A 72,089-nucleotide genomic window follows, 5' to 3' on the forward strand; every position below is an offset into this window, starting at 1 on the left:
GGGGTTGAGGATGGATGGATAACACCTCCTCACAATTTTTTTGTTAGAATTTCCCTTGCAGTAAACAAATTTATACCCTGACAGGACTGGTTTTAAGTCATGGTTCTTTAATCATGTTTTATAAACAACAACATCAATCTTATTTAAATGTAGCAATTTTCCAACTAAAAAATTATTACAAATTTCCTAGCCTTAACAACCAGCATATATAAATTCAATTTTGCTATATGTAAATTGTTCAATGCCCGATCTGGCAAAATCCCTGTATTATGCTAGCCAAATATTGAAAAAAAAAAAATAAAATATGTATATATATATATATATATATATATATATATATATATATATATATTGCAAAAAAATAATTTCCTTGTCTTGACAAATGGATTCCATCTTATCTAAATAAATGTTTGCCCAGATTTATGCTTGCATGCTCTGTATATTTCCATTTTCTAAAACAGCTCATTTTTCTGTTGGTGTCTACCCTAAATGTATTTTCATTCACACTGACCCTGTTCTCCTTTCTATATGAGATTTTTATAAAATACATCCTAACGTCTATTCAAGCTAGGCTAGCTAAGAGGGATGAGGACTGTAAGTTCCCAAAAACAGTCAGTGAATCCTTGAAGATGAGATCATTTGAACCATCCTGAATGAAAACAGCTCCATACTCCCTTATATTAAGGCATTCTAAGGCTCTACTCACATCCTCTATTTTTACTCCTGGCAAACATAACACTATGGGATGTACATTGTCCTCCCTGCAAATATAAGTGTTTGTTCCTTTGATAACTGAATCATTAAATTCCAGCATATTATTTCTGACCACATATGAATAATCTCCAACTTCTAATGAAGTAATATCTGATCTAGCAACTGTTAAAAGGAATGAGCTTCATCACTAGTCTTATTAGTCTCACTATTTTCACTGCTTATTTCATTTGCAGCCATAAAATTATCAGCCGACTGTCTTTGTACTCCCACAGCTTGAGCCATGTTGTGAGCTTTAGTCTTTTTCCTATTTTTTTCTGATAGTAATGTTCTTTAATGTGCGGCCACAGTGGTTAGCATTGCCACCTCACGGCAAGAGGTTCTCCAGTTTGATCCTCGGCTGGGATGCCTTCTGTGTGGAGTCTGCATGTCCTCCCTGTGGTCATGTGGGTTTCCTCCGGGTGCTCTGATTTCATCTCAAAGACATGCTGTAGGTGGATTAGACAATCTAAATTGGCCCTAGGTGTGAATGTGTGTGTGTGTGTGTGTGTGTGTGTGTGTGTGTGTGTGTGTGTGTGTGTGTGTGTGTGTGTGTGTGTGTGTGTGTGCCTTCTGTGGAAGGTTGGGCACTGGGCTAGCAACTCAACACCGTAAAACACCACTGCCAATCATGAGCAGACAGGTGATTCACGGTGGCGACCCCTAACTGGGAAAAAGCTGAAAGAAGAAGTAATGTTCTTTAATCCTTCTGAGTTAAATTTTGATTTCTTCCTTTTAGCCTTCTCCTTGTCTTTCTTTTTCTACTTTTCCGCTTGGAAAAAATGATGCCATTTTTTCTTGACTGAATGTTTTGAGATTGAACAATGCAATTAACCCTCTAAGTGCTACATAGCAAAACAGTGCTTTTTTTAGTATATATATTTTCTTTGCGTTATAAACATCAATCAGTTTCTTTTTCTCACTGCTATTTGTTGTGAACTGCTTCCTATATTTTTTCAAATTTTCTTCTACATGGTATTAATTTCCAGATTGTTGAATACTTGTATCCAGAATTCTAAAGTTGTCATAGGGAGTGTCCTGTTTAATGTTGGTTCAGGGAGTTTTACTGGCAGTGGATGCTTCCTTTCCCAAATGTGTATTTGCACTCTGCCTAATATTATCTCATCAGCCCAGTGTTTAGTACATGTAACAACATATTTTCAACCTGTGCCAGTTGCACAAGTGCAATCATCTACAGTAAGTCTAGATTTACTATTAATAATAAGAAATCATTGAAAGTTTTACGTGACTACAAGTCTCCAAATGTTATAACATGTTGTATTTGTGTATATACACCACATTTAGCACACTGGGCAGATAAATTGTTAATGGCATACTCATTTAAAGAATTAGTTCTTAACTGCAACTAATTGTTGTATCTTTCGGCTTTTCCTGGTTAGGGGTCGCCACAGCGGAACTTCGGTCCACTAATGACTGGCAGTAGATTTTTACGTGCCGAGTTACCGGCCCTGATGCACAACCTTCAAAGAAGGTACATCCATTCACGCATGTCTCCACACAGAAGAAATTAAAGAATAAAAAAAATCAGTGACAGTAAGTTTCAAATAAATTAAAGCAATTAGTAATTACAATAGAATTCAGTAATAATATCACACAAACAATATGGAAATAAATTAAGTACACTGAGCTAAGCTTGTAAAAGGGAGAGTAATTTATAAAATCGTTACTCTGGCATATCATTGTAATTGTACCAGTCACACTAAAACACTACTATCATGCTGGTCTTACCTTAACCACTGGGCTGGGAAAAATGTGCTTTCTTTACCAAAAAAAGAATGTAATTTGCAGTCCCACGTTGTGCCAATGCAGCAATGAAATATCTTGGCCAGTTTATTTTTTGAACGAGTGGGAATGATTAAGTGATGTCAGTGAGCCGATGCAGGTGCAGAATCTACAAGCAGAAATAATGTTATTCTAGATAATCTGCACATTAGTAGAGACCATCAGAGTTTTTAGGGAAAAAAAACAGAAAAATATATTAAATGAAATATTGTAGCATCCAGCTATGCTTAGGGAGTGGATGATTCAGAAACACAATAGCACAATAACACCGGCTGAAACCAGTGCAGTGCACATCACATGCACATAACTCCGTACTGATATGCCTTTGAGTGGAAACATGTAAAACAGAGCCATTGCATATGCAAATGATGAAATCAAACATTATTTTGGGATTCAGAAACATATACAATTAGCATGATGAGCTATACCAACCAGCTTTTCTCAACACCATCATTTCTCAATGAACAGATATATAATTTTTACTATGTCTGGGAGTCAGTGTCTATGATGTTACATGCTGGCACCCTCATCGTCACAGATGAGTAACTCAGTGGATAACATGCCATCACTTTCACAACTGGGACATCGTTGACCACTAGTGTGTTGACCAAGATACCTTACAGGAGCTAGAAACCATGTGCCTTCCTCACATAAAATCAAGAGGGATGCATGGCAGTGTACCCCCAGGCAACACAAAGGTTTGCGCAGCATTAACCATCCATGGTATGGGGATTTTTCAGCATCTGATAGGGAATATAGTAGGACTTTTGCAGGCATCTGTCTTACAAATCTGACAGCAGTTCCTTTACATGCAGGTGAGGAGCGTATTTGCTATCAGTAGATAACAGAGACAAGAACCATTAATATCCAGGTGTTCCATGACGCAGCCAAATTTTTTTAAGTCCTGGGGACTGTTGGCTGTTTTTACCTTACTATCAAAGCCCTGCCTGTTTCTCATGGTATCAAGTATATCTAGTGGAAGAGCATCCATTACATCAGCTACCAGGTAACTTGCAGTATAAGTGCATATACTGCTACCCACTGAGTGCATGATAGTCCATATGTGAGTAACAGACCACTCATGATGGTATCCACTGTTGCACACTGCAGGTTATGACATATACACTTAGAACCATGACTATCAACCCTCATTCACAGCCTCCAGAATGGGAAAATATGGCATATAACATTATATTGTCACAGACAAGTAACATCATCAAATATGTGTTTGGAGTGCTGAAGGCCCACTTCTGCTGCCCGAATAATGTGCTGATACACTGCAGTATGATCCAGAGACCTGCAGCAAGATTCTTCACAGGTTAATATGTAAGTACTAGTCTAGTGGCCCATGTGGGTCATTTAAGCCTAGCCAATTTTCCTCAAAGATAGAATTAAACCCTGTATCCTATGAGGGAGACACCTTAACCATTACAGCAACCCCCAATAGGTAGAGATCACATTACTGTTGGCCATAATAGTGTTAGCAATGCATGAAGAGCAAAGTGGGGAATTGTTAGAAGAATCAGCTGCATCAGACCTTCATGCAAGGCAGAGGTTGTGGGTAGGGGGATTATCACACTGGCAAGAAGCTGGCATTAGTTCCACAAACACAGGCCATAATAAGACAGACATAGAATAAAGCTGATGCATGCATTAACATTATCAGACTATATGTTACAGTGCATGGACTGGCCACATAGTGAATCAGACATTACCAAGCCCTCATTAAGGATCTAGTACAGCAAAGTCATTATCATTTATTAAGTTGAGCACGGCAGGGAAGAGTTACACTAGCATAGGTGGAGGGGTCAGGGGTGGCAAACATTGGCCTGGTTATACCATGTGTGCCTGCTGTGTCAGAACTGGAAATGGCTGCATATGTGGGATTGCCATTGTGACTTCACTGTGGTATTCCAGCAGACATACGGCATCCTTGACCCCATGAGCAGGTTGAGGTAGGTGTTACTCATTGTACAGTAAGAGAGGAGCAGACTGACTGGCTTGTCTGGTAGACTGTGCTCCCCCTCTTACTGCACCAAGAGGAACACCTACCTCAACCCGTTCATGGAGTCAAGGATGCCATACATCTGCTTGAACACCACAGAGAGTCCACAATGGACTTTAACAGCATTCTATATATCATGTGGCCATGAGCATGTCTATAGATTGGGTGCGAAGTTTATATCCACAGTGTGGATCATGCAGCCATCTCCAAAATGGTGTGTATCATTTATGCAAGCCTGGTGTGGAATCCTGAAATGTGCATTGGTCCTCAAGCAGCACTATATCTGGTAGTTTTCCAAAGCCATGACGTTGATCCAATGGATGACTAGTGGGACATTATTGCCCTCAACAAGCATGCCTTCACTAGGTACTGTACACTGTGTCACTCTGCATGCAGTGCAGATGTCTTGTAGTCCTTGCAACATTTTTTGCATCTTCATGATATCCATCCAGCCCTTAAAACATCTTCAGTATTGTTTGTTATATGACTGCTATGCCTGGTCTACTGACATGCACATCTGCTTACTAATACAAAGGTTAACACCCAGGTCATGGAACATGCTGTGTCATGGTCTCAATGCCCACTGACATGACTATCCACAATACTATAAGCATATACCTCTGAAGTAGTGCAGCACTCTAATGCCATTTGTTATACTGTTGACTGCATAGCAGTGGGAAGGGTGGAGTGAATGACATGAATAAGTTGGTCTTTGTTGAGCATAGATAATGTTGGAGGGTCATAGTGGACCTCTGCAATCTTTTTGGGTGTGCATTATGGGAGTGCTCCTTCAACTGTTATCATTGTGCATTGTGACGTTATGTCATTATACTGTGCCACGTGCATAGTGGCATTATTATCAGCCTTCAGAGACATACCGATTGTGCCATCATTATCAGCCTTCATAGATATGCTGACAGCATGCATGCGCTGACCTGTTGTGCTGGATCCTCTCCCAATGGGAACTTTAAATGCATCTTGATAGCATGCCTCTGGCAATGCCAGTACATATTTGAGATGGCCACTATCATATAGTACACAGATTGCTACAGTTCTGCACTTAGCGTATGACACATATATAGCTTGTGGTGCAAGTAATCTCTGTTGCACCCTTGATGTTCCTGGCTGAAATAATCTGATTAAAGCATACAGAGGTGCAAGTCAATACCCAACAAGAATGGCTTATGCCAACATTTATCAGTGACATCTCCAGCAGACACTCAGGAAGTCTTCACCATCTCAGGTCCCACATCCATGCAAACCATCACCCTGCAAGAGGATTCTCTCATTTTCCCTTCTTAAGGATACCAGGAATTCCTCCAGCTCTTTGAGACCATTCTGAGTTGGTGTTGCATCCCAAGTGATCAAACTTTCTCTGGCTATTTCTTATACCTTCATCAGTAATTCTGCAATGTACCTGTTGCTTTGCCTTTTGGCTGTCCATCACAATGATGTCCTTCAGCAGTTTCTTCCATATCTAGTCCCAGAAGGTCTCATTTGCATTGCACACCTTATGTATACATTTGCCATGTGTGCATAGGGCATGTAGTAGCATCTTTTACTCCTATGTAATCTTTTACTCCTATGTAGAGAAATTCATCAGCAGTTATTAGCCCTTTTGTCCCATACCTGTATATCCATACCTGTGGTTACATGTGTGAATAAGTGTGCCTATGCATGACAGTCCATGACAGCCAACATTTGTCTCCAAACTCACTCCAGCACCTGTTTGGTGGTAACACACCCATGTATAGAGCATGTGTTTTGACACTGTGAAATAATGTGGGCATGCAAACTATGTCTGCTGTCTCTTGCACCTGTGCAGATAGCCAGCCTTTGCATGGTGTACAGGAGACTATCCATCTTCTGTAACCTTACATGTGTTCTGTGTGAATGAGGTATAATGTGCAGATACCTATATGGCCGAATTGTGATTGATCCTGCCTGTATTCCTTGTGCCCTGCAAAGTTGAGACCCTCATTTCTGGACTGAACCATTCTCCCACAGGAACGTGACCTGTCCTACCTTTTCCGGGTCTATATCAGTTCACCAAAATGACTGAAGTTCGAACACCATATGTCCGGCTTCTAACCACAAAGTACAAAAACTTCAAAGTCTTAGAACAACAATTTTTTTTTCCCAAGAAACACACACACACAACAGAAGCACACCAAAAAAACAGCAATCCACACACAAACACTTAAAATTCTACATCTAACCCTACACTAAACTGTACATACACTACTATCTATCCACTTACCTTAACCCAAACCCTAACCCTAAGGTCCGTCACTATCGCACACTCACCTGACCCGTGCCCTAACCCTAATTCACCTAACCTGTGCTCTAACCCTAACGTCCACACAATAGCACACTTACCTAAACCCGACCTGTAACTTCCCACCACAGTCCTGATAATCACAAAGCCACAGAAATGGCCCATCAAATTCTTTCCTTGGGAAAGAATTTGGTGTTCCCCGGCTTCGCGATAATCAGTGTTCAAACTTCACAGTTCGAACATTTGGTGTTCGATCTTCAGCCATTTCGACGGACTGATATAGGCCCACCTTTTCCTGTAGCTATAATTGCATTCTATCAGGGTTATGCTGTGCTCATTTCTGCTTCTTTGATATTTTCTTGTATCTCAAGAGAATAAGAGAAGCAAGATAGCCTACCAAAGGAGGCAAGTCAGTCTCTATAGGTTGTGGATAAGTATAGTTTATTGGTGGCATTACAGTATTATTGTACTAAAGCTGTGTATCTCATCTCTGAGCAGTTGTAATCCTGTTTTAATTTCTTTTTAATAAATCTACATATCTGTTTCTCAGTTATTCACTGATTGTATTTTTTCCACCAATTAATTTAATACTGTACTAAATGGTACCATTTATATTTGAAGTGGTGTACCTATGTTTTAACTTGTTTTAATCTTATTATTGCACTGCCTTTTACAGTTTGTTTGTCAGCATTCAATAAACTGTACACGTATCACTGACCATTTGTATTTTTATTTTTTTTTTTTGCATTCTGTCCCCACCTTTTCTTTGCTTGTTTATTAAGTTGCTTTATTGTTTTGTTCTTCTTCTTCTTTTATTTTTGTTTTCTACAGGACTGGCTGTGGAACAGGAAAGGTGAGGTAATAGCCCCTGTGCTCTATACTGGATACAATGCCAGCTTCTGTGTCCCATGAACTGTTTTGTTGCAGGGCAAGGAAAGTCACTCACTGTTGGCCTCTGTTGTCACTTCTCTGGTTGTAATAAGTATAGACTCCTCTTTATAAAAGGGTACAGAGGGAACCTCTTGTGTCACTTGGCATGAGGACTGCTAGATTGTGAAGACCAAGGTGGATTGGTGGGTTGATGCCTGAATTAGCATTCTGAAGTACACCACATGCAGCTGTACAGCCATTTAATCAGTCAGAATCAACCATCAGGCTACTGAATTTCAGCTGACTTCCTCTCTGGGCTGGCTTGGTAAGCCTTCCTCACCACACTTTATCACCATTGTTGAGTTTCTCTTCCTTGTGTGTTACTTTTGCTCCTCTGCTTTCAGTCCCATCCTCCTCTTCATCAGTTATCTATTCTAAGTAAGTCTCCATCACCCCACCTTCACCATTGCCCCCTTATGTGTCTCTCTATTACTGTCCCTTATGTATCTCTTCATACATATCAGTCTATGTTCTGCATTCTATGTTTTCTGCCCCTATTTCCTTTCTTATACCCTTCTTCTTTCCATTTAATGCCTTTGCCATGTTACTTTCTCTTTACACCTCTTTAGAAAAACAAAAATGTGTAGATATCCCCAAAGAACATATTTCTCCACATCCACACCACTCTTCCCTTCCCATTCTTATACAATGTTGTCATCTGCTTGCTCTTTCCAATTTCAGACTGTCCTATCACCCAATTTTCTTACCATTTACATAATAGCATTAGGTGGCACCTTGCAATGAACACTTTGCATGGGTTCCCTGCTTTGCTGATGTTGCAGCTATGGAACACTTCAATGCATGTGGGAATGTGAATAGTGTTCAGTAGGATACCCACATGAAGATGTCCTCTGGTCATGTGATCGCTGATAGCACAGTCAACGTAATTGCATGGTGGCTGGCATTGTTACAGCTGGGAGAAATTATTATGCTTTATTATAATCTGCATGGCTGCATTAAGTTAGACTTATGCATATGTAATCCCCACTGAGTTACACTGTGCTATCTTAACTGCATTAATTAATACAACATAGTCACATTATGCTTCTTTCTGAATACACCCCTATGAATTGTATGTTTGTAAAGTCAGCAATCTGCAAATTTGCAAGGGAATTAGTCTGCAGTCCTGTGATATAAATGACACGCAGATTCATAAAGTTCAATCTACTGTTCCTAACAAGCAAACAGGAGTACTCAGTGACAAGGAAATGCTAAATACAAACACAAATAATAACATTAAACTTGTATTTGTTGCTTTGGGCATTATGCTGATCTATTTGTTTAATTGCCAGTTTACTACAGGAATTTATCTGTAACATTGAACAAGATGTGCAACTGCAGATATAAAACATATACTGTCAGGATATGAGATTAAAAAAACTGTCATTACCTATTCTAAGACTCCTTAACTGCTGAGGAGAAGATAAAATAATGGGATGTTTTAATTGCATAAGATTTATTAAAGGGTTCGAATTTTTTCATACAATGATAGGTCCAATCTGTTAAGTGATCATTTGTATTAATTTCAGTTATGGTGCCACTGACTATAGGCACTAGGATATGCCTTTTTATTTTATTTATTTTTTTATTTAATGCATTTAATATAGTGTGTGTGTGTGTGTGTGTGTGTGTGTGTGTGTGTGTGTGTGTGTGTGTGTGTGTGTGCGTGCTCCATGCAGGAATGCGTGTGTGGATTGTTTTTTCTTTCACTGTCTTTCAGTAATGAGGTGAAAGATATTGCTGCATATTTATGTGCAGAGTAATTCAGTGGATCATAGTCATTCATTTGTTGTATATGCAGTCAATTATCTGGCTGTATTTGGTGAGCAATGAGGAAGTCTGTGGATGAGACTGACTTATACCATTTGTCATTTAAAATCAGTTAAACAGTATTTGAAATGGGCTGGCAGTGCTAGTGTGTATTTTAGTAAAACAAGCTCAAACACATTACCATGACCATTATTATTATTATTATTATTATTATTATTATTATTATTATTATTATTATTATTATTAGCAGTAGTAGTACTAGTAATGTGATCCGAATGTGACATCTGAAATATATACAGTCATTGATCTGGACTGGCAGTGCTAGTATGTGCTTTAGTAAAACAAGCTGAAACACATTACTGTGACTGTTGTTGTTATTATTATTATTGTTATTATTATTATTATTATTATTATTATTATTATGTTCTAGTATTAAGTCAGTTTCTTTAAACAACCTTCCCTTTATGTGATCATTTCTGTTGTGATTGATTAATTTCTTATAAATTAGCCAAACAAATCCCCATATCCACTATCTTGCAACATAACATAAGCATTAAAAGTGCCATGTGCCCCATGAAATTTTAAGAAAATAAAATGTCTGATATAAGGCAAATTACTTTTTTGTCTCACATTATCCCTGTAGTTTACTTTTTCATTCAACATGTTTGCCTTTTACCTTTTCTTTAAAGTATACTGGTCATGGTCTAGTGCAAGCTTAAGTAACAAATTTTTAGAGATTACTATAATCTGCTTTCCATATACAATACCAAATTATACAGCAAGTAATATTACTCATAGGTGGGGACTGGAATTTGATTTGCAACAGGGATGATGTGTCTGGTGGCCCAGAAAAGGAAATATAACAAAGGAAGCTAGATTTTTAAAGAAATTTATGAAAATATTTGATATGGAAGATATAAATTCAGTACTAGAAATTTGGAGTGAATTTACATATTATTCTCAAAGATACAAAAGTGGGGCAAGGCTAAACAGAATTTGCATTTCACAGGAACATATGCATTTAATTGAAGGTCTTGATAAGCACCCAATAACTATATCAGATAATGTGCCAATAATAACTAAAATCAAAACACAGGGTAATGAAATAAAAATGAGACACTGCTACTTTCTCACTTATCTGTTGGAAAGAGAGAAATTTTAAGTAATGAGAAGTGGAAAATATTCAAGAGTGATTAGAGAAAATAGAAACTTCTGAAAATATAGCTAGGGAGTTGGATAACATTAAAATGGAATTTAAAACTAGGGTGGAAATAAAGAAAGTGAGCTATGGTTAAGAAGTAACAAGAATTATTTAGAGGGACTGACAGAAAATAAGGGACTACCTTGATAATATGCATGCATTTAGAAAGATTGCTGTTAAGCAACTGTTTTTTGATAACTCAAGAGCTCAAAAGCTTTTAACACAATGACTCAGGCAACAGAAAGTAGAAAAGGCTGTCTCCAAGCTTAGGAAGCCTATTATAAGGAAGATAACAAGGGATCGTATGGGAGTATTAGACATATTTTGGAAATTCTATGAAAGTCTGTATAAAGCAAAGAAATATGGAAATCAAGAAAAGGTACAAATGGAAATGTTAATGGAGGAATTAAATATATCAAGGCAAGAGAGAGAGGAGGAGGTTTAATTATTAACAGTTAGGATAGGAGGAGATAAGATAAAAATAGTGATGTCTAACCAATTTACAGGAAAGTTCCTAGGATTAGATGGTATTCCTGTGGAAGTTTGGAAGCTAGAAGGGAAAAATTATGAATATCTGTAAGGTTTTGTTTAACAGTATTTTAAGAGGAGGAAAAGTACCAACATCCTGGAAGAAGACTGTAGCAGCTGTACTACATAAAGAGAGTAAAGATCCATCACGTCCAGCTTCATACAGGCCCATTTCAATACCAAATCATGATTATAAAATGTTTTTGTCTATAATGGCTAAAAGAATGGCAAAAGTGATGTCAAAATTGATAGATATGGATAAATGTGGTTCTGTGGAGAGGAGACAAATATTTGGCAACATAAACAGAACAGTGATGATCCACAGGGAAGCAGAATGTAAGAAAATACCACTGTTGCTGGTGGGTCTTGATACACAAAAAGCATTTGACAGAGTAAACTGGGATTTTATGAGCAGAGCGATGGAAACAATTGCATTACCTGATAAAATTATAAGATTGATTAGTAAGATATATGAAGGACTGGAGTTGAAAATTAAAGTAGGTGGGGTCCTCTCTGATAATGACTGCTTGAGCAAAGGAACCAGGCAGGGGTTTCCTCTTTCCCTTTTGTTATTTGCTTTATATTTAGAAGCATTGTCCAAGAAAATAAGGGACTCAGAAGATCAAGGATATAATTGGTATAGCAGTCAAGAGAAGCTGTCTGTATTTGCAGATGACATTATTTTATACATAGCTGGGATAGCTACTAAAGTTCAAAAAAATGACACGGATATATGAAACTTGAATTATGTCACTGATAAAACAGAACGAAAAAAAGATGAAAAAACCTCACTGCTTCGCCGAATTGGCAAGATGTTGGGACATTATCACAGTATCAGATGTCAACAAAAATATACTGGGTGAGGAACCTAAGATAGTATACAAAACTGGTCCCAACATAAAAAGATTACTGGAACATTCCAAGTTAAGGCAGAAACAATAATAAAGACAAGGTTTCACCAGAAAGTGCGGAAGATGCAAACACAATACACATATAAACACCAACAGTGATATTGTTTTGAATGACATTAATCACGCACCAAGCACATAGTCTGTTTAGCTTATATAGGCAAAACAGAAGCATTATTATAAAATTAGGAATATACAGACACATCAAGGAATATGGTGAGGATAATAGATGAGGTGAAGGAAATTCAAACAAGACTGGCCTGTAAAAGTTTAACTGATTCCACCAGGAATCCAGGTATTAACGATTTTATAAGTATAAAACCATTTTAATTCTTGATATATAATATTTTTATGGCTGCAATATTTGATGAAATGTAAGTACACATAGTGAATTTAATTCATGTTTTAGTTTTCATCACAATACATATGAATAATTATTTTTTAGTGACTTTTAAAATTAATATTTATAATTATATATACATTTGTATTTACTTTGGTATGTATATACATAAATCACCAAGATTTATATGTTTTTATTAATCTTTCTTTAAATTGAGTAACAAAGTTTTGGCAAAAAAACTTTTTTTTATGTTGGATTTTAAATGTTTTGCACTAGTTCTGATGATTTATTTTCAGTCTTGAGTTTGTTTACATAGCAATTGTGCTAGTGCTTCTTTTGCTTCCTGCAAGTCTGGAACTATTGAGTTTGCGGAAGCTTCTTGTGTTTCTAACTACAAAGTATTGGATTGGGTTTCTCTACCACAAGCTAACGACGGATAGTCAGGACTGAGCAACCAGGCATTTGCTCTACCACACAACATTGTTTTTTTTTTAACATTAAGGTACTTTTTTTATGGTTGTTGGTCTCTCCACACACTCTTGTGTGAGAGTTGTGTTCAGTTTACTTTGCATCATTTGAATAGTTACAGGAATGTATATGCCTGGGATATAACAAGATTTTTAGTTACTTTACTTTTTGAACTTCTAAACAGTGTATAACAGTGTATGAGTTTGGAACTTCTGAGTTTGTTTACATAGCAATGCTGTAGCTAGTGCTTCATTTTCCCTCCAAGTCTGGACTATTTTGTTTGCAAAGGGAAGCTTCTTGTGTTTTTTCTACTACAAGTATTGGATTGGGTTTTCTCTACCTTCCACGGCTGCCCATAAACATTTTTCATCGCTTTTACAAACATTCTAAGGTACTTTTTATGCTTGTTGTGGTCCCACACAGACTGTTGTGAGTTGTGTCAAAGTTACTTTGCATCATTTGGAAGAGTTATAGGAATGTATATGCCTGGGATATAAACAGATTTAGTCCTAGAACTGCTAAACATCAGTGTGTAACAGTCTTTTTGTTACACTTTAGTTCAACATCTTGCCAATTCGGTGAAGCAGGGAGGTTTCTGTGGATTTAAAATTTTTCATCTTTTCTGTTTTATCAGTGACATAATTCAAGTTTCATATATCCGTGTCATTTTTTTGAACTTTAGTAGCTATCCCAGCTACGGTCCACCACTAGTCTATCTGCAGGATCTGATTATATTTTATCAGTTGTTTCTTCTTGCACAACCTTATTATTTTATACATGACAAAACCAGAAAGAGACATTGCAATGTTGTGGAAAATATCAAGATTGTTTCAAACCTTTTCAGGATACAAAATTAATGAAGCAAAAACAAAAGCAATAGCGGTAAATTATGTATCTGCATATGAACTGGTTCAGCAATATCCATATTTATGGGGACATGATCAAATGAAGTATTTAAGAGTATGATTTAAAAAAGATACTGGTGTGGCAGCTAAGGATATGTGGTTAGAGACTAAATAAATAAAATACAAACACTGAAAAAATGTAAATTCTGTTACATGGATATTGATAGTAAAAAAAACAAGCAGTTAAAATGTTTTTGATCCCTTTGATTTTATACACTGGTCAGACATATTTTTATCAGCAAGAGGAGATGTTATAGATAGCAATTAATAAAGAGCTGAAGGATTTTATCTAGGAAGGAAAGATGGCAAGAATCAAGTCCGATTATCTTATTCTTACAATAGAACAGGACAGACTGGGATTACCCAAGTTGAAGGGGTATTTCAGAGCAACACAGTTAAGGTTCCTGTACATAGCACAAGCAGGCAACTATAATTCAAAGTGGAAAAAGATTATGATGAAACAGGAGGAAAGCTCAAGTAACAGGGAGAGACTGGGATTTTAGATGCAGACCTTTAAGGAGAACAACAATAACCATACAGAATATTATATTCATAAAGTGGCAGAATATTCTAAGAACTAAGCCAACTCGGGAATGGAGAAAAGAGATTCTGCCAATAGGGATGACTGCAATTAGGGGTAAAGACAATAGGCAAGATGGAGCGGTGATGTATTGGAGAAAATTAGCAAAGAACCAAGGTACTGGGAGTAAATAATTAGAAAGGGGAAGGTAATAGAATGGGGAGATGCCAAGAACTTATTTGGACTGCAGGCTAAAGTTTGCCTTCCATATCAAGGACTGATATCAGAGTATAGGCAAAGAAAAATAAATAGGTGAGTCCTAAATGAAAGACCAGCACTAGTAGAGTTTGTAGTAGAATCTAGAGCAGAAGTTGCAATTAAGAAAGGAATAATTTGTAGAACATATAAAGTATTGCAGGAAAACTATTAGACTAAATCAGAGGAGATTAGAAAGGAATGGGAAGAGAGATTAGATAAGCAATGCATAGAAATAGAATGTGATATATATATATATATATATATATATATATATATATATATATATATATATGTGTGTGTGTGCGTGTGTGTGTGTGTGTCTCCAAAATATGCAACAAAATCTAGAAGATTTCGGATCTTTGTCAGGAAGTGTTTGCATGGGTATTTTGTATGCCCCAAGTAGGCTTTAAAGAATTTTTCCTCAGGTAGACAGGTAAACAGCAAATGCTGGAGGTGTGATGGGGCAGAATGCGAAAACTGGGAACATATTTTCTGGGAGTCTAATGAGTTGGTAGACTTTAAAGATTCTCTGAAGACTGCTCTGTCAGAGATGCTGGGTAAGCAAGTTGGCTATGATACAAACTCGGAATTGCCTAGACATAATAAGGCCTTGATGAGTTTAATTAATTACTAGAAAATGGAAATCAAAGTCTAAACCAACTTTGCTAGAAGTAGTGAAAACAGTACAGATTTAAAACAACTACAACTGGGATCTTTATTAAAGGGTAGGAGCAAATTACAGTGGAAAAAATGGGCACTGTGGCATCAATACATGCAGAGGAGGAAAGAGGTTTAAAAGAAGGCAGGATTTGAATGAGTTATGTAATGGTTGCCTAACAATAACCGGATATGTTAAAAGTGATGTATAATGTTTGCAGCTACAGTTGTGTCACATAGTTTGGAATGTATAATGTTTGCTATCATTTATTGTTATTTACATAAATGTAACATGGCATATGTCATACATGTCATACATGATAATTTAATAAAGATGTTTCTTGGTCTATAAAAAAAACAATACCAAACTATACAGTTGTTGATGAAAATTGTGCCTTGTTTTTGCATTTTATTTTGTTGATAAGAATGGACTCCTGAGTTTTCTTTTTCCTTAGAGCTGAAGATGTCTGCCAAGACATCATGAAAGACTAAACCATAATGTCTCACTACCTAAATTATCGTATGGGCTGCTGTATTTCCATACTAATGCATCAACAGGAGTTACTTCCTAGAAAGACTAGTTGTCAATTAGTTCTTGCATGTGGAACATTTTACACTAAAAATTAACAGAGGATGTTGTAGTGAAACCGCAGATTACGTAAGATGCAAGTCGTCTAAAGAGGAATCTTAGTTTTGGTTGCTCGTAATGCTTTCCAGTCATACATAACTCATAAGTCATTGTCCAATAGCTACCATGACATAATTTTATGGATGTAAATAGAAAACCAGACTAAGCAATGAAACTAAAAAAATAAAACAACACAGTATAAGCTTATTCTTTTTTATTTTATTTTTTTTTTTGGCAAAATCACTTGCAACATAAACATGAGGAGGTATATTAGGAAATTAAATTAATTGTAATGCAAAGATGCTACTGAAGTTGACCAATACACCTTAAAGGAAAGCATGTTAAGGATTTTAATTGCTTACTTGTGCACAGCAGGGAAAACATGAAACATATACCTCCGGATTCTCAAAAGCTTGCACAGCATGCATGATTAGTGTAAGAGGAAATTTTGCCAATATGGCGGCCGAGCGATCCACGTACGTGCAAGTTTGATGGGTGCGAGTGCTATAGCTCTAATGCTGCATGTTCTAAGCCCCTGTATACAAATAACCTCACTTGGAGGTAAAAAACATGCAAATGAGGTAAATTTGCCATCCAGGTAGCAGGAATCAGGGCGTGCAGGACTAGTGTAATATGCAGAAATGTACTTGGTTTGTAACCAAGTACGGTACTGCAAACTCTAAAACAGAGCTACGACAGCTCCAAATAAAGGATGCATATTATTGAGGAAGCATGCTAATGGCCAAGTAGAAGGCCATTGGCATTGTAAACAATGCGAAATGTACAAAATACAACTTTTATGATATGTCCGCTAATCACGGTCATTGAAGCATAGGGCAGCTGTGGGCAAATGGGACCGGTGGGGAAATAAGAAAATAAACCTAAAAAAGCAGTCTAACTAAAACCAGTATTCTGCCATGCAAGTCAATGGCAGGCAAAAGACAACCTGGCTAGTGAGTAGTGGTTGCTAAGGGGAGAGGCACAGTGTGACACATGCAACTATGCATTAGTAGGCAATTCTATGCAAATGAGGGGAAGGGTAGTGAATCCCGGTTTTCCCCAGCATGTGAGGCAGGTCTGAACAGTGTATGAGTATGAATAGCTGAGTGCAAGACTAGGAGGTAGGTGACATCATGTGTGGGAGTGTCAGGTATACTGTCAGCAGATTGGATTTCTGTGGCTCGGGGTTGCATCCAGTTTAGCACAGCAAAGCCAGGGGGTGTGTGCAAACCTGCCCAGCACGTATGACAAAGTGTAAGTGGGTGTGCGCACCACGCAATGGGATCTACAGGAAGATAAAGGAAGTGAACCCAGGAAATAGCAGCACTGTGCACAATGGAGAACACCAATTGCACGGCATGCCCCCGGGATGAATCAGAAGGGCAATATGAAGGGAAAGCAGCAGTAGGAAGATAATCAAGGGGTACTTGGTTCGCTGCCAGCTGAAACATATTGGAACCAACCAATTACACAGGCAGCAGACCAGCCCAGCCCAGAACACCACTATAAACTATGCAAACACCTACCTCTACAGTTTTTCCCACACCCTACACGACCGGTGTAAACAAACGGGGACATTTTAACACACACAACAGCAAAACCTTAGGGGCTGCAATAGCTATCATACAACTTGTGGAAGAGGCTCAGTGTGGTGAGGATGGGAATGCTGTCGACCAACCCACAGTGAGTAGAAGGAGAAGAGTGTACAGACCCAGGGTAACCTACCAAGGGCTAAAAGAGCTAGAGATAGTGGAGCGCTATAGGGTGGACAGGGACCTCCTACAGCAGATTGTTGAGCTGTGTCAACCATGCCTGCCACACAGAAATAACAGAGGGAAAACCATCCCAGTGGAAACAAAGGTATGTGTAGGCCTAAGAATACTAGCTACAGTTACCTTCCAAAGGCCAACTGGGGATATGATGGGGATCTCACAGGCATCAGCATCCAGGATACTCCGCCAGTTCATGGATGCCATGGCAGAACATGTCGGTGAGCATGTATATTTCCCCCTCTCACATGAGGCATTGGCCAGCAGTATGCATCGCTTCCAGCAAATAGCAGAATACCCTGAGGTAGTGGGTGCAATAGGCTGCATGCAGATACTCACCAAAGCACCTCCAGGTGAGCAGGGTTATGTGCGATTCCCAGGGCATAATACTGAAAGTGTGTGCTGCCTGCCCTGGAAGTTATCATGATTCCCACATCTGGAATCTGATGCAGCTGTACCAGAAATTTGCCAATGGGGACATCCCACACAGTAACTTAGTGGGGGATGCTGGATATGAACTGGAGCAGTGGCTGATGACACCCATCAGAAACACACACACACCCGAACAAGAACTCCATAATGAGGCACACGCACAAGCAAGAATCATAATAGAGTGTCTGTTTGGGATGCTCAAGTCATGGTTCCGGTGCCTGGACACATCCGGTGGAGTCTTGCAGTACTCACCAACTACATGTATCCAAATCATCCTTGCATGTGCCATGCTATACAATATGATCCTGTGGAAACAGCTACAGCATGAGCAACAAGGGGCAGGACCACATAGCCACCCACCAATGTCAAGGCCTGCACAGGCACAGCGTGACTCACAGGAGAAACAACCTGAGCCTGGTCAAGTAGGCAGATGGAAGCGTGCCCAGTATACCCTGGCCCTGGAAAAGAGGCAATGCATAGCACATACACTGACACATGAGGTATGCAGGGAATAGCACCTCTCTCTGACTCTCACATACAGTAAAAGGGATGCCAAACATTACATTACCTGTGCCTAACTATGCATAAGCAGTGTACTCCATGCATCCGACATAGGCAGCCCTGCAGCACCACCAGCAATACGGGGACACCCACAAGATAAGGGACTCACACATGTCAGTCAGGAGGGGGGGGGTCACATACCCAACAACAGTCACAGACAGCAGGACAGGTGTAGGTTCATAGGTTCATAGGTTCATAGGAAGGTACTAGGCTATCTTCCCGAAGGCATTTATAAGCCTAGCTAGAATGTGTTGTCTTTCGCTGCCCCCTTAGATTAGATCCCTTTGCCTCTGTCCTGCAGTGCCACTGAAGTGAGTCCCAGAGTAAACTTTCTGTTTCCCATCCACTCGTCAAGGTTTCTTTTGAAGAGTGTTAGTGAGAAACTCTGCCTAATGTAGATTGGAATCTTGTTCCAAAGCATGGGAAGTCTCTGGGACATGAATCTATCCCTTCAGCACATCCTATTTATTGTTGTGGTGAGGTTTAGATCCCTAGAGCATGTGGTTCGAGGGGATAAGGTTTTCTTTAGGTGGAGCATGTCCATCATTTCTGGGTTGGACATGGCCTTGTATGTCAGACAGAGATCACCTCTGAGTAGGCAGTATGCAACCAAGTACAGCTGGAGTTTCTTCAGTAGAGCTGCATACGGCATATGTTTCTCTTGGTGAGGTACTTCTGTGGTCTTTCCAGCTGTTGCAGGTGTCTTGTAAGGTACATCCCAAATGGGGCATTGTATGATGGGTCTGATGATTGATGAGTAGAGGGGCACAATGACCTCTTTTGATCTGGATGCGAACCCTTTTGTGATTAGGTGGGCCACGTAGAAGGATTTTCTAACCTCTTTGGCAATGTGATTATCAAAGGTGAGATTACAGTCTACTTGGATCCCCAGATCCCTTATTACGTCTCCCATATTTAGGGGACTACCACCTATGTGGTAGTTTGTGGGTACTTTGTTTTTTCCAAAGGGCATGATTATGCACTTTTTGGCATTTAGCTTGAGGCCATGATTTTGACACCAGGTATCTGTCTCAGTGAGACCCTTTTGGAGGATGTCTGTGTCAGCCAGAGAGTCAATTATAGCCCTTAGTTTGCAGTTAACTGCTAACTTGGTCAGCCATAGTCCTCCTGAGCTTGCCTGCACCTCTGAGAGGTATATGCTGAACAGGAGGGGTCCTAGGACTGAGCCCTGGGGAACACCACTTGTAACCGGTTTAGAGTCGGACCTAGCTCCCTCAACTCTCACCATGTGGGTTCTGTCTGTGAGCCAGTTGTCAACCCATCTTATGATGTAGGGGTTTATGTTCAGGCTGATGAGCTTGTCTATAATACCAGAATGAGGCATGGTGTCAAAGGCCTTAGCGAGGTCTAGGTAGGCTGTGTGTACCACCTTTGCCTCGTCTATAGCCTCGGTAACTGTCTCAAAGAAGTCCACCAGGTTTAGGAGGCATGATCTGTCCTTAACAAAGCCAAACTGGTTAGGGTCCAGTGTTTGGAGGTCCCCAATGTCTCTGTTAATGAGTTCCATGATAATGCGAGCCATAGCCTTGCAGACCAAGCTAGTCAGGCTTATAGGGTGATAGTTCCCAGGGTCTGTTGTGGGTCCACCTTTGTGGAGAGAAATAACCATTGCTGTGTGCCACTCTTTGGGTACATAGCCTGTGGAGAGGCTGATTTTGAACAGTGTGTTTAGGTGAAGGGTTAGTTCATCTTTGAGCTCATGTAGGATGCAGCCTGGGACACCATTCAGTCCCATTGATGCTGTGTTTTTGGCTTTGGAGAGGGCTGTTTTAACCTGAGTGTCTGCGATTTCAGGGACTCTACATTCTTCTGGTATGGTTATGGGCCCTTTGGTGGGTGAGAGGGGATGACGTTTGCACTGAACCTTTCTGCCAGGATGTTAGCAATATTGGTCGGTTCAGTGTATTTTGTGCCATTCTGCACTAACTCCGAGCAGATCTGAGCATTGCCACTTAGACTTTTGACACAGCTAAAGAATGCCTTGTGGTTATCTTTGGAGTCCTTGGCAATTTTACTTTCAAAGCTCGCCTTGGATGATTTTATGAGGGATCATAGTTTCTTGCTGATACTGATCAGGGATGTCTTCCTTTCTTGGGATTTTACTTTTTTCCTGTACTAGTTTCCTCCTTCTATTGTATAGCTTGTTTATGGCAGGAGTCCACCAGACTGGTTTCCTTTTCTTGGAGGAGTGAGTCTTGGTTTTGCTTGGGATGGCATGATCCATGCATTCTTGTAGGTGCCCATAGAATGCATTAGTAAAGGATTTTGCTGCTTGGACAGTGTTATCCTTCAGCTTGAGGGCTTTGAAACTTTCCACCTTGGTCTTAAATAACGTAAAGTTTGCTTTTGAAAAGTTTTTTACAACAAACACAAACAGTTGCCATACTATGGCCTCTGAATGAGGGGTATGGCTGACCCCCAGCCAGGCCTACACAGGCAGACTACAGCAGGCCAGGTAGTGGGATGTCAGTTGCGATGGCTAGGAAGTCAGAAACTAATGTGTATGCAGTCAAAAGATAAGAATGGTAGTACACCGGTATGGCGTAGCCAGCATAATAGGTAAGACTACTGACTGAACTGGGCTATAGGACATACCAGTACAGTCCTAGCAAATGTGTACAACTGTCATATGTGCCCCCCCCACATAGACATATAGTAACAGTCAGGTGTGCCCCCCCAATCCTGTATACAAACATAGAAACAGTCAGGTGTACCCCCTGCTATGCAGAGATGTTGCAACAGTCAATGACAAATGATCAGTGGATACCCTGCAGACAGAGCAAGCTACCTGTCGGTGTACAATACAAAGGTCAGCCGTGCAGTACAAACCACCGGACATGCCCCACACATGCAAAACAGATGGCTTTACTGGGCATGCTCACAAACTTAGAGAAATGAAAGTAATGTCATTTATCGACATACTGAAAGGTCATACTGGGCATACTCACACATTTAAACACATGAAGGCCATGTATACAAACACCAGTTGACCAGAAATATCCAGCAGTTGCAACTGTTACTCAGACACATGTCAGTATGCACCATTCATGCCTTGCACACACAGTGGATAGGAATACAAACATAGATGTAAGGACAACACACCATAATACACCAAAGGTAGATGGATACTGATGTGTGGAAAAGGGTGACCATGACAAGGAACCATCCATACCTGTCCCAACGAGCACACAGCCAAAGGACCCAAAACATATCAGGTGCAGATGTCACACACTGCAGTTACTAGCGACCAGTACCTGTCAGCACCACAGACTATTAGGTCCATGTGCCAGCTGCACAACATGGTTGTACAAGGACATAGTCAGCTAGTTGCCCTATACATGCACCTGTGACATATGACCCCATGTGTGGCCACCTGTGGTGTGTCACCCATACATGAATGGTGTATGGGCCATGCACACACTGGCCAACCCATAGCGGTACCCTAACAAGCCTGCTGAGGTTATCCAATGTAATACACCTTTAAGAGAGTTGTAAGCCTGTAATCTCTGTGGCACATCTCATAACTGCATACTGCTGTAGTGTGATAGACTATTTAGGTAAGAGTTCTAACCCCAGACATGGCAACTGTGAGTGTGTGCCACTGTTCATGTGTCTATCTCTCACTGACTGTGTAGAGAACAATGCCTTTTAGGCTGCTCACACCCCTTACTATTCACATACACTACTTTGGCAAAGCTGCTAATGTCACCCACCTAGAAATACACCCCTGGGAAAGCTGTAGCCCAATAATCTCTGTAGTGCATGCTGTAACTGCATACTACTGTAGTGTGATAATGTAGTTAGGTAGGAGATCAAACCCCAGATGTGGCAACTGTGCATATGTGTGCATGTCTGTCTGTCACTGACTGTGTAGAAAGCAATTCTTTTTAGAATACTCACACCCCTTACAAGTCAAATACCACCTTTGTCAAGGCTGCCGATGTCATGCACCTTGAAATACACCTCTGGGACAATTGTAACCCAGTAATCTCCATAACGCATCCAGTAAAATTGTATGGCTATAGTGTGATTAAGAAGTTAGTTGTGAGTTCTAGACCCCAAGCTGCCAACTGTGTGTGTATGCGTGCATGTCTGACTGTGTAGAAAGCAATGCTTTTAGGGTACTCACACCCCTTACATTTCACATACCCAACTTTGGCAAGGCTGCTGATGTCACCTACCTAGAAATACTCCCCTGAGAAAGCTGTAGCCCAGTAATCTCCATAGCACATGCTGTAACTGCATACTGCTGTAGTATGATAATGTAAGTAAGTAGGAGGTCAAACCCCAGACGTGGCAACTGTGCATGTGTAAGTCTATGTGTGCATGTCTGTCTGTCACTGACTGTGTAGAGAGCAATGCTTTTTAGGCTACTCACACCCCTTACAAGTCAAATACCCACCTTTGGCAAGGCTGCTTATGTCACACAACTTGAAATACACCTCTGGGACAAGCATGGCCCAGTAATCTCCATAGCATGTTCAGTAGCATCGTATGGCCATAGTGTGATTAAGGAGTTAGTTGGGAGCTCTAGCCTCCGCCCTGCCAACTATGTGTGCATGTCTGACTGTGTAGAGGACAATGTTTTGAGGGTACTCACACCCCTTACATTTCAAATACCCAGCTTTGGCAAAGCTGCTGATGTCACCCACCTTTAAATACTCCCCTGGGAAAGCTGATGCCCACTAATCTCCATAGCACATGCTGTAACTGTGTACTGCTGTAGTGTGATAATGTAGCTAGGTAGGAGATCAAACCCCAGACGTGGCAACTGTGCATGTGTGAGTCTATGTGTGCATTTCTGTCTGTCTCTGACTGTGTAAAGAGCAATGCTTTTTAGGATACTCACACCCCTTACAAGTCAAATACCCACCATAGGCAAGGCTGCTGATGTTACGCAACTTGAAATACACCTCTGGGACAATCATAGCCCAGTAATCTCCATAGCACTTCCCATAACATCGTATGGCCATAGTGTGTTTAAGGAGTTAGTTGGGAGTTCTAGCCCCTGACCTGCCAACTGTGTGTGCATGCCTGACTGTATAGAGAGCAATGCTTTTGGGGTACTCACACCCCTTACATTTTACATACTCAACTTTGACAAGGCTGCTGATGTCACCCACCTAGAAATACTCCCCTAGGAAAGCTGCAGCCCATTAATCTCTGTAGCACATGCTGTAAATGCATACTGCTGTAGTGTGATAATATAGTTAGGTAGGAGGTCAAACCGCAGACGTGGCAACTGCGAGTGTGTGCCTGTGCTTGTGTGCTTGTCTGACTGTGTATAGAGCAACTCTTTTTAGGATACTCACACCCTTTACAAGTCAAATACCCACCTTTGGCAAGGCTGCCAATGTCACGCACCTTGAAATACACCTTTGGGACAGTCATAGCCCAGTAATCTCCATAGCACATCCCCTAACATCGTATGGCCATAGTGTGATTAAGGAGTTAGTTGGGCGTTCTAACCCCCAACCTGCCAACTGTGTGTGTATGCATGCATGTCTGACTGTGTAGATAGCAATGCTTTTAGGGTACTCACATTTCACATACCCACCTTTTGCAAGGCTGCCTATGTCACACACCTAGAAATACACCTCTGGGGAGGTTTTAGACCAATAATCACCGTAGCACATCCTGTAACTGTATACTGCTGTATTGTGAATTAGAAGTGTGGTTGGGTTCCATTCCCCACTCATGGCAGTTCCGGATGTATTTTGTGTGTCACTGTCTGTGTAGGGAACAATGCATTTTAGGCTAATCTATCACAGTCATTCCAAATGCCCTACTTTGGCAATCCTGCTGATGTCAGTCAGTGTGAAATACACTTTTGGGCAAGGACTACTCCACTAATATCCATGGCGTGTACTATAACTGCATAACTCTGCAGTATAATATACTACTTAGGTAGGTTTTCTACTTCCAAAAATGACAGGTGTGTGTGAGTGTGTGTTTGTAATCCATATCCTGTGTAGAGGTGGTTGTGACTGTGTGGCCAATGTGAAGTGGGTTTTGCATATTTCTTATATGGTGGCCATACTATATATCACAATGTGATATGGCTAAAGAGGCCAGGGTGCAGAGCCATAGCCAGACATGTGACATCAAGACCAGGCAATCACAGTTAGCAACTCCAGTATTACCCAGAGCACACTCTCACCCCATGTGTCATACACACACACATGCCTAGGTAACAGCCAATATGTGTGTAGTACACTACATATTGGCCACTGATAGTAACTACTGAGTGACAGCGGTGGGCCACAGAGGGCATAACACAGAGTTCATCTGTCTAATGTGCACATACATGCAGACAGTGCACCTCCCCATGTTCCCCAATGGACAACTGCACCACCTGTGGTGCCATCACATGTGACCCACAACGGACATACTATGCCTGACAACATGCCCATATGGACAAATGCCACTGACACCAAGGAATGCTGATAGCATGCACTCCATGTAGGTGCAGGATAAAAGCTGCTGGCCATTACCAGCTCCCGCCACAGGTAGCCAGGACTAGCACATCTGTGTTCACAACATGGGCTGGACACCCCAGGTACAGTTCCACATGTCGCTGTACATGCATGTGGGAGGTGTGCACATCCCAGACACTGTCCATATCATGGATGAAGGAATACAGACATGGCAATCGATGCACAGCATTGCCCATGCACAGTAGTCACCCAGGTGACCAGATGGGGGATACAATACCCACCTGTGTGGGCAAATGCAGACATTACATCCCTGAGCCACAATGCAGATCATCATCATATGGCCTGATGCCAAGGTACACCCATTGGCTAGCCTTGGACAGCCATCTGTTGCAGTCGAACACCACACACCTGTGCAGACATGCACCCATGCATATCAGTAGTGGCACCCTGCGTGCTTGTGTGTGTGTTGCAAGCTGCAGATGTTCACATCCACATTCCCTACAACCCCCATGGGCATACTGCAGCATGCTGTCTCATGTCAGACACTTTCCCATACCCTTCGCCCGTACAGCCCCGGTATGACCTGTGTGGTGCATGGGATACCTGCACAGTGATGTGATGTGGCAATCCCACAACTGATGAGTTGTACACCTGGCCCTGCCACGTGTGTCAGTGCATGTGTGTCCTTCTGAGAGTATGGCTGTTTTGACGCAGGCACCTGTTCATGCCAACAGACACGTGTATGTCACCTACTGTACAGCTACAGTATCCCTGATGCAGATTTCACTCACCATCACATATATGCTCTGAGTGCTCCACAACAGGTAACCCATGTGGCGCATCCAATAATTGAGCAAACTGTGCTAACACTACATAGTTTCAGGGGTTTGATACCCTGTGCTGCTGGGTGTGTGACACAAACAAGTTTCAGTTTTATACTCCCACCCCTCCCTGACACATATTTGCCTCTGTCTGCATCCCCCACCCCCTCTCAGGTGGACATGGAGACCTACACCTGCTTTGCTTAGGCAACAGCATGTGTAATGTAAGTAATGCTCATGATCAGCTGATGGCCTCTGCACGAATCACAGCCCTCCACTAGCTGATTGCATGTGAAACAGCTGTGGTAACATTCCCATAGCCAATTGTATGGAAACACACACCAATACCTAGGAACATCATGGTAGTATTTGCCCTTTTCACCCACTATGAGCAGCACCTAGCTCTGTCATGTGCTAAACAACATCTCAGATGGATTGTGATGTACCTCCAACAACATACACTGTAGAAACAGTGCAACAAACAGGAGGTGGATGTGCCTGACCTGACTACAGACTGTAAGTGCCGCTATACTGCATTTGGAGTAATGTTGCTTTCACAGTGTTTGTGTGGATATGGCTGTTGCACAGTTCCATGTTGATGGGGAATCTCCATCTGCAGGGTCATCTGCAGCCTGGGCAGTATTGTGCTCATGGTTGCATGTGTCACCCACAGAGCATCTAGCTGTCGATTGCTGAAGGTAGTGTGAGGATTGCAGTCAGTAGATAGAGAAAGTTGTGGTAGTCACAGACATCATATCCCTCAAAGGACATATGTTGCAACAATCCTGTAACAACATAAATGTATGTGGTTATCACAGCAACATGTCAATATTGGCCCTGTGTACGTGCTCCCAGCCACACTTCTGTCAACCTTTGTACATATGTTGTGCATGAAGTGGTGCATATGTGCTGTACACCATACTTTGTGGCATCATATCTGAGAACAAGCCACTGATATATCTGACTGCTATACATGTTATGTACAGTAGGGGTTACATTACATGACATTACCTGCACATTCTGTGGATGTTCTTACAGTACTGAGGTCTGACTACCTATGGAGAATGTCGACAGTTTGTGTAGTGTTGATATGTACCTTAGCCTGTGTACAGACTGTGGTAGATGACATTGTTCTAGTTCCCCTACTATCAGACGTTACGTGCTGCCCCACTGTATGGTACTGTAGTGGTGTACATGTTTGTAGGGCCATAAACACACATGTCCCATGCCACAGACAGCCACCAAACTAAACTGTGTAGCAGGCCAGTATATGTAGAGTCCGTCTGTGAGTGGCACATATGAGGATGGTGTCAAACACATAGTCCATATGCTGTAATACCATGCTAGCTAACCATATGTGGCTATGGCTGTGTTCACATTGATTGTGGATATGCACTGTCACATAGGTGTATCTTACCCTGTGCTGTGACATGCCTGTTGAGTCTGCTTTGCATGTAGGTATATGTGCATTCCCTCTTGGGAGGTGTAGGCCAGTGTTGAGCCAATCTGCCAGCAGGCTGCACAGTGCATTATGACATGCCTAGCAGCTGAGTGTACCTACCCATTGGGATGTCATGTGCAGATACTAGCCAGAACTGCTCTACAATGTGTAGCATGCTACAGGCCACCCTCTCAAACTCAGGAAACCCACACAGCCTTCCTGAAGACACTGGAGGGTATAAATGTATCACCAAACACCATCATATTGGGTGACTTCAACTACCCAAATATAGACTGGGAACATTACTCAAGCCCCAACTTTCTAGCCCAAAGGTTCCTGGAGTTCATAAATTCAAATGCCATGGAACAACTAGTCACCGTCCCCACAAGAGTAGAAAATATACTAGATCTCATCATCACAAACATGGGGACAAAATGCTCCACACCGGAAGTATATCCCTCTTTGGTGAGATCAGATCATAAACTAATCTCACTAGAAATCCACATCCCGCCCCCACCCCAAACAAAAAAGACCACAGTGAAGAGCTTCTCTAAAGCAAACTTCACACTACTCAAGACAGGTCTGGTATCCTTCAAGGCCCCCGAGCCAATGGAAACCACAACCCAAGCTGCGGAAGCCCTTACAAATGCCTTCTATGAACACCTTCAGGACTGCATGGATCAGGCAATCCCAAATAAAACCAAGACTCTTTCCACCAAGGGCAAACGTCCAGTCTGGTGGACCCCAGCCATAAACAAACTTTACAATAAGAGGAGAAAGCTATTACATGATAGAGCAAAATCCCAAAAAGGGAAGACATCTTTGATCAGTACTAGCAAGAAACTATGATCCCTCATAAAATCATCAAAGGCCAACTTTGAGAAAAAAATTGCCATAGATTCAAAAAACAATCATAAGGCCTTCTTCAGCTATGTCAGAAACCTGGGTGGAAACTCCCAGATATGCTCAGAATTAGTCCAAAATGATACAAAAATCACTGAGCCCACAGACATTGCCAACATACTGGCAGACAGGTTCAGCGCAAACTTCACCCCCCTCTCCCCCAAAAGGAGCGATAACTATCCCAACAGAGTGTAGCCTCCCAGACATCTCAAATGCGCAGGTGAAAGCTGCTCTCCCTAAAGCTAAAAACACAGAATCAATGGGACCGGATGTGTCCCCGGCTGTGTGCTACATGAACTCAATGAAGAACTAAACCCGCACATAAGGCAGCTGTTTAATCTTAGCCTTACCACAGGATATGTGACCAAGGAGTGGCGTATGGCAACTGTGGTCCCACTCCACAAAGGTGGTGCCTCTACGGACCCTGGTAATTACCGCCCCATAAGCTTAACAAGCCTGGTCTGCAAAGCTATGGAGAGGATCATAATGGAACTCATAAACAAGGACATAGGGGACTTGCAGACCTTGGACCCAACCCAGTTTGGCTTTGTCAAGGGCAGATCTTGCCTTTTGAACCTGGTCGACTTCTTCGAAACAGTTACCAAGGCCATTGATGAGGGAAAGGCAGTCCATACAGCCTACCTTGAACTTGGAAAAGCTTTCGACACAATACCCCACTCGGGTATCATAGAGAAACTTACCAGCTTAAATGTAAACCCATATGTCACAAGATGGGTTGCAAACTGGCTAAAGGACAGAACCCACAGGGTTAGAGTTGCTGGAGCCATGTCAGACTCCAAGCCAGTTACAAGTGGTGTCCCACAGGGCTCAGTCCTTGGCCCCCTATTGTTCGGCATCTACTTCTCAGAAGTACAGGCAAACATAGGAGGACTATGGCTGACAAAGTTTGCGGATGACTGTAAACTGGGTGCCATAGTGGATAGTACATCGGACACAGACATAATTCAGAGGGGTCTCACGGAAACTGATAGCTGGTGCCAGAGCCATGGCCTGAAGTTAAATGCAAAAAAGTGTATAGTCATACCCTTCGGGAAAAACAAGGTAACCCCAAGCTACCATATAGGTGGCAACCCACTAAGCACAGAAGAGGTTATCAGGGACCTGGGTACCCAGGTTGACAGTGGCCTCTCGTTTGACACTCACGTTGCTAAAGTGGTTCGAAAGACCTTCTACATTGCCCATCTGATCATGAAGGATTCACATCCAGATCAAGTAGGTCATTGTTCCCTGTACTCTTCACTTATCAGACCAATGATCGAGTACAATGCCCCATTCGGGATGTATCTCACCCGACACCTTCAGCAATTGGAGAGACCCGAAAAGTTCCTCACCAAAAGGATAAAGGGACTCCAAAACCTGTCATATACTGCCAGACTGAAGAAACTCCAACTCTATTCAGTTGCATACCATCTGCTCAGAGGTGACCTGTGCCTGACATACAAGGCCATGACCAACCCGGAATTAATGGACATGCTCCACCTCAAAAAATCCAAATCCACCAGAACCACTAGAGCAAGTGACTTAAACCTTAGCATGGATATAAATAGGACGTGCTGGAGGGATAGATTTATCACCCAGAGACTCCCCATGCTGTGGAATAAAATCCCGGTCCATGTGATGCAGAGCATCTCGCTGGCTCTGCTCAAGAGAAATCTTGACTGGTGGATGGGAGATCGTAGGTTTACCCCGGGAATCATCTCTGTGTCACTGCTGGACAGAGGCACAACAAACTAATGGGCACATTATTTCTAACATAAAGGGTGGCGTAAGCCACATAACTTTGGGCTAGGCTTATAAATGCCTTAGGGCAGATAGCCTAGTATAAACCTATGAACCTATGTCCAGCTGCCGGACCTCCCCTAACAGTCATGTATGTTAGACAGGGCAGTGGGATGCAGTGCAGATGTATGTCAATACCTATTGTGTAGTATGTGGCCATGGCAACCCTGTATCAGCGGTCATACTGTTACAGGCCAGGCAGGGGTGTGTGAATGCATAACCTATGGTGGACATCATATACCAGTCATTATGTGTTATACCCATCTACATGGCCATCCACATCCATATTGTCAGGCATGGTACACATGTGTAGAACTAAGAGCTTATGTGTATACCTCTGGACTGTACAGATTGTGTCAGACTCTCCACATATATTGGCCAATATCTCTGCTGTAGTCCACAGTGGCATTAGGTGCTAGCAGTAGTACTGTACACTGATGACCTTTGAATGTCGTTCAGTAACCAATGGCACACATGCTATGAGCAGATGTGACCTCCCACACACACCATGTCTGTGAAGACAATCCCAAAGAGAGTAGCAATAGTCTACTAGTATACCTGTTAAAGATACCTGACATCCCCTGCAACTACGACATTGGGAACATACATAATGGGGTTGGCCTACACTTCATGTCCAGGACAAATGGTGGGAATATATGCACCTATACATATCTAGATAGCCAGATATACATTTACACATGTGTACTACACCCAATTAACACTGTAATGGCAACCACCCACTATAGATTTCCACATCATGTGTGTGTGGTCCCATTACATCTCCTGTGTGATGGGTATCTGTCCTGTGTGTGGGCAGCAGTGCTACTGACAGCATGTAGCAATACTCCATACAGGAGAACAGGCACACTCAGGGCAGCCACATATTTGTAAGATGATCAGAAACTACAGACAGACTGCGAGTGGAGTTGTGTTATGCTTTGTACAGTACTGGCATTACAGGGTGTGGCTGTACATACTAGTTTGCCATGGAATGCAGTCCATCTGCATAGCACACAACTGTGGGCCTACCATCATGCTGGCTGGAGCTGTGCCTATCATGTCTTGTCTGCCCACCACACAGATCTTGTGTCAGATAATACATTGGCAGTGTGTGTGGTGCTTGTTACCAGTACATGGCTACATCCATGACTGTCTCTACCAGCAATTCCTTGACTAAGGGTATGTTACAGACTATCCTGTAACACCTGCACCTTGAGTAGTGTATGGCATCAGTTGTCCACATATGTGCCTGTATTCCAGCCTCTGTCCATCACCTACATACCAAGCTTTGCACATATGTCATGATGTCAGTGGTTGATCCATAGTGGGCTGGGAGTATAACACACTGCCATGTCTGCCATCAGTCCACTGCCATTGTAACCCCCACACATATGGTGGGGCTGGGGCCATATATGTGTGGGCACCACCTACACAATACATGTGTGCCCTCATGCAATGCAGAACCCAGTGTATGTAACAGTGGTATATGGCCCTGTATTATTGAGTCTGATGGGGGGGCACCAGAAATGCCCTAGGCTGCTACAAAATATTGGGGTACCAGGGTTGAGGTGTCTTAAGGTATCTGGATGTACAGTACCATATACTTCACCTATATACATGTTACTGACATGGATCTGGGTACTGCAGGACTACTGCCCCCTGCCATACAAACCATTCTGTGTGTTGGTGTGCTTGTGATGGTGTCAGTTATGCCATGTTATGTAGCAGTTACAACCCATGTGGTCATAAGATGTCTATACCACCTACTGTGTTGGTACAGTGTGTAGATAGAGGCTGCTGAACTACACACCTGGAGTACATACTGTTGATTGTTAGGTATCCTGTGGCACAGTGTGTCTTTCCTATTGTACAATGTGAATGGCTTGGCCTGGATAGCAACAGCTGTGAACCTTTCCAGCTTACTGTATAGTTGTCAGTGTCTGAACAGCTATATGGCATGAGATGCAGAAATGTAATAGTACATGATGACAGGTTTCCAAGGCTGTAAAGCTGTGGGTGTTGTTTTACCTATGACATCTCTGTGGGTGTATGTTACAGGCAACGATTGTCATTTGTATGGGTGGCACATACATTGTCCAGTCATTCAGTGGTCAACTGTAGGCATAGTGGCTGTTCCATATTGTGTGCACCTACCACATATGTATCATACTGTACATATAACTGTGTGTGTATGTGTAGTCACATGCATATGTACATATATATATATATATATATATATATATATATATATATATATATATATATTTATAAATATGTATACCTGTATCTGCAAATCTGTGTATGTGTATCTGAAGCCTGGTAATGTTGATGGCTTCCACATAATACATTCCCCATGGGAGCCAGACAGTACTGCATGATATGATACCAGTAACAGCATGACATCATACTGGTGAGATGTAGTACAGGTAACATCATGTGCCCATGTTGTCACTGGCCCTGGTTATGGGATCTCCAACACTTGGTAGTGTATTGCGGGGAAGACATGTTTGGCTGGGAGGATGCCTATTTGTACAACTCGTATAGTGTGTGGTGCTTCTTAACCCCATTAACGTAAAATGTAGCCTGTTACACTCCACTCCCTAACTGCTACATGTGCCCTGCAGTACCAGCACAACAGTGTTGTACCAATGGGTCGGTAGGCATGGGAATCCCATTGAGATCTGCCATGTGTGTGTATGTTTGCATGGGTGCATATTTGTAAGGTACACTAGTCCACGTCCACATACTGCTATTATGATACACATTGCCACACAGCAGTACGGATATTGTTGTTGTCACCCATAGTTGTGTCAACACAATACAACACCCTACTATGCCTGTGGCATGTGCATCACATGCATATCCCTGTGGTACCACTGTTGTGATATGCAATGGGTTGTTATTGCTTTGTGGCCAATGTGTGATAGTGGGTATGTCAGAGTATCAAGATGGGTTCTAGTTTGTACAATATCCAGTGGGGGATGTGGGTGCTGTGTACACTGTCTTTACACCATAGTACACCTGGTATATGGCCCAAGTACCACTCTCAGGTAGCCAATATCACCATCACCCATACAGGTAACAGATAACAGGATACAGCCCAGTTACACATGTGCTGTGTGCAGCCTACCTGTAACACATTGGACACATGGTCTAGTTAGTTAGCAACTATACAACCAGGTCTCTAAGATGTGTGACTACCTGTTATGTGTCAGTCAATGTGTATATGATGATATGACACACTATGTATTCTCCATATACAAACATTACGTCCCCCATTACCATACTGAATGTGTCTATGGATGGTCTGCATGTAGCACGTGACCTGGTACACACATCACCCTACAGATGGTGTCGTATGTGCAATGGCAGCCTACCAGTTCAGTAGCAATACATACCCGAATAGGGGTCTAGACACAGTGTCGCCAAGTAAGGATGTGTGTGTATGTGGATGGGTTGACATAAGGGTGCAGATTATACCTGTACCAGCAGGCCACTGGTCAGGTTTGAACAGCCAATAACTGTTATACATACCTGTGGCATGTGTGCAACTGTACACCACATATGTCACGGCCATGGTGTCACCACACTGACATACCCCTGTGGAATATGACTGCAGACCATCCTCCTGCTGACGCATGTATGCCTATAGCACAAATGGATGACAGTATGGGCATATCAATTGGTGTTACCAACAGCAGAGATGCATCATACCTGCATGGCTACACTACCTGACATGTAACACTCTATCACAGTCACCGTGTACATCAGAAGCATGTTAGCCTGTCCCTGCATCGATGTTATGCATGACAGGGATGTGGCACAGGTATCATCATATGCACAGGGTGTGTGAATGTCATCTTAGCTGCATGGCTACACTATCTGACATGTATGCAGTACACATTACCCCTGACTACATTCCACACTGCGGTACACCGCAGCACTCCATTACAGTCACCGTGTGCATCAGAACCATGTTAGCCTGTCCCTGCATCAATGTAATGGATGACAGAGATGTGGCACAGATATCATCATATGCAGAGGTTGTGTTGCAGGTGTGCCAGAGGCCGAGGGTGGTCCAAACATGTGTCATCATGTGTGTGGGTGAGGGGTATGGTTCCTTGTTTGGGGTGTGGTGATGTGGTGTGTGTCAGTATGGGGTCGCCCTAGGTGTGGTTGCACTGTGTGTGGGTATGCATGCACACAGTTCTGCCATGTGGCTGCCCTATATGGGTAATGTTGGACAGCTGTAGACCATACCTGACAGGTTGTGCAGTTCACTGCCTCTGGCCACGAACACACTGACCGTGCCTGCCAGGTGTTCCATGGGCACGTGAAAGCACAGACCTTGAGGTGCTATTCTCCCCTGATGATGACATATGTCCGCTGGAACCATGTCCCACCTGGGACTGGCCAGGGCCATGTGCATGAGGCCTGCTGTGGTGTGGTGTGGACAGCAGCCCCTGTGGTGTGCTGGGGCTGGTACTGCCACTATGGGAGCGGCTGTGCATCCATGTTGACTGCAAGCTGCTGGTATCTCTGGCCTACGTCCACATGGCCATTGCACCACTCCCACCAGACGTTCTAGCACAAACATACAACGGTCAAGGAGGCCAACCATCTCACCCAACCATCTATACATGACCTCTGTATATTCACAGAAGGCACCAGCGAGTTCATGGAGGTTGCCACTTACAGCTGCAAAAGCAGACCTCTGCAGTCTCAGGCCCTGTCTGGTGTGCATTTCCATAAGTGCCTTTGCCTCCATTATGGCCTGAAATATGCTCCTGGTGATACCAGTTGTGGTGCCTCTGCCAGGGGCATGATGACCTGCTGTCCTTTCACGAGCACCACGGTACATCTGCAGATGTGGTGGCCTTCTGGACATCTGGCTATACCGACTGTGACCCGACACAGTTGGCATGGACACCACACTTTCCTGGTCATTGCCAACTGTCCTTCTGTTATGGCCACATGTGAGGGGGTTTGTAGGGGTACTGTAACTGTGTGCAGGCTTGGTATGGCTAGGAGGGTGATGACACATGTTGGCGCAGTGTCAGCTTCTGATAATCCCACCTCTGCCTCACCTGTACCTTCATCATCATCGGTGTCTGTTGGGTCACCTACCTCAGTTTGCGTGCAGGAGGGACCCTGACCCACCTTGCCACCTGTGGGGAAAACAAATACACACGTTAAGACCTGTACAGCAGTGCATAACAGTACACACACTCACACACACTCTTACTGACAGCCACCTTACTACCACACTTTCCCTGAGTTTACAGACAGTCCCACAGTCAGTTACATATGTTCCCCATCCTGCATGGCACTTGCTAATATACACGTATCACTACAGCCCATTAACATATCATTCCTCTCCATGCCTACATGTGTGGTTACAACACCTGACCTGTTACTCCATCGCCTCCCTGACTTGGGTGGAGTAGATTGTACATAGCCTCACTGCTGTCACCTTGTATTACCCTGTGTATGGGCAGTAATGGTGTACAAGGCCCCTATATGGTTGGGGCTGCTACATTCACTATGTATATCACACACCAGAGCCTCATACTACAGTCTTGGTCAGTCCATGACTCATCTGCTGCACAAGCGACCCATCATGTGGACAACAGTGCTACCTGGGTACACTCACTGATGTACTGTGGTAATTCCCCATTGCATTTGTAGTGCTGCATATGTGGGTAGCCAGTTACCTATTTGCTGCTGGCAATATGATGTGTATACCTGGTATGTACTGTGCCTCCCATTGCATGGTCCATGCTACAGACCTTGTTATGCAATCAGCTGTCCTGTGTTCATATGCCTTACAGGTTGCCCTGGTGTCCCATGTCTCACTCCATATACAGCACAATCGCAAGGGGAAGTACCACCACGTGGTCAATCCCACTATTGCCTGTGCATACATGGACACACACACACACACACACACACACACACACACACACACACACACACACACAAACACACACACACACCTAACATGCATTGTCCACACTCCACTAGATTGCAGTTATGAACACAACCGAGACACACACACACACACACACACACACACACACACACACACACACTCCCCACACCCCTACATGAGGATTTGCAAAACATTTGTACACACAGTCCTCCCATTACCCTTCTGTCAACATGCATTATATATGGAGCTCAACAGCATGCAGTGCAACTATAGTGACATCATGCTAGCGGCAGTGTACATGTGTGTGAGGCATGGGCTTTGTTGGTAGGTGATGGCCCTTCCCCATGTTAACACTGCACCTATGTACAAAATCTTAATGTTGACCTGTTCAGCATCACACCTTGTATTGTGCACCATACCTCGCAGGTGTAGAAACCATTGATGCATCTGTAGTACTGTGTCAGTTATGTCAGCTCCAATGCTCACAGCCCCTATGTGTTGTAACAACTCATACCTGGGATGATATGTGAACAGCTATCAGTTGTGGATGCCTGATGTTTGCGTTACAGATCCCAACATTAGCAATGCATGTATGACCAGTACATGACTATTACACTGACAACCAGTGGACCTTACCATGGCTGTGATTGGTGCCCTACACATGTCCCAGAACTCTGCATGGTTGCAAGGTCTACTCATGTGCACATCCCTTGGAGTGCACACACTGCTGTCACGAGTGCTATGAGGTCAGTGTTTTGTCTGCAACGTTTACTTAACCTGATTGTGTGTAGCTGCAGCCATGGTGGTGTTGAGTCACACATGTCCCTACTGTAGGCTGTGTGTCCTGCCACACTTCACATCTTTGTGGACACATTGCACATTGACAGGATGTTAGTTATCTTACATGTGTCTGGTGTACCCTTCCAATACCCCAGCATAGTCTCTACTATGATGCAGTGCATTTCACAGCAACAAAACATGAACGTGTACAGCATGCAGTATGGGTAGGTGTGTTAGATGTGTGCATGGGATATCCCATAGCTATTACATTCCCAGTTCATCATCATGCATGAACACGGACCATACTCACCAGCTATGGGCTGCTGCTGTGGTGGTATCCTGTGAGGGACCTACAAAGGAGTGTATGAAAGCTGATGTCAGTGGCCACAGCATTTATAAAAGGGGATCACTGTTTCAGCAGCGCTGTACGCGGGAAGATGACTATGCAACATGTTTCCTGGAAGACATAAGGATGGAAACAGGTCTGAGCCATACATACAGCAGGGTTACCATAGTTCTTAATACACACCATCATATCAGCTACAACAAACCATTCTCAGACTACAATTGTTATGTCAGCTGCTTACCTGCCATTGGGACATATGTCATATTGTACCAAACCTTGTGCTGTGTGTATGTGCCATGCTTTGTACTATGTATTTTTAGCCATGCTCCCTGTGGGGACACTTATCTTTGCTGGCATGGTACAGACTATTTCACCTGCATGCCATTGTCAGTGCCACTATATATATATATATATATATATATATATATATATATATATATATATATGTGTGTATAAATATACATCTATGTACATATATGTGTAGATATATGTTGTATGTTGTTGATATACCTATGTCTATATGAGTGTCTGTGTATCTGTACACATACATGTCACATTCTGTATCACACAGATATGTGGAGTGCATACAGACATCTGGTACACATTCTGCAACTGTCTTTTATTCACAGCTGCATTGTTCTGCCTTGCTGCAACACAGACAGGTGCCACATGTGAACACAGACTAACATTAGAGTGGTAAATATGGTGTGAGATTGCCGGTATGCCTATTACACACCTATGGCATTTGTGCATGCTACATTACACATTAACATGACTGTCCTGCAAGTGGTGTGCTCTGACACCCATGTGTCTATCATGATGGCAGTACATCCACCACCAGCTATTGTCCACACTAACATAACATACACAGATATTATGGCTGACATCGTTGTCATTAATTGCTGATCTGCAGAGTTGGTGGGTATGTCCCACTGCTTACAGGGACAGACAGTACTGTCCATAGCAGTTGTTCAGCAGGACAACATTACAGGGACAACTACAGATGGCACACATCAAACATTCTACATCATATATCCTATTAATCTATACCACATACTATATTAAATTACATGCAGTTATGTTTTGCATACCTTTTATTCTTTGGAGAGGTGTGACGCCTTCCCAGTTGTGGCTTGTAGGTATTTGTTTCCCACTGTGTGAGTTTCATTTTATAAATGTTTTTTTTTTTTCTCTCTCTCTTTCTGTCTCACTCCCTCTCCAGTAGAGAAAATGAGTTGGTTTGAATGGATTTCAGCATGGCCTTTGTAGGTGATGCACATGATCAGGTGATGGGCTCTGCAGCAATCAGTGTGCAACAGTTCCTGACTGCGTGCATCCTGCTATGCAGTGATTCAGTTAACCATTGTCATGGCAACCCAGTACTATAAATTGCTTGCTCATGTAGGCATTGTCCTTTCAGCTTTCCAGTATGGAGGACATCCTTCCTGTATGTAGGCAGCAGTGTTACAGATGGCAGGTTGCAGTACATATTACAGTGGGACTTGCAGACACAGGACAACTGTAGTAGGGTAGTACATTTGTAGATAAGAACATCCAAAAGCATGTTTCTGGAAGTAGAAGGAATGTGTGTGTTATAATGTTCAACCCTTATTCAAACCTGGTTAAGGAAATTTTAAATAGGCACTGGGATTTGATCTCTTCTTCTGAAGATATTGGTACAGTTTTAGGTGACCACCCCATTAGTGTGTACAAAACCTCAGTCAACCTCAAGAGAATTATTGAAGGTGGTAAGAAAAAGGAATTTAGGAAGAATAAACAAGAACACACTAGCAAATGTGGTAGCTGTAGGTACTGTCAGTACATCAATGTTAACAAGACTATAAAATTATGCAACAAAAATAGAACAATATGTTATGGTAGGAAAGGGAATTGCAACACCATGCGAGTGGTTTATTTGGCTTGCTGTTCTTTCTGTCAAGCATATTACATTGGCAAGACGGAAAGGAAGCTGAAAACTCGTATATATGAACATTTGTATAAGATCAAAAAAGCTGATATGAAAAATGCATTAAGTAAACACATTAGTGAAAAAGGATCTCAACACTGCTTCACATTTACAATCATTGACCATATTGAGGTGAGTGATTATGGGGGTAATTGGAAGGTAGGGTTGTCCTGTTTAGAAACTAAATGGCAGATATTGTGTGATGCCACTTCTTGGCCAGGATTAAATGAAAGTATAAGTATTAAACCCTTCCTTCTTTTGGATCGTGGTTAAATGTGATTTGAGGTCACATGTGATGACCTTTTGTTGATCAATTTTAGATGACTATATTTTTTACATTTTTGTCAATTAAGTAATTTTGGATATGAGATGTATTAGTTTTTTATACTGTTATAGCTATCAATTTGAGCAGGGTTTTGCACATGTACATATTTATTAGTATATATTTATTAGTAACTAATTATTAGTAATTATATATTATATTATATTATATTTTTATATTGTGTTTTAATGAAAAAGAAATTTAATGGAAGTTTTTTTACAAAATGTATGCTAATTGATTTTTTGGCGCCAAATCTGCTATATATACCACTTAGTAATGGATATTAAATGGTTCTGAGGAAGTCTGCTATATGCGGATGAAAGCGCTAAACCTGTAATTCTGTGTGTTTTAAAAACCTATTTCTGTGTGGAGCTCTGAGGGACTTTTCAATAAACCTGTGTTTATTTTATTGGCTGGTACGTGGATTATGTTCATTGCACTTTGAACATTGCAGCTATCGTGCATTGCAGCTGTTCCTACTTCCTGCTCGAGCTACAGAGGTCCGGTTGGCTGTTTTTGCTTTCTTCCTGTATGTAGGCAGCAGTGTTACAGATGGCAGGTTGCAGTACATATTACAGTGGGACTTGCAGACACAGGACAACTACACAATCTTGAGAAGTTCCAGACCTAGGAAAATATCAAAACGTAGATCACCACGATGTAATGAAGTATGAAATTCTTTATTAAAACACAACACAAGCGCTTTCGCATACACCTGTATGCTTCTTCAGGTTATAATTCATTACAGAAAATCACAGATATATATAGCAGGATTAATTAATTAATTTCCCGCTCTTTTCCTAAATTGATTCCTCATTATTAAAGCTTACTTGCTTCCTTTATTTTACATTTCCTTAAAGAGCAAGTGAATCTATTTGTCTCATTGTTACATTGCCAAGTTTTCATTATATCAATGTAGTCTATAGCCTATATGTACAGTTCCAAAAACTCATCCTAGCTGATAAATATATATTATTGTTGAAAATACTAAATCATTATAGACATACATTGAACATAAAAACATGAAAAATATGTAAAGCTTAGCAAAACTGTAAGAAATAATAGTAGTAATATTATAGTGTATTATTCAACCTATGTTATTTAATTAGACATAAAAGTACGTATGATTTATAAGAAATAGTTAAATACACCTCTCGTGGTAAGTATTTATATCACATTTTACCCTATTCTTGTTAATCTCTGCAACTCATTGTCGAATATGTAACTAAATATATATATATGCAAACATATTAATCAATTTCATATGTAAAACACTATTTATAATGAAAAATTTTTTAAAAACTCTTTAAAAAACTTTTTAAAAACTTTTTAAAAATATACTCATGTAATATATGATTGTGTCCATCAGGACAGAAACAAATCAATGAATTAGTAAAGAATAATAATAATAATAAATAAATTATTATTAAATACTATGTATAGAAATCATTGAAAAACATTAATACAATATACATATATATATATATATATATATATATATATATATATATATATATAAATAAATATGTATAATTTATTACAATAATCTGATAGTTTTAAAATTAAAACCTTACTACTATCAAAGACAATATCAATTTGTAATGCCTAAGACATAAAACATAAATATACAACCTTATATTAGCACATATATTATATTATCTCATGGCTAAAACAGGTTTCAGGCTAATCATGCTGTTTAATCCTGGAGGTATATGTGCTTTAAGCTTCAGAATCCATTCAAGCTCAACATTTTCAATGTATGTCATATTATCTCCTCCTCTTTTTACTCGTCTAACCACATCTATAATACAAAAATAAAAACTATGACCATGGTATTCATTAATGTGTTTAGCTAGTGCATTGGTTAATATTTGTTTCCTCATTTCATATATGTGGTTGTAAATGCGATTTTTTAATTTTCTTGTGGTTAAGCCTACATAATATGCCTGGCAATCCTTACATGTAGCCAAATATATGACATTTGTGGTCTCACAGGTTGCTTGTATATTAAAATAATAATCTTGAGCAAGATCTGGTATATAAAAATGGTTATCTGTTAAAATATGTTTACACATATTACATTTATGACAGGGTATAGTCCCTATTAGTCTTGCTCTATCTATTTCATTCCCTTTGTATAATCTATCATTGTACAGTAGTCTCTTTAAGTTCTTGCTATTTTTATAGCAAAAACTAGGCTTATTTCCCACTACTTTCTTAACATCTTGGTTCACTGTTAGAATATTCCAGTTTCTTTTAATAATATCTGTGACACAGTAATTGTCACTAGTATATCTGGTTACAAATGGGACGTGAAATACAAAATCCTGATGGCTAGAGGTTTCTGATACTGGTTTAGGTTGATATTCAATCTCTGTCCTTTTTGAACCTGTTTTATATCCAAAATAATGAGCTGTATACTTGTGTACTTCATTAGTTGTTAACAAAATATTGTTACTAATCTCTTCTAGTAGATTTGTAGGGTATCCTCTCATAATAAATAGATTTCTCATATTTGATAATTCCTGATTCCTTTCAATTGTATTATTACAAAGTCTGTTTATTCTCATGAGTTGGTTTCTAACTATATTAGCAAAAACATGTCTTGAGTGCATGCTGCTGCATTGTAAAATGGCGTTCTTCCAGCATTTCTTTCTATATATCCTGGTATCAAGTTTAAACTCAGAATTTATTGAGATGGTAATATCCAAATAGTTAACTGTTGTGCTAGAGTATTCCATTGTAAATCTTAGGAATTCAGTAGTTGATTCCAGATATTCACAAAATTTTAACAATGAGTCAGTATCTCCTCTCCATAGAATCAGAATATCATCTACGAAACGTCTATAGAGTATAATATTCTGTTTGTATATACTATTAAAAACATAGTGATATTCCCAATTATGCATAACAAGATTTGCATATGAATTGGCACAGGGGGTGCCCATCGCAACCCCCCATACCTGTTTGTAAAGCTTGTCATTAAAAGAAAAGACATTGTTGCTAAGTACTAAATCTAGTAAGGTACCAATATGTAATTGTGTATCCTTGTCTATACTGGTTTCTCTGCACATTACTTCCCTTATCGCCTCTATTCCATATTCATTTGGTATTACTGTGAAAAGGTTATTAACATCCATGGCAACTAGTAGTAGGGATGGTATTGTAGCTATATCATGTTCTAATAAAGTTAGATCTTTTAACAACTGTTGAGTGTCTCTTAATATGGTCGACACATTTTTTACTAAAACTCCCAGTTTTGACTCCAGGTATATAGATATATTTTCTGTCAACCATTTGTTCCCTGCTACTACAGGTCGCATGGGTGGGGGAAATTGTTGCTTGTGTATTTTTGGGAGTCCCTTTATCAATGGAATTAGTGGGCATTCTATGAGGCAGTAATCATAAAATTCTTTGTTTACCTGCCTACACATTAACATATCGTATAGGGTATCATGTACCTGAAAAATCAATCTATCAAGCTCAGTATCACTTATAGCTATATACTTGTCTGTATCTGATAGCATAGCTATCATTAATTCATTATAAAAGGTGGTGTCCATCAAAACGAGTCCACCACCCTTGTCAGCTGGTTTGAAAGTAATGCTTTTATCTTTCAATAGATTCTTAAGTGCCATCTTTTCATTGTAGCTTACATTATAATAAATATGATACTTCTTATCAATATCTAAAGAATGTGAAAAATAATGATAGAATTCACTTTCACAAACTTGCAAAAAACAGTTAACAACATTAGGCATATCAGGTATAAATACACTAGATTTTCTAAAATGATTTCTATTGTCCATATTATAATTATTATTGTCCTTAAAAAGTATTCTTAAAGAGACGTTTCTGCAAAACATGCGTAGATCAACCAACAACTCCGAGATGCTACTCAGCTGTGACGGAACAAACAAAAGGCCTTTGTTTAAAAGGCTGGTTTCAAACTCATTCAGCGAGCGACTAGATAAGTTAAATATTAAGTCAGTCAATTCCTCTGCTTTCTCCTTACCTCCATGTTTTCTTCTGAATACTTTCTTTTTCATCTCCCCCGACTGTTTGATCTGTTTCGATTTAATGCCCGAAACTTGACCGGAAAAAGTAAAAAACCATTCTGCATAGCTAAGGAACCTTCTTTGGGTCTCGCACCTTTTTGCAGAGTAGTGTGTCTTAGTCCTTCTTGGTTTGGTGGTGGTGTGTCTACCATCGATGTTACTTCACCTGCATCTTGGCGCTCTGCTTGCGTCATCTCAGTCGGTGGAATGACGTTGGTAAATTGTATAGAGTTCGTAGAGTTAGGGGAGGAACTGCCATTCAAACTAGTGGCAGCCTGTGAAATACCAGTCTGAAATGGTTATGAAACTTTAGGCAAAACTTGATTATTAGAATTATTTTGAGTAGCATTATATCTTGGCCAGATAAAAATCTAGCCTGTTAGGAAGTCATTGTAGTCTCTAAGTCATTTCTTCTGTTTCGTTTGTTGGAGCCTATCGCTAAATGCCATGACTTGTATATACATAGCATCAACCTTTCTGGTAAATGTCTCTCCTTTGAAATTATCATTTAGGTATTTATGTTGTTCTTTAACTTTATCAGCAAGTTCTTGCTCTATAGGAGTAAAGTAGTCTATAAGGAGCTTGATGTATTGTTTGCTAAAGCCAACATTAAGGTCCTGCCATTGCTTTAATAACAGAGGGTGCGTATCTCTAAGTTGGCATACAAAGAATACGCATCCCTCTGGAAATCAAGTTAAAGTGAAGGCAAGCCTCCAAATGTCGTCTTTGCCATACCAGTTTGTGCAACTTATACAAATTATTTTCTAAGTCTCTGAGGCTAGCAATGAATTCTTTATGATCAATGACAGTACCTGTATAGGTTTCCGTTGGTAGGGATCTGTCCAAATCTAAATTCAAGAGAGGATTAATCTGTTGGTTCATAATGTCCTTCCATTTATTCACGTTGTCTTTAGGCATAGGATTGTAGTCCAGTTCTATAGGAGTATCTTCCATCGTGTGACAGTAATGCTGACCCAATAAAAATAAAAATAGCAGCAAAATAAAGGTGATTACCATCCAAGGATCTCGGTTTGAAAAGCCAATAAAGTCCCAGGAAAATACCAAAACGTAGATCACCACATAGATCACCACGATGTATGTAATGAAATTCTTTATTAAAACACAACACAAGCGCTTTCGCATACACCTGTATGCTTCTTCAGGTTATAATTCATTACAGAAAATCACAGATATATATATAGCAGGATTAATTAATTAATTTCCCGCTCTTTTCCTAAATTGATTCCTCATTATTAAAGCTTACTTGCTTCCTTTATTTTACATTTCCTTAAAGAGCAAGTGAATCTATTTGTCTCATTGTTACATAGCCAAGTTTTCATTATAACAATGTAGTCTATAGCCTATATGTACAGTTCCAAAAACTCATCCTAGCTGATAAATATATATTATTGTTGAAAATACTAAATCATTATAGACATACATTGAACATAAAAACATGAAAAATATGTAAAGCTTAGCAAAACTGTAAGAAATAATAGTAGTAATATTATAGTGTATCATTCAACCCATGTTATTTAAAGTTCCAGACCTACAGACAGAGTGAGTAGTATTGTTATGTGAATTGTATATTGCTGGTCTTGCAGTGTTTGCGTGTACATAGTAGTTTAGGATGGAATGCAGTCTGTCTGCATAGCTCTCAACAGTGGACCTATCCACATGATGGCCAGTGGATTGTCTGTTTGCTTTTGCCTGTGCACCACACAGGTCTTCTCCTAGATATATCCCCAGCAATGTGTCTGTTGCATGCTATCAGTACATGGCTACTTCCATTTGTGTTCCTGATGTGTTTTCCAAATAAGGGTATGTTGCAATGAATCCTGTGACACCAACAATTTGCAGGGTGTGTAACAGCAATATTACGAGTATGGCCCTTTGTTCCTGCCTCTGTCCTCCACATATATGGCTGGCTTTGTCCTGCTGTGATACGGTTAGGTGTTGTTCGGTATTGGCCTATCATTATTTATGGCTAGCATTTATGCCATCATCCCAGTCATATCGTGAACTCCCATGACATTTGTAGGTTAGGGTCCATACATGTGACAGATACATAGACATTATCACAGGTAATGAATGTCCCCCTAGACCTTGACTACAGGGTGTAACTGACAGCTGCTGAACTGCATCTGCTATTCATTATTGTTACCTATCTTGATGGCAAATCCTTTGTCTACAGTTGTACGAACTGACAAACTTGGCCTGGACAGCATAGTATGTTATATATCTGCACTCTCTGCATCTACTTTTCTGTGTGGGCCTTGAATTACTCACTGATTAAATATGTCCAGATGTATGTGCTGTAGGTAATAGTTTCATAGTTTCATAGTTTAGTACTAGGCTATCTGCCCTGGGGCATTTGCAAGCCTAGCCCTAGAGATGTGGCTTTCGCCACCCCATGTAGTAGAACTAAGGTGTATAGAATAGAATAAATTTAGAATACTGTGCCTTTGTCTAGTAGTGACACATCGAGGACCCCCTTACTTATTAAAATTAGTTACTGTGCCACTGTCAGGTAGCGACACAGGGGTGACCCCCAGGGTAAACCTACGAACTCCCATCCACTCGTCAAGATTTCTCTTGAAGAGAGTCAGTGAGGGGCTCTGCCTAACATGGACTGGGATTTTGTTCCAGAGTATGGGAAGCCGCTGAGTTATGAATCTGTCCCTCCAGCATGTTCTATTCATGTTTGTACTGAGGTTTAAATCTTTGGCTCTCATGGTTCTTATGGCTTTGGATTTTTTGAGGTGGAGCATGTTTAACAATTCCTGGTTGGACAGGGCCTTGTACATCAGGCACAGATCACCTCTGAGCAGGCGGTATGCTACTGAATAGAGCTGGAGTTTTTTTAGCCTGGCAGCATATGACATATGTTGGAGACCCTTAATCCTCTTGGTGAGATACTTCTGGGGTCTCTCCAGCTGTTGTAAGTACCGAGTGAGGTACATACCAAATGGGGCATTGTACTCAATCATGGGCCTGATAAGGGAGGAGTACAGGGCATGATGACCTCCTTTGATCTGGATGAGTTCCATAATTATTCTTTCCATAGCTTTACAAACCAGGCAGGTCAAGCTTATGGGGCGGTAGTTCCCAGGGTCTGTAGTGGAGCCTCCCTTGTGGAGTGGGACCACTGTTGCTGTATGCCAGTGTTCAGGTATGGCATACATTATTGCAAAATACACCATTAAAGGTTGTCTGTGTATACATACCTGTGTGTCATCTCATGTCCTTTGAATAGTGATTGGGTCTACGTGTAAGGCAGTATATATATATGTGTATTGCTGTATATATATATATATATATATATATATATATATATATATATATATATATCTAACGGCATATGGATGTATGGGTGTCTGCATATGTATATATCTATATGTGGGTATTTATATATATGTCTGTCTATGTATGTATACATTTGTACTACAGAGAGGGAGAGGTATATCTCCATGATGTTATGGGTATATATACACACACATACCTCTACATATTTAGCTACATATCCTGTACGGTTGCCTGTTATTGCTGGGTACTGTGCTTCGTGTGCATACTGGCCATCCTTGTGTTCCACGTATGCTTTGCGATACCTACAACTAAATCTGTTAGTATACACAGAATCACACATGAAATCTATTATTAGAACCAGGTAATCATTCGTCCCATGCGAGACAGCCCGAACACTGGGTATACAACTTTTGTCTACACCCAGAGTTACATAGGTACCCATGGCTATGTGCATGGTCTATGGTGTGTGCCAGACCTAGGATACTTGGGTCAAGACAACATAAGGGATGGGCCCCAGGGAGGGTGTGGAGGAAGGGCTATGTGTGATGTTGTGGTATCTACGGGCTGCTAACCAGGGTATGGATGGTGGCTGCATGTTTGAAGCGGTTTGGAGGAAGTGGAACTGTGGGTAATGAATGTAAGGGAAGGGGATGGCCTTGGTTGGATGGGCCTGTCCTGCTCGGCCCGCCTAGTCAGTGGGGGAGAGGGGGATGTGATATCAACATGTGAAACATTACAGGGGGCTAGTTTAAATCCCTATTTCAATGTCACACAAACAATACAATGAGCTTGGCAGTGTATTGCAGAGCAGAGGTATGCCAATTCGTACGTGACTTATATTGTTTGGGGCCTCTCAAGCCCATTCACGGTGCATGGGGACATATATGTGTCGGTTAATCTACCATTGCTATCTACAGATGTCTGGCCATATATACCTATGTGGGTATGTATATTTGCTGGAGAAAAAACACTTTATAAAACAACAAAATACAGCAAAGCTTTCATGTATAAAAACCCTTCCTCAGTGCATTACAATTCACAAGTGAAATACATACTGAATATATAGTGGGTCGACACCACATGACCAGCAGCCCATTGGTCATATGACAAATATACAATATAGTTTAAAACATATATTAAAACATTACTTATTTCAACTTAGTCTGTTGTAAATATTTAAGTACAGGTTTTAAAGTAATAACATCATTAAGTCCTGGCCACCTATTTGCTTTTAGCCTAATCATCCACTCATACTCCTTTAACTCAAGTTTATTGTTAATATCACCTCCATGTGGTGTTATTTCAACTATCTGTATAACTCTAAAAAGAAATCTGTGTTGAATACCCTTTTCCTGTATATGCTTATATAAAGAATTAGTGGCTACTGCCCTCCTAATTTCTGACTTATGTTCAACAATTCTATTTTTTAGTTTCCTAATAGTTTTTCCTATGTAGAATGATGAACATTGAGTGCAAGTAGCCATATAAACCACTGAGGTGGTATTACAAGATGCTTTTACATTAAAAGTATATATTCTATTGGTAGTAGGATGCTTGAACTGATGACTAGTTTGGTTAAATATATCAGAACAACAGGAACAGTTATAGCATTTAAAAGTACCAGGTTTATCATAGAATGGTGTACAAGAGAAATATAAGTCCTTATAACATAACTGTTGTTTAAGCGTTCTCATATTTCTAAAAGAAAAATAAGGTCTATCATCTAGTACTTTCCTAACATCCATACAGGCCATAAGAATAAGCCAATTTGTATGTATAACCTGTTTTATCAAATGTGTTTTTGAATTAAAAGAAGTGACAAATCTAATTTTCGTATTAGTTTGCCTGCTCTCATTCCTAATTGTCCCTTCCGTAAAAATTGGTTTAAGTGTAGTGGCTCTCTCAATTATAGTTTTATTCTTAAGTTCAAGTAATAATTTACTATCATACCCACTAGAGGTCAGTTCCTTGATCGTAGATTCAATTTGTGCATTAAATGTGTTGTCCTCTGTGTTTAATTTACTCACTCTGCCCAATTGAGATGCAACTATACTTCTAAAAACATGAGGCGCATGCATACTACTATTGTGTAAATAGCGTCCTGAGTGTACTGCCTTCTGGTGTATACAAGTATCAAAGGAATCATGCGTTTTATTTAATAACAGATCTAAAAAAACTATCCTTTCTTCTGAAAATTCCATTATAAACTTTAAGAAATTTGTACTATCATTCAGATAAAGTAAAAATTGATTTAATTCAACTTCAGTGCCCCTCCATATCATAAAGCAATCATCTACAAACCGTTGATAAAATACAACGTTATGTGCAAACCGATTACTATCATTTAATATGAATTTTTGTTCCCATCTATATAAAACCAGGTTAGCATATGTGTTCGCTGTAGATGTGCCCATTGCTACACCTGACGTTTGTATGTATAATTGTTTATTAAACAAGAATACATTGTTTGTCAACACCAGGTCAAGTAGGGTGCATATGTTTTCTATCTTACGTGATGTTAAAGGGGTCTCTTTGGTTAAAAATTCTCTGATACATTCTATTCCATAATCATTTGGTATTACTGTGAAGAGTGAGGCTATATCTAAGGTGACCAACAACATGTGTTCTTTCATTGTTTCCTTGGCTGATGGAGTCAACTGCCATTGTCTTAATTTTAATAAAAAGTCAGTAGTATCGGTATTTTGAACGATGATATCGTCCACATATTAACTGATTTGAAACTGTTTATAAGAACGGTGACACTAAAAATGTTATTTGGTAATGCATGTAATGTTGAAACTCTATGCAAGATAATGGACAAAGCACAGCTTTTAAAAGTATTAACAATAGCGATGTAAAGAAATACATCAATATGGCAATTTATGATTTACAACCAGGATGATATTAACATAGATTTATTTAATTTCTTTACTGTTTCCTGTCCTATCACCATATATATATGGTGTTCCTAAAATACATAAATCCATAAGTGACCCCAATGAGACAAATAGTATAAGATCTATTTACCTACAGCAAACAACTATATATCCATTGAATTACTGTAGCACTGTTTTAAAAAAGATACTACTGACTTTTATTAAAATTAAGTCAATGGCAGTTGACTCCATCACAATGAAAGAACACCTGTTGTTGGTCACCTTAAGCTCACTCTTCACAGTAATACCAAATGATTATGGAATAGAATGTATCAGAGAATTTTTAACCAGCACCCTACTTGACCTAGTGTTGACATACAATGTATTCTTGTTTAATAAACAATTATACATACAAACGCTAGGTGTAGCAATGGGCACATCTACATATGCTAACCTGGTTTTATATAGATGGGAACAAAAATTCATATTAAATGATAGTAATCGGTTTGCACATAACGTTGTATTTTATCAACGGTTTGTATTGCTTTTTGATATGGAGGAGGGCACTGAAGTTGAATTAAATCAATTTTTACTTTATCTCTGAATGAGTACAAATTTTTTAAAGTTTATAATGGAATTTTCAGAAGAAAGGATAGTTTATGATTCCTTTGATACTTGTATACACCAGAAGGCAGTACACTCAGGGGACTATTTACACAATAGTAGTATGCATCGCCTCATGTTTTTAGAAGTATAGTTGAATTGGGCAGAGTGAGTAAATTAAACACAGAGGACATAGTGGGTATGATAGTAAATTATTACTTGAACTTAAGAATAAAACTATAATTGAGAGAGCCACTACACTTAATTTGTCACTTCTTTTAATTCAAAACACATTTGATAAAAAGGTTATACATAAGAATTGGCTTATTTTAGAAATATGAGAACGCTTAAACAACAGTTATGTTATAAGGACTTATATTTCTCTTGTACACCATTCTATGATAAACCTGGTACTTTTAAATGCTATAACTGTTCCTGTTGTTCTGATATATTTAACCAAACTAGTCATCAGTTCAAGCATCTTACTACCAATAGAATATATACTTTTAATGTAAAAGCATCTTGTAATACCACCTCAGTGGTTTATATGGCTACTTGCACTCAATGTTCATCATTCTACATAGGAAAAACTATTAGGAAACTAAAAGATAGAATTGTTGAACATAAGTCAGAAATTAGGAGGGCAGTAGCCACTAATTCTTTATATAAGCATATACAGGAAAAGGGTATTCAACACAGATTTCTTTTTAGAGTTATACAGATAGTTGAAAAAACACCACGTGGAGGTGATATTAACAATAAACTTGAGTTAAAGGAGTATGAGTGGATGATTAGGCTAAAAGCAGATAGGTGGCCAGGACTTAATGATGTTATTACTTTAAAACCTGTACTTAAATATTTACAACAGACTAAGTTGAAATGAGTAATGTTTTAATATATGTTTTAATATATGTTTTAAACTATATTGTATATTTGTCATATGACCAATGGGCTGCTGGTCATGTGGTGTCGACCCACTATATATTCAGTATGTATTTCACTTGTGAATTGTAATGCACTGAGGAAGGGTTTTTATATATGTATATTTGCTGACATATTTCTAACTATGTCCGTATATACCTACAGAGACATATATCTGCGTACGTATATGTAACTTGCTGTATATCTGGACATATAGATGTTGACATATATATATATATATATATATATATATATATATATATATATATATATATATATATATATATATATATATATATATATATATGTGTATATATCTGGATATTTCTTATATATATATATATATATATATATATATATATATATATATGTGTGTGTGTGTGTGTGTGTGTGTGTGTGTGTGAGACTACAACTATAGATATGCTGTATCCATTTAGATAGTAATATATTTGCACACACACATCCATCTAGCTGTAGGTATACATTCTCTGTGCTGTTGCATGACTGGACTGGATGATATGTTTCTGACAACATCTACTTTGTTTGTATCTGTCATGGCTTAGAAGTCAATCCCTTTGTCTATGGTGTGCAGGGTCCTTGGTTCAAGTCCTACATGAGCTGTTTATTTTGTTGCTGGGCAGAACATGGACCATTGGGTACATAGTGATTACAGCACATTAAAGCAGTTGTACGCGGGTGTGCACGGGTTTGCTCAGAGCTAAACACTGCTAACCTCTGGTTATAGTTTCTAACACTCAGTTAGCTTCTACTTTGCTTATTCTGTGTAGGTAATGCTTACCCCCATGCAAACACACTTAAATTCACGTACTAGTGCTTATATATGCTTACTACTCCTTATTTGTGCTTCAGCCTGCCTACTTGTGCCTTATTCCATCTGACACTGATACGTCATATGTGCATATCTTGTGGTACTACAGTTCATATATTTCAGCTATTTTATGGGTCTTGCAACAAAAATATTGTTCATAACGTGCTTTGGCATGTAAAATAGACTGTGCTACAGTGGGAACCTAACCAGGAATGCCTGCTCATTGGTTGGATGCTCTACCTACTAAACTATTGCTGTTATGCTTCATTTGCATATTTCTACCATATGTTAATACCCATGTTTCCTTCCCCCGGCCCCCGAGCTCCACTTACACAGCATCCATCCATTACCCAGTTGCTAGCCCAGCCATACAACACCTCCATACATTTCCCTCTCTGCAAGTGTCGGTACTCCTCCATTATACTGTCTCGTCTCAAGCTTCAGCAGGCTCTTCATCCATTTAGTCCATGTACATTCAAGCTTTCCCTTGATCCTCCTACAATACTGGTAGAGGCACCTATGTGACCCACAAGGTTTGATTTGTCCTACCAGGGACGGACCTGTTGTTGTATTACGGGAAGAGTTTGCTGGTCTACACTGTTTCTTCACTGGTAGCATCCTGCCAGGGGTTCAGGAAGCAGCGGTTTGCTGACACCACCAGGCCAGACTCACCTCCCGGTTCTGTGGAACCAACGCCTCAGGTGTGACATTCTGCACATGAAGCTGGCCCACACACCCCCATGGCGTGCACCGTTATTCATTCTTCTAGTCAGTATTATGCAACACTACTGTTCTCATAGTATGTTTGGGCAGGCACAGTTAATTGATACACACAGACTGCAGAATACTGTGATTGAGCAATTTGCACATGTTTGCTGGTATTAATCTACATACCTACATACATTTCCTATACCGTTGAAAAACTGTGCTGGATGATATGTTTGTGATAACAGCTGCTGAATGTGTATCAGCCATGCCTTAGTGGTAACTCACTTAGACTATAGTTTGCAGGGTGGGAGGGTTGGAACCCAGGAGTGCAGATTACTTTGGTAATGAGCACGATGAGAGCTGTAGGCTACAGAGGGCCTGAGGCACTGTAGAGGAGGTGTAGGCGGGCATGCACTGGTGTGCTGGAGGCTCAGATTTGCTGACCTCCGGTAATGGCGTCTTACACTGGGATGGCCTCCACATGGCTTACTGCCACCCAAACAGGCGTAATCCCACTTGCTGCAGCATACCCCCACACTATTTCATGTATTTAGTTCACATCTGTTGTCTGGCACCATCTGACTGGATGCTTCTTCATTGTCAGTGGTGGCCTGTGGAGTGAAGCTCTACAGTAATTCCCAGCTGCACATTACATGTAGTACTGAGGTGCGCACATTCATAGAGAGTAACAGACTTAACATAGCTACATACCACATTCTTCATGCCTAGTTCACATTAACATGTCAGTATTATACATGCAAAGGTCATGTTTACATGTCAGGTATGACTGTTGGCATAGGTCAGTTTAAGGTGAGCTGTGATTCCAGTTTAACAGTTTTGGATAGGTTACACTCAGGTATTCAAGTTAGGCTTAGTTATGCCATACCTCTGTGTTAGAGTAGAAGTGAATAGTGAGGGAGTAGGTAGGTCAGTAGAGGGGGGACATTGTAACTGTATAGTAGGCCATTGGTGTGATTGGTGGTGGAGCAATAGGGAAGGTAACTAGGATGTTGGGATTTGTATGTGGACAGGACAAGAGGTGTCAGTTTCACTAGCTGGTGCAGGGGTATGGAGTGTTATTTGGGGGGGGGGGTTCACCAGGTGGTGAGCATGTGCTGCTCCAAGTATGCTTGAGGTGTTCCTTCATGTGTTATTTACATGAGACGTGTGGGACAGCTGAGGTAATACACATGGGTAGGAAGTTCCAGATTCTGCCAATATAGTTGGGGAAGAGGGTGACAACTACCTGTGATTGGGAAAAGTAGTAGTAATGAAACAGGGGTCGATAGGTAAGTGGTGTTAGTGGGGCACACAGAGGGGCAGATAGTAGGGGAAATGTCCAGGGATGTGCAGGTAGGCTGACGGGAAGGTCCACAGGTGGCCATTTCTTCAGCAACAGCTGTGTATATACACTGCATTTGGAGGTAGGTTTGGGGACTCACACCCCTGGGTGGGGGTCGGAACAATAATAATACCATGTGATGCCAAGTAGTTCGGCTTACATGCTTACAATGGGTTGTTGCGACCATGTGTTCTTTGGTGTTTTTTAGTGGGATTTGTAACAATACATCTGGTTATACCATACTTTGTCATGTAAACTAGACTGTGCTGCAGTGAGACTCGTAGCAGGAGTGGCTGCTCGTTGGGCGGTGGCTCGGCCCGATAAACACTATTGCTTACATCCCTGGGGCGGTCCGAATAGAACCACTCCAGCAAAAACCTACACGCCTAGACCCATAATTACATACCCATAGTTCCCCGACCCACACCTTCTCTACAGCACTCATCCTTACTCTGGGTGCAGGTCGGGTCTAAACACACCACTACACACTGCCCACTCTCCACTTCACGGGACCCATCTTGTGCATTATATTGACCCATGGATCATCAGGCTTTCCCACCCTTGTAGTCCGGGTATGTACATGCCCCGCCTTGAAATGTCATTGCACGGGCATCCTCCTAAAACAAGACAGTTTTTGGGGTGTCCCACAAGGGATGCTCCTGTCTCTGTTCCAAGATTAGACTTCTCGGGTCCACTGTGTCCCCCCCCTGTGGTCTGGGGAGCAGTAGATTGTTTACATTGCTTGTGTGTCTGTTTGTATGTTTCCCCTATCTGGCTGGTGGGGGCTCATGCTATGTGTTACATGTTTGTTGATTGGGCCCCTCACCTCCATTGGCGTGGCCTGTGAACATATATCATTCTGAAGTGCTGTAGTGCTGTATCATATCATAGCTATATATCTGTGTATATCTACACACACACACACACACACACACACACACACACACACACACACATATATATATATATATATATATATATATATATATATATATACATATATATATATATATATATATATATATATATATATATATATATATATATATCTATATATATATATATATATATATATATCTAACGACATGTTGATGTATGGGTGTCTGCATATGTATATATATATATATATATGTGGGTAATTATATATATGTCTATCTATGTATGTATACCTTTGTACTCCAGAGAGGGAGAGGTATATATCTATTTAGTTATGGGTATATATACAGACACACATACCTCTACATATTTAGCTACATATCCTGCAATGTTGCATGTTATTGCTGGGTACTGTGTTTCATGTGCATATCGGCCAACCTTGTGATACCTACAACTAAATCCGTTAGTGTATACAGAGTCACATATGAAATTAATTGCTAGTACCAGGTAATCATTCATCAAATGTGGGACAGCCCGAACATTGGGTATACAACTTTCATCTACACTCAGAGTTACATAAGTACCCATGGCTATGTGCATGGACTACGGTGTGTGCCAGACCTAGGAAACTTGGGTCAAGACAACATAAGGGATGGATGGTGGCTGCATGCAGAACTTTGGGTAATGAATGTATTGTTCGGGGATGGCCTTGGCTGGATGGGCCTGTACTGCTTGGCCTGCCTAGTGAGTGTGGGAGAGGGGAATGTGATGTCAACATGTGAAACATTACAGAGGGCTAATTTAAATCCCTATTTCAATGACACACATACAATACAATGAGCTTGGTAGTGTATTGCAGAGCGGTTTGTTTGGGGCGGGGGTATGCAAATATATTGTTTGTGCTCTCTCAGGCCCATTGATGGTACATGTGGACATATATGTTTCTGTTCATCTACCATTGGTGTCTACAGATGTCTGACCATATATAACATTTTCTAACTATGTCACACATATATCTGCATACATACATGTCACTTGATGTGTATATGTGGACATATAGATGTTGAAATATATATATATATATATTTGTGTGTGTAGTTGGCATTTGCATGTATATCTGTTCATATATTTGTATATATATATATATATATATATATATATATATATATATATATATATATATGATATATATATATATATATATATATATATATATATATATATATATATATATATGTATATATGTATGTGACTACATCTATAGATATGTTGCATCCATTTAGATAGTGATATATTTGCACACTCCCATCTACCTGTAGGTATACATTCTCTTACTGTTTCATGACTGGGCTGGAGTTATGATTCTGACAACATACAATTTCTGCATATCTGGCATGGCGTAGTGGTAAATTGTATGATGTGCATGATCCTGGGTTCTGGACTTGTAGTAGCTGTTTGCTTTGTTGCTGGGCAGAACATCGGCCATTGGCTACAGTGTGCTTAAGGCACTTTCAAGTTGTTGTAAGCGGGTTTGCGCAGAGGTAAACACTGCTGACTTCCAGTCACAGTGTCTTACACCCAGTTAGCTTCTCATTTGCTTAATCTGTATCGGCAGTGTTTAACCCCATACAAATGCACTTGCTCATGCTTACTACTGCTTATCTGTGCTTACTGCTGGCTTATTCATTATGATACTGACTCTTCACATGTGCATTTCCTGAACTAGTAAAATGCAAAAACAGCAAACTGAGAAAAAACACAGGAACAGGAGTAGTCAGCTTTCACCACAAAAACAAAGGTATAGCCACGAACAAACAGGACTTTAATGTAAAGCGCTTTTCGTCTGCTTAAGAGTAGACTTCTTCAGACATAATGAAAAAAGCAAGCAAACATATTTATACTCACAAAGGAAAAATGTCACTAATTACCAAGTCAATTAAGAATCAATTAACTGACAAGTGTTGGTGCACTAATGGCTTAACCCCACAAAGCCCAGTGCAAACATCATTCTAACCTCAGTATATGCCTTAAAAAACAAGTTATAAAATAACACATAGCATTAAAAATAATTAAAATTAAAAGTAGGCAGACTCTAATATTTTAGTATTCTAATATTAAGATCTAAATATACACTGATGACCCTCCTACATTTGGCAATTGGATTTCCGAAGGGTTTCTACTGTCAAGGGGTCATGATACCGGATGGCTCTTAATGCAAATGGACAAGAGGTAAACCATGTAGCAGACATAGTATTTAAGTTAAAGTCCTTTGACAAAATGTTGGTTAAAATCAAAAAGTTGCAGTTGGAAATTTCGTATTTTAGGGAATGTCTTTCTAAACAAAGGACTGAGACACTTTCAATACCCTACTGGTTTACTCCCTAGACTGTATTTCCACCATAAACTAATAACTTTATTCTGCTTGAACTTTAATCTTATGATCAAACATTATATATGTCTCAATGAGCTGATTTTAAAAGAGATGACTTTGGACAGTGACAGAAAAACATGCTCAATTTGATAGATATAAGTTTGAATACATGTTTTAACAGCATAGAGAATTACCTTAACAAACAACACTTAATAAAATTAAGAAGTTGGACGTGACCTTCCATCAACTTCCCAGTTATGGCAGGCTCCCAATACTGACTATGGAGTTAATACTGCGAACAACACTGTCAATATTCCTCCTAGTGGTTTTTCGATGATGGACTTGGATCCGACTGTTGATTAGACACAACCGGATCCAATAATTAGGAGAAGTGAGAGGCTACAGAACCATAGAGGCCAACATGCAAATGGAGGTCCACCAGCTGGTACAGGCCCATTACAGGGTTTTCAAGACCCCAACTGCCTAGGGGCCATCCCAAAGCAACAGAACAAATTTTATCAGAACCAGGGAAACTTCTCAAGATCCAAACAACGCAGACCTCGATAGGAATTCTTGAGAGTGCTCAAAATAATGACTATGCTTACGACTATGATGCTGATTCTGCCACTAATCCCATTATTAATAATGGGACAACATACACTGAACATTTTTTTAGTGGTGACACTTCTTGTGATTCTAGTTTAGATGTTAGTTCTGGCACTGCGGTTCTAGAAGTTGACTTGGCCATTACTTTTAAGAAACCAGTAATAACTACTAATAGTACTGGAGATTTTAGTGTTTACAACTTTTCCGATACACCAATAGGTAATGACTTGGCCAATTTTCTAGCAAAAGGATATACTTATGTACCGCGCCAGAAACTTGACTTTGTGAATTCTATACTTGACCTTAAATTGACCATAAAATTTTAATATTATGTTTGGCCATGACCAGCACAACCCGACTAATAACATACTTAGGGTACCTAGTACATTCAACCCCCCGCTGCACCCCACTATACAGTGTTTTGAGAATATGTTTGGCTAGAGCATTATCTTGTTTTCCTTTTAATTGCATATAGATGTTCATATGGATGTAACTTTACAAAATACTTGAGTCAAGAGCATCAAATATGCAAAGATTCCTGGGCATTTTGGCAAAAATAGGTGAGTTTAATAATTTTAATTTTTGATTTATATACTTGTATCCCACTTAATATAGTCACAGACTGGGTAGGAATTTTTTTGAAAAGCCACAATGCTACTGCTAGTGAAATTGCACTTGTTATGGAATTGTTAGATCTGATTCTTTATAACAACTACTTCATGTTAGGTGACAACTTTTATCTTCAAAAAGTGGGAGTGGCTATGGGCTCACCATGTGGGGCTAGTATAGCCAACATGGTAATGGCCCATTGGGAGAAAGAGTATATTTTTAGTAACAAGACAATAATGGAGAGAATTAAACATCACACTCGCTACCTGGATGATATTTTCATCCTCCTAGAAGGTGCTGAATCTGATGCTTTAACAATCTTGAATTTGTTTAATTCATCTACTGACTTTTATTGCTTATTTAGACATATGGCTGGTTAAAAGCCTATGTAGCAAGTATATACAGGAAAACCACATACTCCAACTCCTTTCTGCATTATAGCAGTTGCCACCCTTACTACCAGAAGAGATCGGTAGTTAAAGGTCAGTTGGTGAGAGCTGCCCGAATTACCACCATAGATGCTGCATTTCACAGCGAGTGTGACATTTTAGTTAATATGTTTACACACAGGGGTTATCCCCCTTCGCTACTCCAAGAACTAGTTAAAGAAGTGACTAGTAAAAGAGTACAAGGAATTTATCAGCCTATTTTAAAAATTACCATCAACAGTGAGAACAATACTCCCATTACTCCACTTATAAATACCACTACCACTATACAGAATCCATCTTTAAACAATAATTGCTAGTGATAGTGGTTTTGTAGTGGATTTGTTATTGATATTATTAAGATTATTTAAATATAACTTTAAGTTATATGTTACTACTAGGCGCTAAACTAGAATAGAAATAACCTTTAGCTAAGAACTTAAAAAACTTAAAATTGAATGTGGTTTTGCAAACCTAAACCGTACCCCAGGCATGTACAAATGCCAAAATTGTAATTATTGCAAATTCATATATGAATCTAATAGATTCTATATTAATAAAAGTGGGTTTGACATACGTTGTAGAGCAAATTGTAATTCTTGTATGGTGGTCTATTTAGCCCAGTGCCAAAAATGCCCTGGATTTTATGTGGGCAAGACTGAACGGAAACTTCGCGAACGCATATATGAACACCTATATGCAATTAAAAAAGGAAAACAAGATAACGCTCTAGCCAAACATATTTCAATACACAGTGATCATAACTTTAAATTTATGGTCATTGATCACCTATCAGAATCTAAAAGAGGTGCACCAATTCAGTTGCTTCTTCAAGAACTTGAACTCAAATGGCAGATCAGATTAAACGCGTACTCATACCCAGGGTTGAATGACAACTGTTCTATCAGTTGTTTATTGAAATTAAAAAGTCTTGTGAGATAGAGTAATTCTCTATCTACTGTATAACATATATAAAATATAAAATGTATGACATGTTATTCTTTCACTTATTTCATCTCTTTTGAACCAAGTTGCTTGAGACTATATAGGGATTGTTTTTAAAGTTCAAGCAGAATCTAGTATAATAGTTTATGGTTAAAATACAGTCTAGTACCATTATGTAAATGTGTGTACTTTGTTTAGGTACACATTTGCTTAAGGCAGTGTATATTTAGATCTTAATATTAGAATACTAAAATATTAGAGTCTGCCTACTTTTAATTTTAATTATTTTTAATGCTATGTGTTATTTTATAACTTGTTTTTTAAGGCATATACTGAGGTTAGAATGATGTTTGCACTGGGCTTTGTGGGGTTAAGCCATTAGTGCACCAACACTTGTCAGTTAATTGATTCTTAATTGACTTGTTAATTAGTGACGTTTTTCCTTTGTGAGTATAAATATGTTTGCTTGCTTTTTTCATTATGTCTGAAGAAGTCTGCTCTTAAGCAGACGAAAAGCACTTTACATTAAAGTCCTGTTTGTTCGTGGCTATACCTTTGTTTTTGTGGTGAAAGCTGAGTACTCCTGTTCCTGTGTCATTTCCTGAACTACTCCTGTTCATAAAAATGATGTTATTTAGTGGGTGTTGCATTACATATATTACTTATACTATGCTTTGCCATGTACAATAGACTGTGCTGTGCTAGGACTCGAAATGGGAATGCCTGCTCGTTAGGTGAATGCTCTGCCCACTACACTATTGCTGACATGCTTCATTTGCATATATGGTTCTTGTTATCCTCTTCAGCCTTTTGCGGCTGCTTTCACCATGGCTGAGAAATGGGCACACCCATGCACCTATGGTTAGCTGTACTCAGAGCTTTAGAAAACGATATGGGGGTTTCTTCTTTTCATCTTTATGTCTTGTTGCTGTTGTATGCATGAGGGACTGTTGGTGGGGATATGCGGACACCTATGAGTGGGCTCGCTCATTTATTTCCACTTTCTGCTGTTCTACTTTGCAGTGGCGTGTTTATTCTGAGGACTCTGCTCTCAGACACGCCCCCTGCACTCATACACACTCCGTGTATGCCTAGGATGTTGGGCAGTGCACCTTCATTAATATGCATGGTGCGCTGCCGTCCTGCTCCTAAGCGGCTGCTTCCATGCAGGAGATTAGTAAATCCGCGGGTCAATCTTTTGTGTCTTGTGACCACAGCCTTTTGCAATGAATTACAGAAAAAAACTTTGACTCCAATACTTTCATTTTTTGAGAGAATCTTTCACAGCTCAAGAGACATTGGTGGTTCTAGGGTTGCCATTTTGAGCCAAAGATTTAAGAAATGTACAACAAATTGCTGATGTGTTCCAGTGGAGCACATATTAACAGTTGTCATATGACCATGAGTAAAAACAATTAATTTATTGCATCTTTTTTATTGGTTATAATTCGAAATGGATTTTTGAAGAATAAATTTAGTATCCAAATCTTCCTGTAGCATCTGAAATGGCACTATTATATAAACAAAAACCTCCATTTTCAGTACAGCAGGGTCTAGAGCAGAATAAGAAATGAAGCTACATTTTCCCCATATTCAGCAGGAAAAAAGAAAAAAACATGTAGGTCAATTTTATTTCTGACATGATGTCAGAACATATTCACCTGTTTTGACACCATGTCTGATCTGTAATGAAAGAAGACCAATAACTGTTCAGCATGACAGATATAGAGATTGGGCAAATAAGCTCGCACATGTAGGTATTCCTGTCACAGTTCTTAAATGTACAGCATCTGAAGACCCAGCCCAGCCACATGACTCACACCCTAGACTATCTGTACTATATTTATAGTTAGGATATCACATGACTTGTATGTATCCCTCTGCAGATAAGTGAATGAGAGTGTTAATCCACGGAATAATTAGTGGACAAATGGCCACTGTGACATATGCATTCTGATATTATCTAATATTTAATTACATAAAGTTTCATAAAGGCATACATGATGAAAAGATATTGATATGACATGGACACAATAATAATTTAGACAGTTACTTCTATTACTATCACTTCACAATAGTTCTTACTAGTCCATCAACAATACAAAGACACCAAGAAGATATTGGAAAGGTAGTACTTAACTGCAAGTTCAATGGTTAAGTTAACATTTCATTAAGTATATATATATATATATATATATATATATATATATATATATATATATATATATATATATATATATATATATATATATATAGTGAATAGCTTATTCATTAGGCAATGTTTTTCCTTTAATCAATGAAAAAATGTTTTCTTTGTTTTGATATGGGATTCAGTGGTTTAGTTGTATAGAGCACGTTATGCTCTGTGACTGACAGTGCAAAATATAATAAAAAGCCATGAAAATATAATTTACCTTTTTAGATGTCTGTACAGAACTTGTGGGTGGTGTATTAGTGTAGTGGTTAGCATTGTCACCTCACAGCAAGTGGTTCTCTGGTTTGTTTCTCAACTGGGGTGCCTTCTGTGTGGATTCTGCACGTCCTCCCTGTGTTCGTGTGGGTTTCCTCCAGGTGGTCCATTTTCCTCCCACATTAAACAGGAGTGAGAGAGATTAACTTGTAGGAAAGTGAATGGAGTAAAACTCCCTTGGTTGCATTTATCAGTTCATCTGATAAAATAGAATATTGAAAAATGAAATAGTGTCAAAGCACTGTATTTATATATACTATTGAGTTATAAAAATTAATCATTGTCAGGTATTGCATTTACATACGTTACTGTGCCAAGACAGTGTTTTGAATGCATGCTTCTTTGTTTATCACTAGTAAGGAATTACTTTAAAACAGGTTTACAGTACAGCTGCAGATTGTTCTTTGAAAAAGAACAAATAGAACATGGCAGGAAAAGCAATCTGGTGTCACTTGTATAGTTAATTCACAAGCACTCTAAGATTTGTAACTGATAAATAAGAACTCACGTTCTATAGCTACTTGCTGACTTGTGTATTGCTGATGAAGAGCATGTCTAAGGGTGAGATAATAAGGACTGCTGTGAGACTTTTATTTCTTTATTTATGCCCTGTTTTATTCAATGCTATTTCTTACTCCAAGTGAAGAAATGACGTGTAAGATATTGCTACACTGTTTTAAATGCTTCCAGAAAATGGCAATTCCAAATTAAGTTTGACAGAGAAAGTCTTATGCATTACCTTTAGGTGAATTGCAGTGAGTGTGCTTTCCTGTTTCTTTCCTGAAATCAATTACTTTGAAGCCATATTACTTTTATATATATTTCTGTTCTGCTGGCACTGAAATGAGAGTATTTTTTATTGTTTGGAAAAGTGTGCTTCATTTATATAGCATTTGTTATTGTTCTACATATACAATATTTGTGCCAGAATACTGTTATGTGATCTGAAATTGCTGGCACTGTTTTCTGTTACATTTAACTCTTTTATATTTCATCACAAATGTGTTGCATCAGAGACTGCAGATAACATGTCCTTTTGAAAATACAGGAGAGACTGTCACTAGGATAAAAACAGCTATACTTCAGAAAAGTGTTATTTTAAGGATAAAAGGTGACAGTATTATAGTACACTACTGGTACTGAATGACATGCATTACAGAATTTTAGCAATTTGTATGTAATGATATACAATACTAGATGTCAATAGATAGCCCATGATCAGCTAGATGATTATTGTAAACACTGAATAAATTCAGCATGTAGAATGCAATTATGCATGCAGTAAATCACAGCTAATACAGCTTTATCCAAATATTAGAAAGAGGATGGGCAATTAAATGATATTTTACACAGGGCTGCAGATACCTGAGCAATAGAGTTACTATTCAGAATGTATTCACTTCACAGCTATGGATGACGCTACATTTTAGTAATGTAGGGAACAAATATTAAGCTGCACAATGAAAAAGGGTAACAGACTACAGGACATGACCATGACTGGGGTTCAGAATGCCTTACCTTTATATGCAAGAGATAGCTGCAGTTAAGTACAAGCTGAGTTTGTAGACTGCAGTACAGAAAAAAAGATAAGGTTGTAACGGAAATTACTTTCAAACCTATACTTTCTGTGCTCAGCACCACAGAATTAAATGTATCTTTCTAAAGCCAATGCTGTGCTACAGGTCAGGCAATGTAGAAGCTTAGTGTTGTGTATAGGAATTAGTGATACATCCTACAATTTTGTGTGCGCTGACTATAACAGTCATGCACATCAAGGCACTATAGCTGTCCTGTGAACTCAAAGTTAATATTGATTGTTGAGCTTTAGCATTTTTGCTCTGGCAGTGTAAAATAATACATCTTCCACTTGAAATGTGTTTGAGTATCATCTACATGCTAATGTCACAGCAATATTAACAGCTGAAGGCGATGGTTCATTCAGCCTGGGTAACTGACCTATGTTGCTCACTACAGCTCATTAAACTACATAATTTATTGTTTAGGATGATTTATGATGAGCAGATTCTTCATGAATTGTTAAGTCTCAGTCAGTAGAGGGAATGCATGTCTGTACTCCACTCAATGAAAATTGTTGTCAATTTTGTAAAATCCTTAACATTTAAAAAAAAAACTCAAATAGTCAAATCCGTGTAAAAATAGCCTATAGGAAAATGAAATCTGACAAATTCAAACACATAGTTATGAAACCATAGTCTTAAGCATAAACTTATAATCAATCAGCCACTAGCTGAATATTTCAGGTTCTCTTGTAAGTTAAAATAAAAGCACTTATTTGCATTCCATTATGTCTGCAATAAATTAACTAGTGAACTAAATAACTGAATAAATAAATAACTACATAAATAATTTACCAACTACTCACATAATAAGGGTGGTGGGATACATTGTTTACAGTAGATTTTAGAATTGTACTTTATTTCTCACACATTTATTTAATATTTAGTTTGGCATATGCTATATTAGATTATTTGTATTTGACTATATCAGAGTTGTGTTTGCTGTAGTTGAGTTTGCCTTCAAAATCTTCACTGCTGAACATTAAAGTCCCAGCCCACATGTCAGACACCCAGACCATACCTCAGACACCCAGGCCATACCTCAGATACCCAGTCCATAAGTCAGACATGAAGACCATACCTTAGGCACTCACCCCATATGTCAGACACACAGACCATACACCTAAGACACCCAGAACATACATCAAACACCCAGCCCATACATCAGACACTCAGACCATACCTCAGAAATGCAGCTCATATGTTAGACACCAAGACCATACTTCAGACACCCAGCCCAAACCTCAGAAACCCAGCCCATATGTAAGATACCCAGACCATACATCAGACACCCAGACCACACCTCAAACACCCACACATTTCAGACACCCAGCCATACTTCAAAAACCCAACCCATATGTCAGACACCTTGACCATACCTCAGACACCCAGCTCATATGTCAGACTCCCAGACCATACCTCAGACACTCAAACCATACCTGAAACACCCATCTCATATGTAAGACACCCAGACCATACCTTGGACATCCAAAACATACTTCAAACACACAGCCCATATATCAGATGGGTCTATATCATCAGATCAAAACTTTAGGTAGTTGAATACCTAAAGCTCTATCTGTAAATCCTGAAAGCTAAAAAATGCATTTGCTTGGCTGTTATGCAGACTTTGCCCTTTTGTCCAATGTAGAGTGTTCTTGAAGTTGGTATATTTAGTTGGGGGTATGAGGGGCACAGCCCCCCACATCATGGGTGTGGAGTGCAAAGCCCCCTACTTGATTTGGGCTTAAAAGTATTTTTTTTACAGCCAAGGGAATTCTTTCCCTGTGTAGATGTGGCCATTCGTGGTTTTTAGTTTTCAAGATTTACAGATCAAGCTTTAGACATTCGAGTACCTAAAGTTTTGATCTTGTAATATAGACCCTATTATAAACCCAGCCCATATGTCAGACACCAAACCATATCTCAGACATCCAGCCCATATGCCAGATACCAAGTTCATAACTCAGACACCCAACCCATACCTCAAACACCCAGCCCATACCTCAGACACCCAGAACATTATGTCAGACACCCAGTCCATACCTCAAACACCCAGCCCATACATCAGATACCACAGTGGCTCAGTTGAAGTCTTTACATTCACTGCTGCAGTATTCCTTACTAATAGGGATTCACTTCCATGTAGCCCTCTGTCCAGCCATTTTACACAAATTTACTGTTGCTTTAAAGTACACTGAACATTACCTGCTTACTCCTTGCATAAAGTTGGGCATAAAGGTGACATTCAGGTGTATCATCCTCAGAACAGATTGTCCCAGTAGCAACAGCAGTCCAAGGGAAACCAAGGAGAATCTGCACAGCTAGGAAGGGAAAAAGTCCAGGGGGATGGAGGGAGGCAGTGAAGGCAAGGACATCTATCATTATGGTAAGATTTTACACAACTGTACTATGTCCTTAGATTCACCTCTGGAGTATTCCTTACTAATGGGAAGCAGCAGAGTCTTCCTAGAAGCCATGAAGAATGGCAACAGCAAAACCAGCATTAGTTCTGGAGATACCATCCATCTGGTAATATTTGGTAAAGATATGCACAGAAGTCCAGGTAGCAGCTTCAAGAATAGAATCAGCATTTAAGCCTTTGAAAAAAGCAACAGAAGAAGTGACAGCTCTAGTGGAATGAGACTTTATAGAAGAAAGAAAGTTCTCATCATGAAAAGTGTAACAAAAAGAAATAGCCATTGAAATCCAAGTGGAAGTAGTTTGCTTGGAAACAGACAAATCTAAAGACCTAGGATGAAAGGAAAAAAAATAACTGGTCAGACCTCCTGATAGCTTTAGTTTTATGCAAATAAAATCTGAGCTGTCTAAGCACATCTAAGGTATGTAGCACCCTCTCACTGTCAAATTGTGGAGAGGGAAAAAGGTAGACAAATTAATAGACTGATTAAGTGACAACTCATTAACCACCTTAGGCATAAAAGAAGGATTAGTATGCAAGGACACCCTGCCCTCTTGAAATATCAAAAAAGGTGGACAAGCCATAAGGGCTTACAACTCAGACACATGTCTGGCAGAAGTGAGAGCTAACAAAAGAACTGTCTTCCAAGAACAATGTTGCAAGAAAGCTGAAACAGCAGGCTCAAAAGGAGCCTGAGTCAATTTTTCCAGAACAAAATTAAGATCCCAGGGAGGATGAACAGGCTTCTGGGGGGTATAATATTAAGGATACCTTTAAGAAATTGCTTAGCCTCAAATATAGAAGCTTATGGTGGAGTTAAAGGCAGACAAGCAGAAAAAGCTGATTAGTGGACCTTAATAGAAGAATAGGCCAAACCAGCATTGAACAATTTACACAAATAAGAAAGAACCAAAGGAACATCCACAGAAAGTGACTCCAGGTCATGAGAAAGACACCATATAGAAAACCTTTTCCATTTAGATAAGTAGGATTTCCTAGTAGTAGGTTTCATGGCCTTCTGCAGTGCCTGCAACACGTCCTCAGAAAAAGGGTGTCTATAAGGAATCAAAACCCTATCACCCACAGTGTCAGATTAAGTGTGGACAGGTGGGGATGAATGAGAGCTCCCTCATCTTGTGTGAGGAGATTGATCCTGTGAGGTAACTTGTGATGATTGCCCCTGGAGAGATGCAGAAGTAGAGGGAACCAGTGCTGTTGCGGCCAAAAGGGAGTCAGCAACAAGATTTTGGGAGCATCCCGTTGAATCTTCAACAAGGATCTCAGAATGATAGGAAGGGGAGGGAATGCATAAAGAATCATCCCCTTCCAAAAAACTGAAAGGTTGTACACCTTCCAGACCAGAATACCTGGGACTCTGACACAAAACAGAGGAAGTTGTCTGTTCAGAGGGGAGGCAAAAAGATCTAATTGAGGAGTACCCCACTGTTGAACAATGTCTAGAAACACATCCCTATGAAGCATCCATTCATGGGATTGAGTAAAGGACCTGCTCAGATTGTCAGCCACAATGGTTTGATCTGAAGGAACGTAAATTGCCTGAAGAGTCACATGATATTGGATAGCCAGATTCCATATCAGACGTGCCAGCCAGCAAAGACGGTAGGATCTGGTATCCCCCCTGTTTGTTGATATACCACGACTGTGGTATCATCTGTGAATACCTTGAGAGGCCTTACAGAGAACAGAGGATGAAAGGCCTGAAGATCCAGCATAAGAGCCCTCATCTCTTTGATGTTGATGTGCTGATGATGAGGCAACCACACTCCCTGAACCCTCAGAGATCCAAACCTTGCTCCACATCCCACACCTGAAGCATCTGTGAACAGATCCTGAGAAGGAAGCAGAGGCTGAAACGAGAGCCCTGGATTCAGAGACAACTGCTGAATCCACCACAGATGTTCAGCCTTGAAACACAGGAGAAGAGGAACAGGAAAGTTTAGATGATGCGCATGCTGAAGCCACACCGACTTCAGAAACCACTGGAGCTTCCTCATGTGGAGTCTTGTCAGGGGAAGCATAGGAATGGTGAAAGCCATGAATCCCAGAGCTTTCAGAAACTCCCTGGCTGAAATGGAGGCAAAGAGAAGCAGAGTCTGAAAGAAAGAAATGAGAGTTGATGCCTTTGGAGGAGGCAGGGATGCCAGCATTGGCACCGTTTGAAACCTGCAACCCAGAAAGACATGAACCTGAGAAGGAGTCGGGGAAGACTTGTTGACGTTTATTGTGATCCCCAGGCTCTGAAGAAGAGAAATGGTAAAATGAAGATTTTGGAAAAGGACCTCTGGATAAGATGCCTGAATCAGCAGGTCATCGAAATAAGGAAATATTTGTATCCCTTGAGCCTGCAAAAGGCAATCACAGGAGCAAGGCATTTAGTGAACACCCTTGGGGGAGTAAAAGGCCAAAGGACAAAGCACAGAACTGAAAATGCCAGGAGGAGAAATGCAAAAATCTCCTTAAAAGAGGATGGATCAGAATATGGAGATATGCATCCTTGAGGTCCAGAGACACCAGAAAGGCCTGAGGGAACAAGAGAGGAAAAGGGGACTGAAGTGACAACATCCAAAAGGAAGTCACCTTCAGAAAGGCGTTCTATAAGTCATACCCTAACTATAAAAAACTGGCTCACAAAATAATATCTAATAGGCTTTGTGAAAGGCTTTCTTAAGGATAAGGAGAACTGTAGATGCAAAACGGAAACCTTTATCATTTGCAATCTATTCATTTGTCATTTGCAATCTGTTATTGCATTGTAAAGGGCACCTTCAGTAGTTCATTAACAAAGGGGGTGCACACAGCCATCCAATGGTGCTGACAACAGGCTTACCATCGGCTGTATGCTGCTTCCAGATACACTACATCACAGTGGGATATAAAGCATAGCTGACATCTGCAGAATGGGGAAATCTGTGAAGCAAAGATCAGCTGACAAATGAGTAGAATTTCTTGTTCCGATGACAGGTGTGGAATGACAGTTGATCCTTACACATCAATGTGGATATTTGCTCTGCCATAAAAATGTTGGTTGTTTGATATTTCAGAGATGTGTGTATATTCATGGACGAGTTTCTATGTTACTTCCTTTTGTTTTCATCTGAAAAAAAAATAAGAAAGAAAGAAAGACATCGGAGAGTGCAGGAGATATAGCAGCAGAGCAGTCAGAAAAATCCACCAGGTTGAGTAAGCATGACCCGCTCTTGACAAATCCAAACTAAATGCATTTATTTTGGAATTGGAATTACCATTTCCGCTTAATAGTTAACTGAAAAGGAATATTCATTTTGTCATTATATTTATATACAAAAAATAAATACTACTACTAATGTATTAAAACTTTGCAGACAATAGCACAGATTTGACATTAAAATATGTGTTTGGTGTGTATTTATAAAAAGTGCAGTATTAATTATGAATTTTAGTTATCTAATGTTGTTATCCCTTATAGATCCTAATGGAAAAATGATGCATTTCAGATAGGATCCAGGCCACAAAGACAAATGCACTATGTATTCAAACTAAAATTTATAAAAATAACAAAACAAAAAATATACAAAATGCAAAAGCAATAATAGCTATGCAGAGAGGTAATTGTAATTGTGTGTGTACTACACAAATTCAATGTCCTATGCAACTGTTGACAGATTATAAAAGGAAGCCCAATGCAAAAGAAAACAGGGAAGGACATGATATGTGCAGGGGAAAAAACAGTGCAGGGGAAAAAACAGTCTAAGCCAAAGATGCAGTTTACAGATGTAGTGATCTACAGATCAAGATCCTTTACTTCCCAAACTTTCAACCTCCTTCAACAGATTTCTTAAGTCTTAGTCACTGGCTAATGCAACGCAAGCATTCACATCTCTCTCTATATATACATATAAATATAATAACACACACACACACACACACACACACACACGCACACACACACACACACACACACACACACACACACACACACACACACACACACACACACACACACACACACACACACACACACACACACAGAGAGAGGAAAAACATAATCAAAATGCCATAGTATTTGAACAGACATCTAAGTGCAGGGCTAGACCCCTATCTCAACTTTTAATATTACCTCCAAGTAGCAGAAGGTAAAATAAATATATTTATTTTCTGGTCTAGAGCAATATCTCATTTTCTTCAACCATAACCAGGGCACTAATAGACAAGGTGTTCTACTCCCACAACTGGAATATGCCCTCACATTAAAAAGCTTCAATCTCAGAAAAGAAACTATCTCTGCTCAGACCATTTCAAAGAACATCTGATTTATAACAATCTCCCCCAAAATGGTACACGACTGTAACACCTTTACCAAGGACAAGTGGCTACCATCCCTCCTAAAATCAGTTTCCTGCTTAAATCCATGATTTACAAACTCATCAATGTGGAATTATTGCCTTTTTTGCCAGCAGAATCACAGAAAGAAATCTAGCTTTTAAGTTCATATAGGTTTTATGAGGATGAGGAGTATGTTTCAGAGCACTGGTATCCTGTACAAGGCATACCTATTCATCCAAACCACCTTGTTGATTTTGCAGAAGAGGTTTAGATCCCTAGCCTGAGTATTCCTAATGCCATTTGACTTGCTGATGTGCAGTAAATCTATCAGTACTGAGTCAGAGAATTATTTGTATGCCAGACATAGGTCACCACTTAACAGCCTATAGGACACCAAATATAATGACAGGGCTTTCATTCAGTCCATGTAGGATATGTTTAGGTCTTGTATCCTTTTAGTAAGATATCTGTGTGGGCATTACAGTTGTTGCATGTATCTGGACAGATACATGCCAAAGAGGGCATTATATTCAATGAGTAAACTAATGATGACTGAGTAAAGGTGGAAAATGACATCCCTAGATCTAGAATAAAATCTCTTTGCTTATAAGCTGTGCAATATAGAAGGACTTCCTTACAACAATGGACATATGTTGGTCAGAAGTTAGGTTACTCTTCACATATGTTCCTAAATTCTGAACACCTGGGTCAGCTCTTAGGAATGTATTGTTAATGTGGCAATTCCCTTTGATGGATAACTTCCCAAAGTATATAATAATGCATTTTTGGGAGGCATTTAGTTTCAGTCTATGATTTTAGATCCAGTTATATATTTGGACCAAATCTTCCTGAAGGATGGCTAAGCCATTTGGGGATTCAATGACTGTTCCTAGCTTGCAGTCATCTGCAAACTTAGTCACCCAGATTCCTTTGGTATTGGTTTTTACTTCAAAACAGTAGATGCCAAACAAGAGACCTTCTAGCACAGAATCGTAGAAGACTCCATTGGTGACTTATCTCTTTGTGGGTGTAACTTCCCCTAATTTGAATTCCTGTGTCTTATCTATGGTCCAGTTGACAATGGGTGATATAGGGGTTGTACCATGTTTCCTTCATCCCATGTTTTGATGACCTTTTCAAAACATCCACCAGGCTGAGTAAGCATGACTTGCCTTTGACAAATCCAAACTAAGATGGTGCAGTGTTTAGAGGTTCCTTATGTCCTGACTGATTAGTTCCATGATAAATCTTTCCATGTCTTTGCATATGAGGCTGGTCAGATTTATGGGTCTATAATTACCTGAGTCTATGGAAGGTCTTTTCTTATACAGGGTAATGA

Source organism: Protopterus annectens, chromosome 5.part1 (assembly GCF_019279795.1).
Source record: "Protopterus annectens isolate FY-2018-M chromosome 5.part1, PAN1.0, whole genome shotgun sequence".
In the NCBI taxonomy this organism is placed as follows: domain Eukaryota; kingdom Metazoa; phylum Chordata; order Ceratodontiformes; family Protopteridae; genus Protopterus; species Protopterus annectens.